Here is a 72,089-nt window from a genome sequence, read left to right on the forward strand (position 1 = left end):
TTCTTCTTTCTTATTCTTTTTGTTGAAGCAAGTATGATCTATCTACACCAACAAAAACATCGTCATTAAAAAATATAAAGAAACAAAAACACCGTCATTAAAAAAGATTTATGATGATTTATATGAATAACATGTAGAAACAGGATCCTTATGAATAACATGTAAAAATAGTAGATCCTTTCAAAAAAAAAAAAGTAGAATAGATGATTAGAGAAAACAAAAGAGAGGTCTCCCATCCATCTTCCACAAAAGAAAATAACATGTATATTGTTCCGACCTTAGGAACTGCTTTTCCTTTCTTAATTCAGGGGATAGAAAATAGTTGGTTTACAATTTACTTGCATGATATAAAACGGTCAAACAAAAAAAAAACTGCTGCCTTTTCTATTCATTTATAAAATAAAATAAAATCTGGTGCTTTGGAATACTTTTTTTTTACTTTCGGAAGTTACACAATTTTGGAAGTTAAAGGGTAATTTGGGAATGGAAAAAAAGGCTACACCAAACTCATGTTTTGCCTTTATTTAATAGGTATAGATAATAAGGGTTAAATATGTTTTTAGTTCTTATAAATATATCAACTTTTTTGTTTGTCCGTTTTAATCGAACCGTTTTAGTCTTTCTAAAAAATTTCTTCAACTTTTTTCGTTTTAGTCTTTCTAAAAAATTTCTTCAATTTTTAGTCCCTATCGACGAACTATGTCCTAATATTATTATTTATGCAGGGATAATTATGTAGAATTTGGTGTTTACTTTTTTAGGATTAATAATTTATTAACATTCTTTTTCATGAGATTTATGTGGAAAACTTGTAAGCCGAATTAGGACGTACATGTTCATGATAATAGTTGTGCTCCCATGATATATTTCAACCAAGTCGCCCTTTCTTTAGGCATGTGACTACTGACTAAATGCGAATTGAGGAGGAGGGAGGAGAGCTGGTGTGGGAAGTGGAGGGAAATGGTCCTGCTTCCTCCTAGGCAAGGACGAATCTGGACTTTCAATATTAGTGTGACAATTTTTTTTTGTCAAATAATTAAATAATATTAAATTTAATAAAAAAGTTATATTAAAAATAGTTGTAGAAATTCTTAAAAAAAAAAGTTGTAGCAACCAAAATTGTAAAGAAAATAATATATTTTTCACTTATTGAAAATGAACTAAAATTATATCATTACTAATTATCCTAAGAACATCTCTTTCTATTCTTTCTATATAGGTTATAAGAGATGTCAAATGTTCTAGCAGGATACCCGTGCATACGAACGGGTGAGCGCATTGCGCTCTCTTTTTGGAAGCAAGTCGCAATAGCATAGAAATTATAAGAAAAAAAATCTATGTATTGATATATGAATAAAAATATAGACATATGTACAAATTGTACAAAAAATTATTTTCGTATTAACTATGAATAAAAATATAGACATGTGGTCCCGTGAGCATAGCTCAGTTGGTAGGACAATGCATTATTATATGCAGGGGCCGGGGTTCGAACCCCGGACACCCCACTTATTCACCTTATAAGGTGAATTATAGTCACTAGGCTACCTGACCAAAATAAATAAATAAATAAATTAAATATGTGTATAAATTAAAAAAAAATCGCTCCCTGTATTAATATACAAGTTAAAATATAAACACATATTAATATAGACACGTGTATAAATTACAAAAACAATATGTCTTCGTATTAATATATGAGTAAAAATATAGATAAATGTATAAACATAAAAAAAAAATTTAAACATCTATATTAATATATGAGTAAAAATATACAGTGAATCGATAAAAAAATATTACAAAAAAAAAATAAATTGGACCTAAACTGGCGTGGCACTTGCCACACCATGCCTTCTTCAGGTCCGTCCCTGCTCCTACGTCATAGCTAGTATAAATATAGGAGTCAGGCTCCTCCAAAATATCTTCATACTCACAAATGAGAAAACACTCCGACCCTTGTTAAGCAAATTGTTGGTTGGGTAGATACTATTGTGCTTACCACTAGTACAATTGAATGGATATTAAACAAGGATGATGATGGAAAATGTGACCGAAATCATAGGAGATGAGTATGCTTTCGAACAAAAGAAAAATATAAATAGGAATTAAGAAATTTCGATTATAACACACTCTACATTTATGTCAGAAAATCAATGATAGGGATTTGTTTGACTGTTGGTGGTTAATGTTCATGATTCCATCAGCCAAAAGGGAAGTTGGAATTCGATCAGGACCGTTAGATCCCCACTTTGAAAGGGTCGTTGATTAATGGACCATTTGATGTACCACGTTACAATATGGTACATAGGAGCATTTTAATGAAAGCCCTCGAGCGTGACGAGACATATCGCCACGACGACCGAATCAAAAGAGAGCAGACTGGCCGCATGTATAAGGCTTATGGTGAAATTAGTTTCCAAAATAGACTTGGCTCATTGAGGACAAGCCCGAAAAAAGAAAGAAAAAAGAAAGAGAGTCTTGTTTGGACTTGAGGTGGAGTTGAAAATTAAGAAATCGATCTCACATACGAGGGAACAAGAAAACCTTTAATTAATGGAAAGTTTGAGTCCATTTGTTGAAGCTTTAAAATTTGTGCCTCCAACACCCTAACACAAACTAACTCTCATTATATTTCTACACTCCAATTGAACTTGTGCGATAATGATAATCCAACAGTTAATCTCCAAAAATTTAAAAGAAGGGATCACAAAATAAATCAAGTCGTTAAGCACACAAAAAATTAGGAGAAGCATAAAAATAACCTAAGTACCGAAGAACATGTTCAATAGTCCACATGCCTGATTTTGGCAGCAGTATTATCCTAGATTTATCCATTGAAAATATTACAACCCTAGATTATGAAAGAAAGCAATATTTTCGACATCCATAGAAAATCATATAACCCTAGATTTATCCTTCCAAAAAGTTTCTTGATAAGAATGATTGAGAAAAAGATCAAGTTAGCTTTGAAATTCTTGAGCTTGCAAACTATCTGAGATGCCATAAGAATACAATTGTTCCTGAGTTCTCTAAACCGATAAAGCTGCATCCACTTGCATGTGAACATCTCCACAAAAAATCTTTTATTCCAAGTCTTGAGTTCACATTTTACTTAAGATACAATTACATAGGAAACCCAAACCCAATATTAGGCACACTTCGATAATATCCGGAGTTCTGGATGATCAAACAACATTTTAAAATAAAATTAGTCAGTTTCAATGCCTTCTTATAAAGCACTTTGTATTAGTTGAAGAAAAATTCTTTGACAAAGAACTTGTAAAAACATTTTAACTGAACCTTTAGCTTTAAAATGATTTCAAGTCTTTTCTTAGAACTTTTATTAGTGATCTTTGTTAGAGTGAATATATGTGTAATTTTGTTGGTGTGGTACTAGGATTACATGCATTCTTATATGCCTTATTTTTAATTCCATATGCAAAGAGTTTCATAGAGTTGCCGTGTAGGTATTTGATTGCAAGTATGCAACCGATGCCAATGCCTACCACACATGTAGCAGAAGTCATAACCACACCTGAAAAATAAAAAGCATTGAGTAGTTATAAATAATTTTTCATACATAATAGAATTAATTAAACCTAAAATTAGTGAAATTAATTATTAGGGATAAGCTAGAGAAACTATGATATCATATAACAATACAATACAACCTGCAGCGCACACTCATACATCCACCAGTTTTCTGGACATGCATAGAGCATGTTGAACATCTCTGCCACCTTTTTCTTTTAGCCAACTCCAAAAAATTCTTATCCAACTTGTTTTTACGCTTGGACTTCTGAAATTGCCGACAATTCATATCTGTGTGCCATGGAACTTTACATTGTGCACAAAATAACCTATGACAAGAAGGGCATTCATTTTGTAACAGCGCATGCCGCGTCATTCACCATCAAAAGAGAACAATTCTCATAAGGACAGTAAATTTTTTCCTTCAAAGCAATAGAAGACTCACAGTTTGCAGATTCCCAATCAACAATGATTTTTTTAGGTAAAATGGATTGCAAATGTTCTGGTTTCAGTTCAGCAGAACATTCTGGATCAGGACAATTCAATTTCTCCACTTTTTCTTTTATTTGATTCTTCACATACTTGGATATGCATTTAGCACAAAAGAGATGATTGCATGAACCATTTGAAAACATATTAGAGTCTGTTACAGAATCAAAACATATACCACAAAATACTTTCGAGAATTGACCTTGTTCGATAACTGTCTTTGTTTCCTCTTCATAAAAAAAAGTGTCTTTACTTTGTTTTTATTTTTTTCTGGTTTGATCTGTATCTTTTTGTTGTTCCTTCCAGTTGCTTTCTTATTCTCCTTGTCTTCATCGTCAAGGTATTGGGAAAGAGAGTTTCTCTTCACTGTGTTTTGAGATCCATTTGCTGAAAGAGGTTGACGTTGACGATTAGTGGTTGCTTTCATAGGCTTCTTCTTTTCATCAACATGGTCTTCTGCAAGAGATTGTCTCTTCACTGGAATCTTCTTTCCATTTGTTGTAAGGGAAATCGAAGGAAACACGTGAGGACTGCGTTTGATTTTCAACATGAATTTGTGTCGATGTAACACCTATACTAGACGTATCTAGAAAGTCTAGCACGTGCGTTAAGTTTAGTACTGGATACATTAAAAATTTACAACATAAAAACTTCGAATGAATTTATATACAACAAAACGCGTTCGTACATTATCATTACATCATATCTTAACTAATTTAAAATAAATACATCCTTGAGATCCATATCCTTCATGCTTCGGGTACGAACGAACTTTTGCTGAAAATCCAGCCGGCTACTACCTGGTCGTGCAACCTGATATCTGAAACAAATAAGGATTGGGATGAGACATAATGTCTCAGTGAGTTTCCCTAAATCCTAGGCTATAGGTAACCTCAGGGGAAACCTACGGTCACCACGTGTCTACAATACAACCTGACGGTTGATTATACGTGTGTGGTCATACTTTCCTAGACGGTAGTGCATGCTAAACCCGTCATAGGCTTATCTCACTTGTTATAAGCTTCTCTTCCTATACGTGTCATGGATATGAAATCGATTCACATCTTGCCATACTCGTATGGCTCTTGCTTCTTTAAGTAGATAATACTCTTGATCATATGCGAAGAGCTTAAACTTCGCGTCTTATCATTCTAGGGATCTTGCTAACTTGCTAGTTCTCGGCAACTATGTCGAGACTCTATTTCTTTCCCTTGCTTAATAATTAACTTGCTACCCGATTCATGACTTGATTCTCTCATATGCCATGCCTTAATAACATGCTTTATACTTGCTTCTTTGCCATAGAAATCTTGCTTACAATGATCATCATTTAGGACCTTGGTTTGAGGGGTTTATTTTATAAAAAGACTACTTGAAGAAACTTGAGCCGGGACATGCCAACAATACGCAAAACGAACAAACAGAGCATTGTGCCCTGTTCACTCGCTTCGCGAGTAAGCTTGCTCGCCGTGGCGAGTAGCTGCTCGCAGCTGCGAGTTGGGGGCGAGTGGTACCCCCTGTTCGGCCTTCTAGCTCGCCGTGGCGAGTAATAGCTCGTCGTGGCGAGTAATGACAGTCGAAAACATGTAAAAATGGTATTTTAAGCCTAAAAACCTCAAACCAAATGTCTCTAAGTGTTTTAGAACATATTTGTTCATAGGAAACTTATAAAACATTCATTTGGCAAGTATAAACATGTTTTGTATGCATGGCAAGAAAAGGGGCAACTAACATATTACAAAACGCTAAACTTTCATGTTATTCATATTAATCTATCATGGCATAAACATAATCCCAAAGGGGTGGGAAAACTATCTATGGAACTCACCTAAACCAAGTTCTTGAGACAACTCCAAGTTCCAAACTCAACAAGCCAAAACTCTAGCTCTTGTCCCACTTGCAATCCTTTGATCAAAACATCCCATCTTGTTATCCTTTCTTGCAAACTAAGATACCTTGCTCCACTTCCATGAAGAAATCTTCACTTGAACCATCTTTGAACTTACTAACCAACAAACCTTAACTCTTGCTTCTTGCTTTTCCACTAAACCAACCCAACTTTCTTGTACTTATTATCTCATGAGAAAGCATTGCTTTACTTGAATCAAACTTGAAACCATAACATAAACAACCCAAGCTTCCACTTTACCAAAACCCTAGTTTAATGGAAGCGAGGAGAAGTTGAGAAATCAAACAAAATACAAACTTCCATTGACTTAGAAGATCATGAGGTAACACATCTAGAAGCTTGCCATGGGAGGAGAAAGATTTGGAAGACTTGGTGGTGAGAAAGGAAGAAGAGGGCGTGGGAGAAGAGGAGAGAAGGAAGAGGAAAATGTTTTCCAACAATTGGAGAGAGAGAGAGAGAGAGAGAGAGAGAGAGAGAGAGAGAGAGAGAGAAGGATAAGGGAAATGAAATATTTTCCTTTCAAAAACATATAAATATCCTTTTGTGAGCAATTACCATTATGCCCTTGCCTCAAGCGTGTTTAAAACGACTATGAAATTTTCCTGTATAAATCTGACATGTCATAAAATATTTTCCATTAACATACTTTTCATGAAATTAATTCTTCTGACACGATCAACGGGTAATATACCGATGCTGACAGGCGGGATATTACAGTGGAGGCTTCTTCTTTATATCAGCATAGTCTTCTGCAAGAGATTCTCTCTTCATTGAGATATGTGTTCCATTTGCTGAAAGAGAAATAGTTGACATGGTGGGAGGTCACGTTAAGGTTTTTTTCTTCAGGAACTGCGTTAGGTTTTCAGTTGTGGTGGGTATTGTTGTTTCTTTTATAGGGTTATACTAGGTAAACTAACATTATTTTATATTAAAGTTATAAATATAATTATAAATTCCCCTAAAAAAAATATAAATTGAATTTAACATAAAAAGGTTATCAAAGTAATTTTGTTTAGTTGTTGAAATAACTATATATTGTATATAAGGATTAAAATATTTGGGTTTGAAAGTATAAAGTATATACGTAGCATAAAATATTCTTATTGTTAAATTAATTTTTTTTTACAAGTCTTATTGTTAAACTTATTATGTTTAATTTAACAATAAAATTCTGTCAACCTATGGTATATTAATATTTGCAACAAAAATATATTATACTATCATAAAAAACTAAAATATTTGTAATTTTTTTATAAATTAGTTGTATGTTGTTTAAACAGTATTTGGAGAAGGTATCCCGCGAACGACAACCGATGTTAGCAATTTTATTGGGTGTATGTGCTACTGTTTTTTTTTTGGTGTATGTGCTACTTGACTGCTGATTATTTTTTTATTTTTTTAAAAATTTAGTGGTCTAATGTAACTATATTTTAATGGTAATAGTGGACTATTCTAACTATTTTTAAATGATCTACTAAATTTATTAATTATGAGTCATCATCAATTTGTTTTTTGAAGAAAGTCATCGTCAATTTATAAGCAACCAAATAATAAAGAATTTAAACCCAATATTTTATTTTCTTTTAGAAAAACAATTATTCATTTATAAAATATATCCAATAATAACAAAGATTTTTGTCAAAAAAAAGTTACAAATATTCGTTTATTTTTTATAAATCATATATAATAAAAACAAATATTAATTTATATAATAGATCTAATAGAAACAAAGATTCATTTACAAAATATGTATCTGTATCTGTATTATATATAAAGAAAACTACCCCTTTCAGCATTTTTAGGTTGACTTTTTCCTTTCAAAAAATACTCTCAATTTTCAATACAAATAACACATGTAACAAATATATAAGAATAAATTTAAATATTAAAATAAATGTCACAAACACGATATGAATCTATGTATCCTATTCTGTACACGGCTTCACACCGAGCCACAACATTACTCCACCGCCAAATCTCATCGCAGCAACAATTGCAACAACACCGTTTTTTCAAGGCATCAACTTTCATCTACGTTCATTAGACAAAATCCAAATTTGAAATTTGTTTTGGAAGTTATATTATCAAACAAAAGCATTGATCAATCTCCAAAATATTATAGCCTCCCTCCCTAGTTTTCTAGATTTCTTTCTAGGCCTAAATACCATACCTAAACCAAAACAATGAATGTTAATGTCACGTGATACAACCTACAACAGTGTGCATGAAATTCCAACCAACGACAATCATTTGGAGGATGAGAGAAGTAACCGACCAGAGAAAAAAGGAGTTTAAGTAGAGTCTTCATCAATGATTCTGATGGTGGCGGTATGCTGCTAGTAGAAGGAGGGTTGCGAGATGACGGAAAACTATATAGTTTCACGGCGTTTAATTTTTTTAGTTTAAGGGGAGAAAATAATACAGGTGTCATATTCTGATTTGAGAACAGCAAAAACAGGAGGTAAGGAACTGTGTCTAAGTTTTGTAACTTATATACGGTTACATATATGCTGTTTTTACTGTTCTCAAATCAAAACATGACACCTGGATTATTAGACTAAACACGTTATGTTTCCTTTGCCTCCGTTTGACACTGCCTATTCTGTACACGGCTTCACACCGAGCCACAACATTACTCCACCGCCAAATCTCATCGCAGCAACAATTGCAACAACACCGTTTTTTCAAGGCATCAACTTTCATCTACGTTCATTAGACAAAATCCAAATTTGAAATTTGTTTTGGAAGTTATATTATCAAACAAAAGCATTGATCAATCTCCAAAATATTATAGCCTCCCTCCCTAGTTTTCTAGATTTCTTTCTAGGCCTAAATACCATACCTAAACCAAATCAATGAATGTTAATGTCACGTGATACAACCTACAACAGTGTGCATGAAATTCCAACCAACGACAATCATTTGGAGGATGAGAGAAGTAACCGACCAGAGAAAAAAAGGAGTTTAAGTAGAGTCTTCATCAATGGTTCTGATGGTGGCGGTATGCTGCTAGTAGAAGGAGGGTTGCGAGATGACGGAAAACTATATAGTTTCACGGCGTTTAATTTTTTTAGTTTAAGGGGAGAAAATAATACAGGTGTCATATTCTGATTTGAGAACAGCAAAAACAGGATGTAAGGAACTGTGTCTAAGTTTTGTCCAATTACAAAAAGTGTAACAAAATAGATGATTATATTTATACTTACTTTTTCATTATTCCAATTATACTCTTAAACAACATTTTCTATAATATAGATTGTTGTTGGTGTCATTAAAAAAAAGAATTTAGATTATATTTTTTTGTTTTTTTTTTAAGGAAGATTATATATTTTTTTTGTTATAGTGTTGATGTCATTGAAATAAATAATAATGGTTTTTCAGCCGATGCTGCTGCATTCTGATTGAGGTTTTTCAGCTGCCAGCTCCCCCATCGCTTTCGAACTCACCTTTCACTACAACTCACCAACCAAGCCACCGCACCTTCTTCCCCATTCTGATTGAGGTTTTTCAGCTGCCAGCTCCCCCATCGCTTTCGAACTCACCTTTCACTACAACTCACCAACCAAGCCACCGCACCTTCTTCCCCAAAACCCAAGCCCTAAAGCTTCCGATGTAGCCCTTTGAATGGTGGTGCGACGAGATCCCTTCTCCGCACCACCTCTCCACCCCTTTGGGGTCGGTTAAACCCCATCTCCTTCCGGCTCCGATTCTCCGCCTAGATCGTCGTCGTTTTTCGTCGCCGGTCACATGGTGGTGTTGGATCCAGTTGCGTTCACGGTATTGGATCATGGTTACTGTTGTTTCCGGATACAATATTATATATGTTGGTGGGGTTATTTTGCTTAGATACGGCGTTAGTTCTTGTTCGTTGACGTTCGTATGGGTTTCTTGCTGCAGCGGTTGTGTGGTTTGGTTCAGTGAACAACATCGTTTTCGTTGTTGTTGCGTATGCCTACTATGGTTTGTTTCCACCATGTTGACGCTGTTATGATCTTTTGAAGGTGTGTCGTCAATTCGTGGTAGGCGTTCCAATGCTTTGACTATCTGATTATTGTCCAGATCTGTTGAGATCTGCAGGTGTCAAAGTTAAGGTTTGCCTCCTCCGAACTGCTGCCGCCTTAATATCCGTATCAATTTTCGTGATTGATTTCGGACTGATTTGAAATCCTCATCATTCTATATGTCTGATGTTGGACTCATGGTCTCGAAAGAGACATGTAGAGCTTGTTGTTATTTTTGCAGGGAGTTGATCGATCTTGAATTGCCTCTGTGTTGGCAGACAATTCATACGCCAGCTTAAGATTCGCCATTCATTTCTGTTTGATTTGGACTGAGAGGCTCGAAAGGGTCGTTTAGCTTGCTGCCATTGTTGCAGGGAGTTGATGGTACATGAGCCGCCTCAGCATTGACCGAGGGTTCAATCACCGCATCGAAGAACTTGAATTAGTTTTAGGATTAATTCGAGGTTGATAATCTTATACACTTGTGTGTTGTTTTAATCTTTGTACCACCCGTTTGGGTCGACCTACACTCTTGTGTGGTTTTACTGGGTTAGGTCTATGTCCCCTCAGTTTTTATGTAATTTTTTCCCCTTTTTTTAATAATATTTATGAGCATTTGACAAAAGATTAGAGTAGGGTACCAACTTAGTTGGGAACCTCTCTATTTGATGTCATTTTGCTCTTGCCTTATCAAAAAAAAAAAAAAATAGTAATGGTTAGTTTGATTTGTTATAACTTTTTTTTTTGACAAATGATTTGTTATAACTTGAAAGCAACAAACATTTGTGTTTTTAGTTTTAATCAAAATCAAAATTTCATTAAAAAAACAACGTTCATAATTTTTAAACGTTAACACAATAAAAAGAGTGGAAAGACAAACACATTTTTGCGCTAGTAACTAAATAAAATAAAATAAAATAAAATAAAACTAAATAATAATCAGATTTCCTTTGCAAAAAGCCACAAAAAAATTATAAATTTAATAAAACCAACTATTCATTTATAAATTATATCTAATAGCTGAATTAAAAGCAATGAAAGACATCATAAGACATCAAAACATCCCAACTAGGTTGACACCTCAAGACCACCTCCATCCTCTGCCTCAACGCTCATAAAATTTTATTAATAAAAAAAAATTGTACAAGAAGGGGACCAAACATGAACCCGCAAAATATATCTAATAGTCCTATCAACGGTAATAGATATCAAAAAATTATATTATATATTTTTATTGATTTTAATTAAGTCATAGAAAAAATCGTATTACTGTTTTATCTTGGTTTTCGGGTGTCAAACATTGATTACGTTTGAACCTTTTTAACCGGTGATATCTCATTTTTTCTTGGGAAGGGAAAAAAATAAGCAAAACCCTTGAGAATCGAGATCCGGGAGTTGTTTTCGCTACGGGAAGGTGTTAGGCACCCATAACGACTATAGTATCCTATAGGAACCGTCTTTACTTTCTACGCGCGCGCTTTATTTTTAAATGCTATTTGAAAAAGTGGTATTAAGTCTAAGAGTTTTCTAAGTGAAGAATTGGAGGGAGAAGAAGATGTTTGAATTTTAATTTTATTTGAATTGAAGGAATATTGTTTCCTTGCCTACGTACCCTTTTAAGGGATCAAATCCACCGTAGTTCTCTTCCAAAAATGTTTTTGTTTTTGTTGATTGCTTTTAAGTTTGAAAATGGGGTTTTGAAGAATGAGGAAAAGAGGCCTCAAGGGCATAGGATTAGAAAAAAAGTGGGGTGGAATTAGTTATTTTGCAAAAAAGGTCTAAGTATGATTAAAGTTCATTAAAATTTTGTTTAAGAAAATAAAGGGAAAATCAATGGGATTTTGATCCCGAAGTTTATTAGGAAAAAGATTTGAGTGATGTTGTTCATGTTTATTTGAAAAATGATTTTTTTCTAAGTATAAATCCTAGGCATTCATCTAAACATACAATCCTAAACATACATCTAAACATGCATATCCTAGCCATACATCTAAAAATATCTATGTGATGTGTGTGCATGTGTCGGTGCTTGTGTCGGTGTACATCATTAGAGTCAATTGTCCTTTACATCATTGGCCTAGATACATTCTATGGTCTTGCAAGAAACTAAAAAATTGTAGGAAGTAAAATACACCACCCTAAGTTTTTTCACATGCTACATCCTGGCAAGAATTAAATTACAAGAAAAATAGAGGTGAATATGAGATGAGAGGAGCTTATGGGATGCATGAAACATGAAATGAAAGTGGTTAGTGGCATAAGATGTAATAGCATGAAAATTATAAGCAAAAGAAATACTAAAAAAAATCTTGACAAAAAGTAATGAACTCTTAACCTAAAAGTGGCAAAATACACTTACAATTTACCATGACATCTAGACAAATATATGACCTATTATCCTCATATCATGACAATTTTCTAAATGTTTTACTACAATTAATGATATGAGAATTATAAAAACACATTCAAGTCAAGATCCATGATATATCTAGGCATACTTGCATCATTTATTCACAAACATAACTTGCAAACCAAGCAATTAAACAAAATTCATACACATGCAGCAAAAGCACCTACAATCAGTAGCTAAAACTTCACAAAATCATATGGTATAGGTCACAACCTTTCATCAAGAAATTGGAACTAGAACCAAGCAATTTTCACAAATTTTTAATACAAAACATCACAAAATAACAAGAAAATTGTCACATTATTTTTTATCAATTTTAATATGCAAAATCATCACAAAAATACCACAAAATTATCAAGAAATGTGTATGAAAATTTTTTAGAATTTTTTAAGGGTTTTTAGACACAAAAACACATAAAAATTCACAAATTTTAACAAATATAATGAACAATTAACTAGAAAATACCGCATATTTTTTAATCAAGATTTAACACATAACAACATCACAAAAATGTCAAGAAAATGATCAAGAACACATAGGAATTTTTTTAGGAATTTTTAAAGGATTTTTAATGAGACAGGGGTGTAAAAAGCATCAAGCAGTGTGGAAAATAGCAAGAAATTCAAAACAAAACGAAGGAAATAGGCCCAACCCAAACCTGCATGGATCCTGGATCATCCAAACTCATCAGGGACGTTGGATTGATCCAGGATCCTAAACCCTAGATCAGACGGCCAAGACACATGGTTCAGGGGCGAACCAGACTGGCTCAACTGAACCGGTCTGGTTCACTCCCCTTTATAAACAAGAGGAGGCCGGTTCAATTCATTTTCAACCCTAACTTCTCGCTCTTCACTCATTCTTCTCTCATCTTCTCTCTAAAACTCAGCCTTGCCGTAAACTGGGGAGGACGGCGGAGGACGGCGGAGAGGGATGAAGATTCATCGGAATCTTCATCTTCTCCGACGATCTAACGCTATTTCTTGAAACTAAATACCCAAAACTCTTCGTCTTCCTCCCCTCTTTACGAATCTGAGACTATTTTCATGAAATTGTGGCTGAAACGTAGCAGATCGAAGCTTAAACCTTCGGTTTCTAGGGTTTCAAATATTTTTCTAAACTTCTTGAAACTAAACCCTAATCTACTTTATTTTCTATGCTGATCATGGATTTGTATTCTGATTTGAAAAATAAACGGTGAATCTTCATGATTTTACGTTTTAGGGTTTCGGTTTCGATTTTCTTCAAATCTTTTCAAGGTTTTCACTTCGATTCACCGTTTATTTTCCATTACGAACCTTCGATGATGATTATAAGCAAAGACGAGAAGGTTTTTTATGTGTTTACCTGAATTTGTTTGGAGATTCGAACGAATAGATCCTGCGAAAGCTTCTGGTAAGTTGAACCGAAAATAAATCGGTGTTCTTCGTCTTCTCCTTCACTGATGTGATTTTGCTTCGATCCCCTTTTCTTCTCACTCCTCTCAAACCCTCTGTGATCGTACCAGATGAATTGGTGTTGGAATTGCAGAGGTCGTAGTTCAATGATGAAGATTCATCTTCGAATCTCTGAGAACTGCGAAGAAATTGCTTCAATCTTGACTTAACTCTGATTCTCGAAAAACTAGGGTTTCGTTGAGTTCTTCATTGTTCTTGATGATTTCTGATTTTTGATCTAACTGCCAAGAGAGAGAAAATTTGGATTCTGTTTCTGTGATTTGATGAGTTGGCGTGTGATTATTGATTCTGGGTCTGTGCAATCAGTGATGTGGCCTTTATATAGGTGACATGTGTGATTTTGGACCAATGTGTTGTTGACACCTGTACTGGACTTGTGTGAATTCGGCCTTGCTGGATTTTGACAAAAGGACCTTTCTGCAAAATTGAAAACTACAAGGACATGTCTGCAAAATAAATAAATAAACTAAAAAATAAAAAATAAAAAAAAAACTGGACAAAAATTAGGACTATTTTGCAATATTTGAAACTTTGGGGACTAAAATGCAATTGACCAAAAAAAGACTTAAAAAAGAAAGTTTGACTTGGAGGACCAAAATGCAATTTGGAAAAGATTTTAAAGGAAAAAAGAAATAAAACAAAGAAAAAGGACTGAAGTGCAAAAAGAATTAATAAAATTGAATTAAAAAATGTAATTTGGAATAAACGTAAAGTGAAACCAATAAAAAACACAAAATGGACTAAAACGACCCAACTACTTAAATGAGGTACTTTAAAGTAACCTCTCTCTGCCAAAATTTCGTGTGAAATGACCAAAATGCCCCTGGGGACCAAAACGACTAAAAATGACTCGGATGCAATTTTAAAATGATTTTTGACATGGAATTAAAGCAAGAGTTTATACAAGCAAAATTAAAAGACTCAGAGACAATTTTTTTGGAAATTAAACAGAGTTTTAACACATGAAAAGACTAAAATGCCCCTAGGGGCTAAACTGACTCAAAATGACTTCAAATGCAATTTTTAAAATGGATTTTGACATAGAATTGAAATGAAGACTTATTCAAACCAATTGAAAAGACTCAAACAATTTTTTAAAGGACTAAAATGAGTTGGGATACAGGAAATGACTAAAATACCCTTTTTCATGAATTTTGCAAATAACATTGAAATAAAATGCAGGGAAATATGCAATTGATCGGAGACAAATTCAAATGACTTGAAATGTAAGAAAGATGTTTTGGATGACTTGAAATGCAAGAAAACATGGACAAATACACAGCTGAAGAGATTTTTAAAGCTAAGTTGAGAGATAAAGCAGAGCAAAATGTCAGTGTAAATAATAGCAAATTGGCAATTCTTCAAGAGTAATAGACATATATCAGAGATGAAAGAAAATTTTGAACTAGTATTTTTAGGTCCAAAATTAGGGTATAACAGCTGCCCCTATTTAAGTTTCTTTGTCCGGAGAGTCAAGAGACGAAGTCTTTGATTTGACGGGACGAAGATACTTAAATATTAACATTTGCACTGTTTTTGGACATAAAAATACGCTTCTCACATTTTTAAAAACATGATTGCCATGCAACATTTTATTATGAATACATGACAAACGAACTGGAGTCTACAGAGCATGTCATATCACTGGGGATTTAGGTAGACATTGTCAGGGTAGACAAAACAGGGGAAAAAAGATAGGTACAAGCTATTCTTTGGATCGAACTCGCCACTTGACGTGGAATACAAACAAGAGATGGATACAAACTGTTCTTTGGATCGAACTTGCTGCTTGACTGGGAATAGAAATACAAGATAGGTACAAGCTGTCCTTTGGATCAAACTTGGCACTTGACCGGAAACAATAGACATATAGAGAGATACAAGCTGTTCTTCGGATCGAACTTGTCGCTTGATTGAAGATACAAACATATAGGAAGATACAAGCTGTTCTTCGGATCGAACTTGTCGCTTGATTGAAGATACAAACATATAGGAAGATACAAGCTGTTCTTCGGATCGAACTTGTCGCTTGATTGAGAATGTAAACAGATAGGCAGGTACAAACGATTCTTTAAATCGAACTTGCCATTTGACCTGGAGGCAAAGACAAAAGGATGACACAAGCTGTTCTTTGGATCGAACTTGCGACTTGATTAATATTACGACATACAGGTTGGTACAAACTATTCTTTGGATCGAACTTGTCGTTTGACCGGCAATGTAGGCATATAAGCGGGTACAAGCTATTTTTTGGATCGAACTAGCCACTAGACCAATAACAAGATACAAATTGGAAGTTGGATTTAGAAAGATACAAATTGAGAGTAAGTTGATATTGACTTGATTTGAAAATGGACATGACCATTTTTGTTGGCCCAAGAGCAAATTGAGAGTGGGTTAACATTGACACAGACATTGAATTGAAAGTTTGAGATTGAAAGAGAGATTGAAAATTGAGATTGATCAGAGACATAGACATAGACATTGAATTGAGAGTTTGAAATTGAATTGAATTGGAGATTGAAATTGAATTGAATTGGGAATTGAAATTGGATTGAAAATTGAGATTGAATTGAATTTGACAGTTGAATTGAAATTGAGATTGGATTGAAATTGAAGATTGAGTTGAATTTGACATTTGAAATTGAATTGAATTGAAATTGGGATTGATGATTGAGTTGAGTTGGAAATCGAAATTGGGTTGAATTGAAAGGGGAGATTGGACTGAATTGAAGGTGGAAACTGAGTTGGATTGAAAGTTGAAATTGGAAATGCAGCATGTATGTATGGTATAACAAGATTTTTAAATGTATGAGCACATAAAATGCATGATTATGCATGTATGAATGCTTGAAATGCATGATTGGTTCGTAGTTTGACAGAGAAATTTCACAGAGATAGACAAAACATTGGAAGATTGGGCACGTAGTGGCTCGTGCTGCAACATATTCACATGGAAATCCTCTTTGGAGAGACCGTCGTTGGGAGACGTATCAAAACCATGGTTGAGGGCAATAAAACTTGTAGAGGAGGGACCCTTGGAAGATTCTTTGATACAGGTCGCCGTTGTTAGGCGTGTCGGTGCTGGGTAAACATTGGATGTTCGTATCCTTGGTCAATGCTTTTCAATATTTCATTCTTTCATTCTTTCACTTTTCAATCCCACTTTTACCTGAACCGCCCTTTCGGGTTTTCGATTCACCGGGGAATAAAATTCTTTTCATTGCCCCATTTTTGCCTGAATTGCCTTCATAGGTTGTCAATCAGCGGGGTGCTCATTTTTGCCTAAGCCGCCCTTTCGGGTTTTCAACTTAGCGAGCTTTTTATTTGCATTTTTTTCGATTTTTCCATTCTGTTTTTTCATTCTTGCCATTGACCACAGATCATCCTGGGGAGTAACCTGCTTGTAACACATATTGAAATAGACATTGACACTTATTTATTCATGCATGTTTCGTTGAAATGTACCCTATTGCTCAAGTTTGCTTTTAAAATAGACATGAAAGGATTTTCAATTTTCAAAAATGTTTGCTTCAGACATTGACATTATCAAAACGGAAAGAAAATATTTTGTATATAGCATTGAAAATATAAAGAAAAATAGAATTTCAAACAATAGTACAGGCTCAAATTGATGTAGAAGGGTGAAAGTCAGCCAAAGGCATAACCCCACGGATCTACAAGGCTTGGAAAATGGTAATTTTATTGGTTGGTGATACATTGAACACGATGACCGCTACATTTCATAGAAATTTTGAATTCACAAGTACAGAAGCTTCTGATGAAGAAGATCATTGACAGTTGCAGATGCCCCAAGGGGTGATGGTGGTTTGCCAGATATAGTTACTTGTCTTTTATTATCAACCTCATTTTTGCATGAACCGCCCTTTCGGGTTTTCGGCTCATCGAGGCGCTCATTCTTGCCTGAGTTGCGTACAATCTCATCGAGCTTTTTCACATATTTTTTTTTGTCCCTAACTTTTGCCTGGATCTCCCTTTCAGGTTTTCGATCCACCGGGAAGCGCATTTTTGCCTAGGCCGCCCTTTCGGGTTTTCGACCTACCACGCTGTTCTTTTCTTTTTAGACAAAGTATTTCTTGACTATATCGGCATTAACCGGATTTGGGAGTTCAACCCCATCCATGTGTGTAAGAATCAAAGCACCACCAGAGAAAGCCTTCTTGACAACATAAGGACCTTCATAGTTAGGTGTCCACTTGCCCCTTGGGTCGGGTTGCTGACTTATCCTTCTTTTCAATACAAGTTCGCCTTCCTTGAATTCTCGAGGTCGGACTTTCTTGTCAAAAGCATTTTTCATTCGTACTTGATACAATTGTCCATGAGCCATAGCATCCATACGTTTCTTTTCAATCAAATTCAATTGATCATACCGACTTTGACACCATTCAGCCTCAGTTAATTTTGCTTCCATGATTACTCGAAGAGATGGAATCTCCACTTCCAGAGGGAGAACTGCTTCCATACCATATACAAGAGAGAAAGGAGTTGCCCTGGTTGAACTGCGCACTGTAGTACGGTAACCATGCAAGGCAAACGGTAGCATCTCATGCCAATCTTTGTAAGTAGAGACCATCTTCTGAACAATCTTCTTGATGTTCTTGTTAGCGGCCTCAACTGCACCATTCATCTGAGGTCTATAAGGAGAAGAGTTGTGATGTTCGATTTTGAATTCTTCACATAAAGCTTGCACCATGCTATTGTTCAGATTGGAACCATTGTCTGTGATGATCTTATTAGGAACACCATATCGACAGATGATGTTATTCTTGATAAACTTTACTACCACTTGCTTGGTCACATTTGCATAGGAAGCAGCTTCAACCCATTTGGTGAAATAGTCAATTGCCACTAGAATGAAACGATGTCCATTGGAAGCCTTTGGTTCAATTCTTCCGTTCATGTCAATGCCCCACATAGAGAAAGGCCATGGGGAAGATATAACATTGAGAGCGTGCGGAGGCACGTGAATCTTATCAGCATAAATTTGACATTTGTGGCATCTCTTAGCATGTTTGTGGCAGTCACGCTCCATAGTCATCCAGTAATAACCGGCTCTTAACAGCTTTCTTGACATGGTGTGGTCCGAAGAATGGGTCCTAAAGGTACCGTCATGTACATCATGCATCAATTTCTCAGCTTCTTGCTTATCAACACACCTCAACAAGACCATGTCATAGTTCCTCTTGTATAGGATTTCTCCGTCTAGAAGGAATCTGCTAGCCCATCTTCTCAAGGTCTTTTTATCCCTGTTGGAAGCACCAGGTGGATATTCATGATTCTGCAAGAACTGTTTGATATTATAATACCAAGGCTTTCCATTATTCACATCTTTATCAGCTTGATCTGGCATATTTTCAATAGTAAACACATGAGTGGGTCTATCAAGACGCTGTACTTTGATTACGGGCACGTCATTCCAATGGTTCACACGAAACATGGAAGACAGAGTAGCAAGAGCATCAGCCATCTGATTTTCATCCCGAGGAATATGGTGCAGCTCAACCTTGGTAAAATATGTCAACAGACGTCTTGCATAGTCACGGTAAGGGATCAGCTTCTCATGATGAGTCTCCCATTCACCCTTTATCTGATTAATAACAAGTGCAGAATCTCTATAGATGTCAAGGTGCTTAATTCTCAGGTCAATGGCTTCTTCAATGCCCAAGATGCATGCTTCATATTCAGCTATGTTGTTCGTGCATTCAAAGGTTATTCGAGCAGTGAAAGGAATGTGGTGCCCCTGCGGAGTTACAATAATGGCCCCAATTCCTTTACCATAAGCATTAACAGCACCATCAAACACCAATCCCCATTTGATATTGGGATCTGGTCCTTCATTGATCAGTGGCTCTTCACAGTCTTTTGCTTTCAGATACATAATCTCTTCATCAGGGAAATCAAACTTAATCGGCTGGTAATCATCAAGAGGTTGACAAGCAAGATGCTCAGCAATGATACTTCCTTTGATTGCTTTCTGAGCTTTGTACACAATATCATATTCAGACAACAACATTTGCCAACGTGCGATCTTTCCAGTGACAGCAGGCTTCTCAAAGATGTACTTGATTGGATCCATTCGGGATATCAACCAAGTTGTATGATTCACCATATAATGACGTAGGCGTTTGGCAGCCCAGGCTAAAGCACAACAAGTCTTTTCTAGCATTGTATACCGAGTCTCACAGTCGGTGAACTTCTTGCTCAGATAGTAGATAGCATGTTCTTTCTTACCAGTCTCGTCTTGCTGACCGAGAACACAACCCACAGAATCGTCTAACACTGACAGATACATAATCAAAGGCCTTCCTTCCACTGGTGGGACAAGGATAGGTGGTTCCAACATATATTCTTTAATGCTATCAAAAGCTTCCTGACACTCGTCATTCCATACAACGGGCTGATTCTTTCTGAGCAATTTGAAAATTGGTCCACAGGTAGTAGTCATGTGAGATATAAATCTTGAAATATAATTCAGACGTCCAAGGAAACCTCTAACTTGCTTTTCAGTTTGAGGAGCCGGCATCTCTCTGATGGCTCGGACTTTGTCGGGATCAACTTCAATGCCTCTTTGGCTGACAATGAAGTCTAGCAACTTTCCAGATCTTACACCGAATGTACACTTGTTAGGATTCAAACGCAGCTTGTACTTTCTCAATCTTTCAAACATCTTTTTCAAATACACAACATGCTGCTCTTCATCACTTGACTTCACAATCATGTCATCAACATATACTTCAATCTCTTTGTGAATCATATCATGGAATAGAGTAGTCATACCTCTTTGATAGGTTGCACCAGCATTTATCAAGCCGAACGGCATCACTTTATAACAGAATGTCCCCCATGGAGTGATGAAGGACGCCTTTTCTCTATCTTCAGGTGACATCCGTATCTGATTGTAGCCAGAGAAACCATCCATAAAGGAGAACACTTTGGATTGAGCAGTACTGTCAACAAGCACATCAATATGAGGCAATGGGAAATTATCTTTCGAACTGGCTTTGTTCAGGTCTATGTAATCAACACACATTCGAACTTTCCCATCTTTCTTTGGTACTGGTACAATGTTGGCAATCCACTCAGAGTATTCAGCTGTCATGAGGAAGCCCGCATCAATTTGCTTCTGCACCTCAGCCTTGATCTTTAGAGCCATGTCTGGACGAGACCTTCTCAATTTTTGTTTGACAGGAGGACATTCAGGTCTTGTCGGTATCCGATGTTCCACAATCTTGGGATCTAGACCCGGCATATCTTCATAGGACCATGCAAAGACATCTGGATAATCATGGAGAAGCTGAGTGATCTTCTTTTTCACCTCTGGCTCAAGTGCAGCACCAATCTTGATCTCTCGCTTGTTCTCTTCAGTACCCAGGTTGATAAGCTCAATCTCTTCCTGGTGAGGCTGAATGACTCTTCTTTCTTGCTCAAGCAGTCGAGTGATCTCATACGGTACCTCTTCGTCATCTTCCTCATCTTCAGCTTCATATACCGGGAATTCAAAATTTGGAGGAACCATAGGGTTACTGTGTTCAACGGGTTCATACGGTACCTCTTCAGTACCCAACTACGAACTAAGTAGTTTGAACTCCCTCAACTATCAAACCTTTCAAAACCTTACTAAAAGACAAACTAGGAATCTACTAAAGCATAAGTATATAAGCAACAAAGTTTTTATTGAAAGAGATCTACCTCTTCAGGACTACCCTCACGTAATCCTAATCCTAAAGCTGATGCCAAAGCAAAGTGCGGTGACTTTTCTCCATTTGTACAGTTTTTGACATTGAAATTTTCATGGAACTGCATGTGTTACACACAAGGAATCAAACAAGATATAATAAGTGATACAACTTGAAGCCATCCAAGACTGCCCAGTAAATGAAACAACATATACTAGTTAAATTATCATTTGGAAAGCCCAAATTTATCAAACGATTTCAGAAGCAATATGAAAGAAAGAAGATTAAAAATTGAGCTATTGATTATCACAAAAATAGGGATGTTAGGAAAACAACGGAATGATGAAAACATGATATGACACATAAAAGTAAAGCAATGCTTTTTTTTATTTTATTTTAGTCACACTAAAAATTTTCTTCAACTTTTGATCTTTTAAAATGTTTTTCGTTCACACCTTTGTTGTCTGCTTTTAAGAGTCTGGTCATGTATATCATTCAAATATTATAAAAGTTTTTTTCAGTAAAATTTAGAATTTTTTAACAAAACATGAATTCCTGAGCCATTTAACAAAAGATGAATTAAAATCTAATTCAAATATTATAAAAGTCTCTAATTGATGACATTTATTAAAATGTTAAGGCTTTTCAAAAGTGATGATGTGGTTTTGCCGAATGAGATGCTGATGTCGGGGCCTCATTCGCCACTTTCGGCTAAGAGTGCGGCTGATTTGAGGTTTTGGTACTTTTAATTAGGGGGGACTTAAAATCTAATTGATGATATGTATGTAATCTAATTCTAATGATTCAATAATTTACCATTAGGATTACTTGTTGAATTTGATGTTATACCGAAAATGCTTGATAGCATATGAACAATGTGTTTAATTTTTTTTTTGAATCGACAAATATTATTAAGCTCGGAAAGCGCAAGACGCACAAAACCGGCAAGAGGAGGAAAAAGAGTACAAAGGCCAAAAAACAAGGGGCCCCTCAACACCAATAGACTCAATAAAAAAAACCCCCTACAAGTCCTACTTCCGAAAAAGAAGAGGAAAAAACAACAAAAGCAACCAGAATGCACAAAAGAGACATGCGCAACCAAACACCAATCACGAAGCCAGGAAGCAAAACCCCACCGCACACTAAGCTGCACCAGCCAACAAACCTGTAGCCCCACAGCAGGAAAAAACCGCCTGCAACTGAATAGAGAGAAGACCTGCCGCACCACAACTCAACAGGAACACAACAACCACCACAGCTTGCAACCGAAGAAAATAAGGGCAACACCTCCACTCCTCATATCTTCTACACAAACAGCTTTTTGGATTCCAAATCCACTCATAGAGCAAACAAGTCAACTCGCTAAATTCCACCTCCAGGATAGAACTTTTATCTCCTCAACTATATCATCTATTCTAATCTCAACATTATTGAAAATGGCGTTATTTCTTGCTTTCCAAATCGCCCAAATGGATGTGTGCCAAATTAATCTCATTCCCCTTCTAACCTCTTTCCGATGAGTTGCCACTCCATTCCAACATTCCCAAAGTGAAACACAAAGAAGATGATTTGTCGACTTCCAAGTCATTGTTGTAGATGTAGCCAAATCTTCAAGTCTTCAAACAATGCACAAGAAGATGATTTTTCGACTCAACCATCTCATTGCAAAAAACACAAAGCAAGTCTATGTTGTTTGGAATAGCATTCCGCCGAACTAAATTCAATCTCGTTGGAATCCGATTAAGCAAAGCTTTCCAGAGAGAGCCACCACTTTTGATGGCGCCGCACACTTCCGCACTTGAGTAAACACTCGCGTCTGTTCTCCCGGCACCTCATCAAGAGCCGTTAGAGCCTCTAATTTCTTATAAATTGATCTTACCGAAAACATCCCGTTCTCCTCTATCTTCCAACACCAATCATCCGCCCCTTGGGATAACTCCACATTGTGTTTAATTATTGTTGTATAGTAACAATCGGATTTTATTTTGGAATAAGTGTGCATGTCTCTTAAAGTCATGATTATATATGCAATTCATTATTGGACCCAAATGTGGTATGGCTAAACAACGTTCAATACCCCTTAAGGTGTGAGATAATCTATCTATCTATATATATCTTTGAATTTGAAACTTGAACTATTCTTATGCAAGAGTTTTGATGATGTGGCATGTCTAAATGAGCTCTAATTTTTCATTTTCTATTGATACTTTGAAGGTGAGAAAAACACAAGAAGGGGGGTTGAATTGTGTTTTGAAAAATTCTTCGTTTCTCTAAACAACTGAATACACTGATCAGAAGCTAAGTGAGACAGCTTCTGAAGTGATGATCAGAATCTAAATGCAGCGGAATAAAACAGAGAGGGAGAAGAAGAACGACACAAAGCAATTATACTGGTTCCTTCCACAATCCGGAAGTAGTCCAGTCCCCCTTGCACTTCCAAGGAGATTTCACTATGAGTAATATCTGATTACAAATGCTCAAGCACACAAGCAAGAGACTTCCAATGCTCAAGCACACAAGCAAGAGACTTCCTTTGCTCAAGAACACAATCAAGAGACTTCCTGCTCAAGCACAACTGCAAGAGACTTCCTAACTAAACAAAATTACACAGAAAATTGTTTAAGTTTGAACACTTGATATACAATCAGAGGTGCTCACAATACAAATCAGATACAGACTCAATGGACTTAAGAATTTCTAAGATATGACTTTGAGACACAGAAATTCTAAGTGAATGCAGAACAATTTCAGCAGAGGTTTGGTACTTGTGAAAATCTTTGTGAGTCTTTCGTTCAGCGTTCTTGCATTACCAATTCTCTAGGTCTTCACTCCTTTATATAGAGGTGTGAAAGAGACGTTGTGAAATTGCCAGCACACCAAAGAGTCGTTGTTGAAGCTTGATCTTTCACCAATGATCTTTTGCCTGATTTGGTTGTTGTCCTATGAAGAACAAATTTGAAATCCATTCCTTATCCAAAGGAACATCTATGCAGGCGAGACCGTATTCTGGAGCTGTTTTCTTGTCTTGAAGCGCAGACACAAAACAGAGTAGTGGAGAACGTGGTTGTACAATTCGTACAAAGTACAATGTCAACGCTTTCGTCCAAATTGCAAACACACGCCTTCAAACACCTTTGAAATGACCGTTGCAAATTCCACTAATCCTTTGTTTGTGTTTTCGAATCCAATAGACAGCTTTTGCATTGATGATTCTTCAATTCTTGATTCTTTGCAAATCCAGTTGATATTCAGCTTCTGGTGAAATGGCTTCTGATGAGGCAGCTTCTGATGATGCAGCTTCTGATGAGATGACTTCTGCAGCTTCTGATGATGCGGCTTCTGATAATGTGGCTTCTGGACCTCTTGTCTTCAGAAACACTATTCTTCAGGAGCAGCTTACTTCAGGAGCAGCTAGACTTCAGGAGCGCTTTTTCTTCAGGAGCAAGTTGCCTTCAGGAGCGTCCAAGCTTCAAATTTATGTTGTTTCCATAGCTCTTTATTTGCTCATTTAGAACCAATGATGATGTAACTTTATAATTATGGTCCTGTACACTTGAACAAATATTAGCTAGTCCAATTTACAATTTTTAATACCTTGTTATCATCAAAACTCTTTAAGGTTCATTGTCAAACACATTTTGTTCCAACAATCTCCCCCTTTTTGATGATGACAAACAAAAGTATTTAAAATTGATCAATTGTTGTTAATCTAATTAACAAGTTGACTTTGGGGTTCTGAGGTTTGTAAGCTCAGAATCTGAGGTTTGTAAGCTCAAACTCCCCCTGAGTCTGATAGTCTTTAAGGTGAGGTTTGTAAGCTCCCCCTAAGTTCTATCCAGGTTAATTAAATTCATTCTGCGCGCAATAATATTATCAGAGCTTAAAAGCAAAATTGAATCATTGAAAGAATTAACTTATAGATAAGAAGAATGGTTCAATTAACTTTACTTGAATTTTGATACTCCTTCGTTCATTCATAGCTTATACCAATAAGGTAAAAAGATAGAAGTTTTTCAAAAATTTCAAATGCCATTAATGGGGCTCAGAGCCTTTAAATACTTGTCACATATACTCCCCCTTTTGTCATTATAAAAAAAAATTGAAATAAATCTAAGCACAAAAGACAAAAAGATATGAGAAAAACTCAAACATGAGAGAGTATACTAAGCCATGAACTAAATAAATCAGAGCAAAAATCATATATATTCAATTGTCAGAAGCAGCTAAATAGTCAGAATCAGTAAGCATTCAGAAGCAAAAGAAATAAAACAAGATGATTTCAGAAGCAAGGACTAAGAAATTTTAAAAACAAACAACAAACAAGGAAAACACAAGTGTGTGCAACTAAGGGTTGGTGTGTTGTTGTTTCTTCATCTCTTCCATTTCTTCAATCTTCTTCTTCAACAATTCTTCAAGTTGTTGTTGCCTCTGAAGAAGAGCTTGTTCCCTTTCTTTAGCTTCTTGCTGCTGCTGTGCCATCTGTTTCTTCAGAAGCTTACACAACCTTGCTTCTCTGGTCAAGTAATCTGTTTCAAAGAAGAAAGGCTGGTTTGCCAGGAGCAGTGTAGAGCTTCTTACTCTCAGACTCTGATTCACATGCTCCATTACCCTTCTGACTGAAGCTTGCTTGACTCTGATGCATTTGGCCCTTATGCTTTCAATTAGCTCAGTTGCCCGGTTCTGAAGAGATGCCCAGGAGTCTTCATATGCACCTGTGAGATCAATTGTCCTTCTTTGATCCACCAGATTGTGCATCTGACTCAAGATTGTCAGAAGCTCAGAATCAATATATCCAGATTCCAGGATGTTTGTGGGTGGATGTTCAAGGATTTCAAGATCAGAATCACTGATTTCTAAATCTTGAATAAGGTTAGGAACTGGAATGGTAAGGTGTGTTTGTGTGTTTGAAGATGAGGGCTGGTCAGAATCAATGTGTGTGGTGGAGGTTGAGGCTTGAACATTGACTAGAGAGATGTCAACATCCATGGGAGTTGGTTCAGGAGAGTGTTCAGGTAAAGGTTGAAATTCAGTTTCAGATGGTGGTTGTTGTGGTGAAGTTGTTGTTTGATTGTTGAGTTGGGGGTCAATGATAGCTATTGGTGATTGAGGGGGTGTTGTGGGTTTATGTGGTTCAGGTGTTTGTTGATGGGGGTTTTCTGAAACAACATTTTCAGAAGCAGCTGCTTCTGGAGTTGTTTCAGAGGCCTTTTCTGAGGTTTTGTCTTTGGGTAAGTCACCTGAATAGTGTAGAATGAGATTATCTAAGACAGAAGTGTCTTCTATTGGTTCAGGCACTGATGGTGAAGAAGGTGAAATGGGGAGAGAGGTGATTGGAATCTGGATTACCTGATCTGCAGGGCCAGCTTCAGAAGTAGCTTGAGGAACTACTTCTGAAGTTCTCTCTTCTGGAGCATTTTCAAAAATGAGCATCATATCGTCTTCCTCATTGTCTTCAGTAGGCTTACCAGCAATGGCTCTTACTTCAGCCAATTTATCTTTGTAGAACCTATCACAGTCTTCCAATCCCAAAGCCTTGAGCTTTTCATCTCTTTGATGAATGTATTGTGCTTTTTGATCCTTTCTTTCTGATATAAGATCAGCAGCACGTTCATCTGCCATCCTTTTCATTCTTGGAGTCATTTCAACCATAGAACTCACAAGTTGAAGGGGAGCCTTCTTCTTCTTCAGCTTGGGATCAGCCTCTTCTTTCTCCATTTGTTCAAGAGCTTCCTCCAGCTGCTCTTGAGTGATTACCAAGTCTGTCTTACCTTTTCTTCTCTTTTGAGGAATAGAAGCAGCACCAATCTTCTGCATCTTTCCTTTATCCTTGATAGAAACAGGTTTAGCTTCAGACTTAGCAACTTTAGCAATAACAGCTTCTGACTCAGTACTGGTTCTGGCCTTCTTTCCGTTAGTAGGAGCAGCATCAGATTCTGCATTAGTTCTGGCTCTCTTCCCTGTAGGAGCATCAGAAACAGCAGCTTCTGACACAGCAACTGCCTTGGCCTTCTTGCCTTTCCCTTTAGCACGAGCAGCCTCCTCCAAGATGTACTCAGCTACTAATCTAGCTAAGTGATCAGGATCACTTTCCTTAATAATGGAAGGAAAGTCCCTGATAATCTCAGATTCTTCTGTGGTCATCTCCAACCACTTTTCATCTTTAGGAGCTGTCTTGAATAAGTGCATAGAATGCAAGGTCTTGCTACTGATAGTCTTCTCCGCAGTAGAGACTTCGAAGCATTTATCAGAAGCATCCCTTGTTCTTCTCAAAAGATCCAGCACTTTCCCTTGATAAAAGATCTCAGAAAGCAATCTTCCATAGGGCACTTGTTTCCTTCCTTTGACTGTGGCTTCATTAATAGCCCAGCAGAGATGATCCAATACATATCTTGGAAAGTTGACCTTTTCCAGATTGGTCATGAAGTAGATTGCTAGCTTCTGTTGGTTGTTGGGCTGATCAGACCCACCTGCTCTTTGAAAGAAGCAATCGTTGCTGAATTTCACCAACATTCTGTTGTGAATCTCCATTTCAGAAGGCTTAGCATCTTTGTTGCCACCCAGAAGAGTGTTGTAGTAGTTTTGCAGCAGGACATCATCCTTCTTAACAATTTCTTGAAACCTTCCTTCTGCATCCATTCTACAAGCTTTAGCAACTATCTCCTCTGTGATGACTATGGGAATACCCATCACTTCAGACCTTATCTCAAGGCTCCTGAAGGAAGTGGGATTCAAGTCAATTTCCTTCTTTCCTTTCTTCGACCCAGCTTGTTTACCTGCTACCTTCACATGCTTTTCATTGACAATTTCAGCCCTTAACCAGAAATCTTTGACCAAGTTTACATATGTTGGCCCATTTAGCATTCTGAAATACTCAGACAGCTCCTGTGTCTCTATTAAACCTTCCATGTTTACTTCGTACTTCTTGAGTGAAGTGAAGTCTACTGGCGATTCAACTTGAACTATTAGGGATTCCCATGGAATATCCATAGTCTTCTCTTTGTAGATGAACCCAGATTCTGATACGCTTTGCTTGTTTGATGTAGATTCTGAAACTTTTGAGCTTGATGATGCCATTTGATGATTGACGAAGATTTGAAGAAGATGAAGATTTTAGGGTTCTAAGTTTGAGAGAATGCGCTTACTTCGCACAAGGTTTGAGAGCAAATGTGTTTGTTGTGAGTGAGTAGTGTGTGAATTGACAAAGTGTTAAAAGTAAAACGATTGCAATTCAAAAGAGACAAACAAACATAACATTAATGACAAAATTGGGGGCGCGTGAAAAGTACTTTCAAAGCTATTAAATCATCATTGCCCTTTTAGTTATACACCAACACATACAGGCCACGTAAGAAGTTCACAGAGTAACTACCAAGTTAGTGGGCCAGAAGTTACGTTAAAAAGTAACTCCCAACGTTTCCACTAATTCAACTATTCAGAAGCAACAAATCCAGCTTCTGGACTTCAGATGCTGATGTCATCATCAGAAGCGAGTTTTCCTCAGAACCTCAATAAAGAGCTTCTGATGGACTACCGCTTCTGAACTAACTTCAGAACCTAAAATCCTATTCAGGAGCAAGCAAACATTTAATCAGACACGAAGTGCATGTTCAAATTTTTCTTTATAAAATCAAATCTTTCAACGGTTAAAGGCTTAGTAAATATATCAGCCCATTGATTTTCAGTATCAATGAATTGTATATCTAAAATTCCTTTTTGAACATAATCTCTGATAAAATGGTGTTTGATTTCAATGTGCTTAGCTCTTGAATGCAAAATTGGATTTTTAGACAAACAAATAGCAGCAGTATTATCACAATAAATGGGAATACTGTTAGCAGTTATCTGATAATCTTCCAACTGATGTTTCATCCAAAGTAGTTGTGTACAACAACTTGCAGCTGAAATGTATTCTGCTTCTGCTGTAGACATAGCAATAGTTGTTTGTCTTTTGCTAGCCCAGGATATAAGATTATCACCCAGAAATTGACAATTGCCACTGGTTGATTTTCTTTCAATCCTATCACCAGCATAGTCAGCATCACAGAATCCAATTAGCTTATAATCTAAGGATTTCCTATAAAGGAGTCCAAGATTAGTTGTTCCCTTCAAATACCTGAAGATTCTCTTGACAGCAGTCATATGAGATTCTCTAGGATCTGATTGGAATCTTGCACACAAGCATACACTGAATAAAATATCTGGCCTAGATGCAGTGAGGTATAACAAAGAACCAATCATACCTCTATACAGCTTCTGATCTACTTTAGCTCCTTCATCTTCTTTGCTCAGGTTGCACGTAGGATGCATTGGAGTGTTCATCACTTTACAATCTTCAAGTTTGAACTTCTTCAGAAGCTCCTTTGTGTACTTTGATTGATGAACATAGACTCCATCTTTGCATTGATTGATTTGAATGCCCAGGAAGAACTTCAGCTCTCCCATCATGCTCATTTCAAATTCATCCTGCATTAACTTAGAAAATTCCTTGCAAAGAGATGCATTAGTAGAACCAAATATTATATCATCAACATATATTTGCACAACAAGAATATCTTTCCCAAGGGTCCTTCTGAAGAGTGTAGTGTCAACCTGTCCTCTCTTAAAATCATTTTTGATTAAGAAATTACTTAGTCTATCATACCAAGCTCTGGGAGCTTGTTTCAAGCCATATAGTGATTTCTTCAGTTTAAAAACATGGTCAGGATACTTAATATCCTCAAATCCAGGAGGTTGCTTAACATACACTTCTTCTTCTATGACACCATTGAGAAATGCACTCTTGACATCCATCTGATATAATATTATGCCATGATTAACTGCATAGGAAAGAAGTAACCTGATTGCTTCCAATCTTGCAACTGGAGCAAACGTTTCAGTGTAATCAATGCCTTCTTGTTGACTATACCCTTGTGCAACAAGTCTGGCTTTGTTTCTAGTTACTTCACCTTGCTCATTCAGCTTGTTTCTGAATACCCATTTTGTTCCAATAATGTTCTTGTGCTGAGGTTTGGGTACCAGATCCCACACATCATTTCTTTGAAATTGATTCAACTCTTCTTGCATAGCTAGGATCCATCCATCATCTGAAAGTGCTTCATCAACTGTTGTAGGTTCAATCATTGAGATTAGTCCAATCATTGACTCTTCTTGTCTGAAATGTGATCTTGTTCTTCTTGGACTATCTTTGTTTCCAATGATTAGCTCCTCAGGATGTGAAGACTTGTGTTTGAATGTGTTTCTGGGAGGATCTTCTTGATGTGAGCCATCTTGTGCTTCATCAGAAGCAGTTTCCTCTTGCGCTTCTGATGTGGGTTCAGCTTCTGGACTATCTTCAGACTCAGCTATCTGATCAGGTTCTGGAGTAGCTTCAGGAACCTGTATCTCTGCAAAACTTTCACCTTGCTTTGAAGTTTTATCTTCAAGCTCCTTGTCATCAAATTTAACGTGCATAGATTCTTCAACACAGAGTGTTTCTGAATTATACACTCTGTATGCCTTTGACCTTTCAGAGTAACCTAAAAAGATTCCTCTTTGGGCCTTGGCATCAAATTTCTTTAGGTAGAGCTTGTTGTTCAGAATGTAACAAGTACATCCAAATTGATGAAAGTAAGAGATATTGGGTTTTCTTCCTTTAAAGAGTTCATATGCTGTTTTCTCCAAAATAGGTCTAATATAGATCCTGTTTTGAACATAGCATGCTGTATTCACTGCTTCTGCCCAAAAAAGTTTTGGTAAATTGTTTTCATGAATCATGGTTCTGGCCATTTCTTGTAAAGTTCTATTCTTTCTCTCTACAACCCCATTTTGTTGTGGTGTTCTAGGAGAAGAGAATTCATGGAAAATTCCATGTTTTTCACAAAAAGCTTCAAATGGCTCATTTTCAAATTCTCCACCATGATCACTTCTGACTTTCAAAATTTTTGATTCTTTTTCAGATTGAATTTGAGTGCAGAAGCTACTGAATACATCACACGCAACATCTTTACTCTTTATGAATTTCACCCAAGTCCATCTGCTGTAATCATCAACAATGACTAATCCATATCTACTTCCATATAAGGATGCAGTACTCACTGGTCCAAATAAATCAATATGGAGTAATTCTAAAGGTCTTGAGGTTGAGACAATGTCTTTGGTTTTAAAAGATGATTTCACAATTTTCCCTCTCTGACATGCACCACAAAGTGCATCTGAATGATAGTCAATGTCTGGTAACCCTTTCACAAGTTGTAACTTACTAAGCTTAGAGATTAACCTCCAGTTAGCATGTCCCAACCTTCTGTGCCACATCCATTTCTTATCATTCACTGATAGTAGGCAAATCACCTTCTGATCAGCCAGTTCAGAAAAATTGATTTTATAGACATTGTCAACTCTCTTTCCTTTGAACACAATGGATTTGTCTTCCTTGTTGATTACTGTACAGTTGGGTTTTTCAAAAAGCACGTCATAACCATTATCACAAAATTGACTAATGCTCAAAAGGTTATGTTCAAGACCATCTACCAACCATACATTATTAATTGAGGTAGAGGAATTACCAATAGTTCCTGTACCTATGATCCTGCCTGACTGGTTGCCTCCAAATTTCACATTTCCTCCCTCTTTCATTGTTAGGCTGAGGAACATGGACTTGTCTCCTGTCATGTGTCTTGAGCAACCGCTGTCTAGGTACCATGATCTTTGCTTTGGCACTGCTCTTAGACATACCTGCATCATTGACATTTTTAGATTTAGGTACCCATTGTTCTATGGGTCCTGGAAGGTTAGTACTTAAGGCTTTACTCTTCACTTCTTGTACCTTGTGCTGTGAGTTGGGTTGCTTCTGATTAACCATCACCTTAGGTTTTGGTACTTCAGAAGCAGTAACTGTCTTCTTCTGAAACTTAGACTTCAGAACCCCAGATTTTGGTTTCACCAGACTCTGAGGAATAGGTTCTGATCTTTTCAGGATCCTAACCTTTGAAGTCTTGGAATCAGATTTGATCATATCCTTTGACTTAGAGTTCTTTGGCTTTGAAGTAATCTTAGCCTTAGAACTAGAAGCTTTAGGTTCTGATTGAACAACAGTTTCCAACTCAGCACCTTCTGGTACAAAGAATGTTTTCAGACCTTCCTTGATGCATTCACAACAAGACTTTAGATTGGTTTTATCAAGTTTCACTTCTGGAAAACCAATTCCTCTGCCATTGTTCTTGTAAATGCTATAAATCATAGAAGCTACTCTGCTTCTGTCAATGCCAGATATAATGAAATCTTCAAGAGCAATTTCATGATTACTTAAAGGTTTTTCATTACACTTTTCTTGTAGCTTCTGACATAAGAACCTGAGCTGGTCTTCATATGTTTTACACATGAAGTCAAAGCCCCTAAGTCCTTGTTCAGAAGCTTTCAGATCCAATAGAGTTGATTTTTGCTGTTGTACCAAATCAGCATATTTTTCTTTTAAATCCTTCAACTCATTGGTTCTTACTTCAAAATGTGTAAGAAGTTCTTTAAGTGACTCAACAAGTTCATCTCTGGGAATTTTGGAATATACCTCATTTTCATCTTCTGAGTCTGAATCTGATCCAGCTTCTGAAGTTGTTGTTGCTACCAACCCAACAGCTACCTTTGCATCTTCATCAGCTTCCTCTTTATCAGATCCAGATTCACTACCCAAATCATCCCAGGTTGCCATTAAACTCTGCTTAATCTGCTTCTTGAATTTGCTTGGTTTGAATGAAGACCTCTTTGACTTGTCCTTTGACTTTTCTCTTTGAAGATCAGGGCATTTAGCAATGAAGTGACCTGGCTTCTTACAGTTGAAGCATCCCTTCTGATCTTCTTTCCTTGAGCTTCTGGAGTTACCCCTTCTGGAGAGAAACTTTCTGTTCTTCTTGGCCAGATATTGAAGTCTGTTTGAGAGCATGGCCATTTCAGCAGCATCTGGTTCAGAGTCTGAACTTGACTGTTCTTCCTCTTCAGATTCAACCACTTTGAGAGCTTTTGATGACTTGCCTTTGGATGGAAGAGCTATTGATTTACTCTTCTTAGTAGACTCATGTTCATTAAGACTTAACTCATGAACTTTGAGAGAACTAACAAGATCTTCGACACTTAAAGTGTTTAAATCTTTAGCTTCCTCAATGGCAGTCACTTTTGGTCTCCATCTGGCAGGTAAGCTTCTGAGTATCTTGCTTACATGATCAGAAGCAACATAGCTCTTCTTTAGAATCTGTAGACCAGAAACTAAGGTTTGAAACCTTGAGTACATCTCCTCAATAGTTTCATCATCCTTCATCTTGAATAACTCATACTGATGTACAAGCAGGAGAGCCTTTGCTTCTTTGACCTTCTTGCTCCCTTCATAATTTGAACAGAGAGAAGCAAACATAGCTTTAGCAGTGGATTTGTCACTCATCTTCATGTATTCTGCTTTGGGTATGGCAGTGACAAGAGCTCCTCTGATAATATGATGCTTCTTGTAAAGTTTCCTCAGTTCTGGAGTATGTTTCTTTCTATCCACAGCAGCTCCTTCTTCATCAAGGACTAAACCACCAACACCATCTTCCAGAATATCCCATAATTCTTCATCCAGGCTCATGATGTAACTGTAAAAGTTGGTCTTCCACCAAGAGAACTCTTCAGCATCTCCATTGAACTTTGGAACTTTTCCAATACTGGTTTTCTTACTATCACTATAATCATGTGAGACATGTTTATAGCTAGTATCACCAGAACCAGTAGGAGTAGGAGTAGACATGTTTTTCTCAGATCTTTGACTGTTGCACGGTTAACTGAATACACTGATCAGAAGCTAAGTGAGACAGCTTCTGAAGTGATGATCAGAATCTAAATGCAGCGGAATAAAACAGAGAGAGAGAAGAAGAACGACACAAAGCAATTATACTGGTTCCTTCCACAATCCGGAAGTAGTCCAGTCCCCCTTGCACTTCCAAGGAGATTTCACTATGAGTAATATCTGATTACAAATGCTCAAGCACACAAGCAAGAGACTTCCAATGCTCAAGCACACAAGCAAGAGACTTCCTTTCCTCAAGAACACAATCAAGAGACTTCCTGCTCAAGCACAACTGCAAGAGACTTCCTAACTAAACAAAATTACACAGAAAATTGTTTAAGTTTGAACACTTGATATACAATCAGAGGTGCTCACAATACAAATCAGATACAGACTCAATGGACTTAAGAATTTCTAAGATATGACTTTGAGACACAGAAATTCTAAGTGAATGCAGAACAATTTCAGCAGAGGTTTGGTACTTGTGAAAATCTTTGTGAGTCTTTCGTTCAGCGTTCTTGCATTACCAATTCTCTAGGTCTTCACTCCTTTATATAGAGGTGTGAAAGAGACGTTGTGAAATTGCCAGCACACCAAAGAGTCGTTGTTGAAGCTTGATCTTTCACCAATGATCTTTTGCCTGATTTGGTTGTTGTCCTATGAAGAACAAATTTGAAATCCATTCCTTATCCAAAGGAACATCTATGCAGGCGAGACCGTATTCTGGAGCTGTTTTCTTGTCTTGAAGCGCAGACACAAAACAGAGTAGTGGAGAACGTGGTTGTACAATTCGTACAAAGTACAATGTCAACGCTTTCGTCCAAATTGCAAACACACGCCTTCAAACACCTTTGAAATGACCGTTGCAAATTCCACTAATCCTTTGTTTGTGTTTTCGAATCCAATAGACAGCTTTTGCATTGATGATTCTTCAATTCTTGATTCTTTGCAAATCCAGTTGATATTCAGCTTCTGGTGAAATGGCTTCTGATGAGGCAGCTTCTGATGATGCAGCTTCTGATGAGATGACTTCTGCAGCTTCTGATGATGCGGCTTCTGATAATGTGGCTTCTGGACCTCTTGTCTTCAGAAACACTATTCTTCAGGAGCAGCTTACTTCAGGAGCAGCTAGACTTCAGGAGCGCTTTTTCTTCAGGAGCAAGTTGCCTTCAGGAGCGTCCAAGCTTCAAATTTATGTTGTTTCCATAGCTCTTTATTTGCTCATTTAGAACCAATGATGATGTAACTTTATAATTATGGTCCTGTACACTTGAACAAATATTAGCTAGTCCAATTTACAATTTTTAATACCTTGTTATCATCAAAACTCTTTAAGGTTCATTGTCAAACACATTTTGTTCCAACATACTTTGTCACCCTCTTTTAACTATTACTCTAATAATTCATTCATTATTTAACCCTACTAAATCAATTTAATGTTTAGTGAATAGGCCTATTATGAGAGATTGTATATGCATGATGATACCCTCCACTAATTCAATGTTTTTCTATTCATTTTCCAACAGTTTCAAACTACCCAGTAGCTGAAATATTTTTCTTGAAATCAATCGGTTACATTGTCATTCTATTAATTTTTCCTAAAAAAACAAAAAAACTCTACGCAACATTTCTTACGGGAGCAATTTATTTGTATATTTATGACACTATATTATCATGCTATCAAAGAGAGAATTCCCTCTCCAAGTTATGCATCTTCTCCCTCACATTCTTTTTTTATTTTCAGTTATGAAAATTCTATTGAACCATAACTGTTCTTGCATAGTGAATTGCTTTAGTTGCGGATATTGAATCATCACTCTCAAAAACTATCCCTTATTTTTTCATCATCATTTTCTCTAAGAAACTATGATACCTCTTCAATTTTATCTTATGGTTCACCCCATCCACCATCACCACTTTTGTTACTCTTCAATCTCTTGATTATTCATTGATTTCTAATCTATGACATAATAGGGACTCAAATTACTATTAGATTAGAAAAATATTTTAGCTCAACTTTTCTTTATTGATTTTGTTTTGAAGGATACTTTGTTTATTCATATAATGTTTATTAGTTTAATTTTCTAACTTTTTTAGTTTATTTCTTAAGGTGGATGTGGCAATTTTTTCATGTCAATTAGAAGAAGAGATTGCTTCAATTAAAAAAAAATTTGGGAGAAGAGGATAAAGGAGGCTTTTATTTTCACTTTTGATGCATCCAGCTCGAGAAGCCTATGAAAAACGCCAGCTCATGTAGGTATATTTTTATAGCCCTAACTATTATTTGCATAAACATTTAAATTTATTGAATTTATTTTGAAGTTGTTTTATACAGTAAATTGTTTAGAGTTTAAGTAAATTATTTTTAATTAGTTTATATGAATGTAGTGCTAATTGTTATCATCTATTATATATTTATTTTCTCACTTATATTTTCGGTACAATTTATCTGTTTATCAAATTTATATAGGTTAAAGAAATATATAGGTTAAGACAATATTAGTAGAAAAATATTACAAATGACAAAATAAAATAAACAATATAATTATTTATAATGATAATATTTTATATGTAGTCAAGAAAATATTTTTATCTCTAAAAATAGTAAAAAAAAAATGACTAAAGGTTAATGAAACTATTGGATGATACCTCTTCAATTACTCGCTCATTGTATTAGTGCAAATTTTAAGTAACTGTTTCCTATTTCTTAACTATGGTCATTTAGTCACTCATTGTATTCCTTAAACAAATGAAAAGGATACAAGTGATGATAATTTTGTTCATCCTCACTTTCTTCAAGCAATTGAATGATACTTTTCAATTTTTGTATTATAGTTTTTCTCTCCTCTTTTTTACTCTTCATTTATTGACTATTCATTGGTTTCTATGATATCACTCAATTTACTCAAAACATTCCTCAAAATTAATCTATAAAATGAAAAGGCTTGATTTATCTATCTATCTATCTACTATCTATCTATCTTTGTATAATAAACTTGAGTCACTCTAATGCTAGAATTGTACACCTCTAAAAAAACTTGATTTCTACTCTCTTATTCTATCTATCTAAATAAATAAATAAATAATAATGTGCAGTTAAGTTGAAGTTACATAAAGATAACTTCTCACATTATATCTAGAAAATGTAACTTCTCACCACATGATAAATATGTATAACAGAAAGTTATTTTAACCGTTGACTCTATATATGCTCCAATTTAAAGATGTTTTTTATATGCTATATTAATTCTGCATGTTCACATATAAAGCTTATAGACTAATCAAATTCTTTTTTTGTTTGGTTCTATACGTTAATCAAATTCTACATATACACTGCAACATGAAATGTCTTAGCAAAAAATAAAAATTTGAAAAGTCAGTCCTAACATTTTAAGAATATTAAAAATGATTATTATGCTACAAAAATAAATTTCATTTATAAGACCAAAAACTCTAAAAATTGACGTTTTAGTTTTTCTAATAAAGTCTTGCCTCATGTTATATATACATCATTGAAACATATGTTGGAGTAAGCCCTAATATCCAATCAATATTGATTGGGTTTGGCTTTGTATCATGATATTGATATAAATATATATTGTGAATATATATAATAATAAGGCATTTCTTTATTGATTTTGTTATGTTTCAAAATAATAAAGTCCCTAGAATAGATAGTTCATGTAATGGAATATTAAGTGTGACTTAATCATGAGATTACATTACGTAAAGAACGCTATTCTTAAACATATCCATAGTCAAGCTTTAATATGAATTGGGATAATAATAAAGCATAAAGACTATTACGTATGTATACTGATGACCGCATCTCATGGGTCATTGATATTGAGATATTAAGTCTATACATAAGTATAAATATTAGGGGTAATATTTATACTGGATTGACCCACCGTGAGAATACTACATAGTATGTTATGAAAATGTCATAAGATATTCTCACAATGATAATAATGTATATCGCTCTTAGACCTGAAACCACTATGATCCCTAGATGTGGACTCAAGTGCTTTGTTGCCATTCTAACGTTGTCTATAAAAGGATAACCATAACGTTGGTTGATGGGTACTTGATGAATCATGCTGAGGGACATGAGTGTCCTAGATGGGATTTGTCCCTCCTCATAAACAGGAGATATATCTTTAGGCCTCTTGATGAAATATGACTGTAAAATTGCATGGCCATGCCGAACTAAGTCAATATAAGATATTGGACTTATTCGTTATTCAGTATATTTCGGAATCAAGGCTATACAAGGGTGACAATATCTATGCCTTGGGATCAATAAAGATATCGAGACAAAGGAGTAAGTGTACACATGAGTATTATCATGGAAAGGTTTCGTCAGATCACTTGACATTCTTGTCACTTGGGTAGCAATGATGTGTTGCTAGATACCACTCATTGTTTATAATATTAAATATTAGATTTAATATTATTGCAAACGTGACTAGAACATATAGGGTCACACACAAAGAACAATCAAAAGAGAAATATATAAGTATGACTTATATAAGGGGTGCGTTTAGTAAATAACGCTAATTAGTTAGCAAAATTACTAAACTCGTTGTTGGGCTTACTGAAGCCCAATAGTGACTTATGACTTGCAGAGCACACTAGAAGTTCTATAAATAGAACTCTGGTGCTGAAGTTTTTGGTTACACGTTGTTTTATCTTGGTTTTCGGGTGTCAAACATTGATTACGTTTGAACCTTTTAAAACCGGTGATATCTTATTTTTTCTTGGGAAGGGAAAAAGTAAGCAAAACCCTTGAGAATCGAGGTCCGGGAGTTGTTTTCGCTACGGGAAGGTGTTAGGCACCCATAACGACGATAGTATCCTATAGGAACCGTCTTTAATTTCTACGCGCGCGCTTTATTTTTAAATGCTATTTTGAAATGTTATTTACACCTAAAGTTTGCTAAATGAAGAATTGGAGGAAGAAGAATGTTTTTGGATTTTTATTTTATTTGAATTGAAGGAATTTTGTTCCTTGCCTACGTACCCGTTTAAGGGATCAAATCCACCGTAGTTCTCTTCCAAAAATGTTTTTGTTTTTGTTGGTTGATTTTAAGTTTGAAAATGGGATTTTGAAGAATAAGAGAGAGAGGCCTCAAGGGCATAAGATTGTGAAATTGTGAGGTTGAATTAGTTATTTTGAGAAAGGAAGTCAAAGTTTGATTAAAGTTCATTGAAATTTTGATTAAGAAAATAAAAGGAAAATTCAATGGGATTTTTGATCCCAAGGTTTATTAAGAAAAATATTTGAGTGAAGTTTGTTCAAGTTTTTTGGAAAATTGATTTTTCTAAGTGTAAAGCCTAAGCATTCATCTAAACATACAATCCTAAACATACATCTAAACATGCATATCCTAGCCATATACCTAAAGTGATGTGTGTGCATGTGTCGGTGCTTGTGTCGGTGTACATCATTAGAGTCCATTGTCCATAGTACATCATTGGCCTAGATACATTCTATAGCCTCTTTGCCAAGCTACAAACCAATGGTAAAAATATACATCCATTTACCTAGTTATACACCCTAATATTGGGAAATCTAAAATAGTAAATCACTGCCAAAAAAATAAACATGTAGAACATGCGCTTATACTAAACAAAGTAAGATGAAAGAGGCAAATATGCACATGATGAACTTTTTTTGAAAAAAAGAAGTTAAGATGCATGAAATATGGATTAAGTCACTGAATGAACTAGATAAAAGCATGCTTAACGTGGAAAATAATTTTGAACCAAAATGCAAGGGGATGTAACTAAAGTTAAACGAAAAACGTGATAAAAGCAATGCATGATATGATTTTTGGTTAAAAGTCTGTACTAAACCAAAAACATTACAGTGCATGATGTTGATTCCTTCAAAAGCTTATATGAACTAAAAGAAATAGGAACATGCATGAGATAAAAAGTTAACTATTGGATGGACTAAGAAATGGATGACATGAGGAGAAATGATTTTTAAAAAAAGCATGGAATGACTAATCATCCATTAAATTGTAAGCAACTGTATGTAACCTTAAATGTTAATTTTTAGTATGCAATCAAATGATAAAACAAATGCATGGTTAGATTATAGCAAGAGAATGAAGAAGTATGAATAAAACCGAAACATAAAGTAAAGGAAAAAAAAAATGATTAAACATGATATGCAATCACGAATACAAAATGCAAAGAAATTTTTTAAAGAAAATGAAACAGGGGTGCGCAACAAGCAGAAAGGGGGGGGTTCATGCAGCACAAACATAGAGAGAACAAACGGCAAATGCAATGCAACAGAAGCCTGGCAGACTTTGAAAATAGGCTGGGTTGGGTTCATGGATCATGGATGCGGGTTAGGTTAGTAGCATGGGTTATGGGTTAGTTACAAGAATAGATTACCATTGAGAAAGAAGGCACACGTAACTTCTTCTTCTTCATTCTAAGCACAACAACAAGCCTCCTTCTCTACCAGAAAACAAAAAAACAACACCGTCCTCAGCTTTCCCCACCGGCGAGTTTGAATTTTCCGGCGTCGGCATCCTGGAAACAAACTCGCCTCTAGACTAACACACCACCACTACTCAGATTTCTATCCCCTTCTCAAATTCGAAATTAATTTTCATGGATTAAATTTCAAAACACTTAAATCTAACAAACACAAAACTCATAGTCATCGATAGAGAAAAGGAATTCGAAGGATTTTTACCTCTTTGGATGTGATCTGTTCCGGATTTGTTCAAGATTCTGTTTCCTTGCTGTTGCTGCGAATCCAATCTGCTCGCATCTCTCCTCGAATTCACGTACGGTTCTGGTATAGCTGAAGCTTCGTGTTCCACATACAGTTCCGGTATTGCTGTAGCTTCGTATTTCTTCTCTTCTTCTTCAAGCTGATTCGGTTTTGCTTCTCCTGAAAAGCTTCCCGGCGGCGAAGTTGTTGTGGCGAAGGTCGAATCAAATTCGTCGATGTTCTCTTCACAATTTCACCTTCTACACCAATTCGAATCAACGAATTCTTCATCGCCGATATTCGAAAATTCAGCGTTCTACTTCTTGATAACGCCGTGATTTAATGTCGCTGATGCCATTGAACTTCCTTTTGCCGTTGTTGTTATTGATCTTGTGCTTCACATATTCAACACTTGAATCCGATTCTGTTACTGCTGTTTGTAGATCCGATTCAGCTTGAATGTTCGTGTGGTAAAGGAAAACGAAAATGGATGTGTTGGTGATGACGATGATTGTGATTGTGGTGGTTTTGTGGTGGTTTTGGTGGTGGTTTTGGTTATGGAGTTTTTTGTGTGGTGAAGATGGTTGAAGGTGGTTATGGAGGTTGTTGAAGCTTTTGGCTATGGTGGAAGTTAGTTAGAGGAGAGAGAAAGTTGTTAGAAGAGAGGGAAAAATAGAGAGAAAAAAAAATAAGAGAAAAAAAAGCTTTTGTGAATTTTTGTGGAATTTGTGAAAATAATTAGTGAAAAAAAAATGATTAGTTGTGTATGAACCTTGACCATGACTTTGACCTATTTATAGGTGATGTGGGAATGCTTGGACCAATGATGTGATGCCATGTGGCACTTGACTTGTAACAAACTTTGACTTTGACTCTAACAAACTTAAAAGGGGATTAAAATGCAAATAACAAAAGTACAAGGACCAAAATGAAAATTAAAACTAAAATTGAACTTGAAAATGTAAATTGAAAATTAACGTAAAGCGAGACGATTAAAAGCAACAAAGCAGATTAAAATGAATCAGAAATTTTACGTGAAATGACCAAAATGCCCCTGGGGACTAAAACAACTAAAAATGACTCAGATGCAATTTTAAAATGGATTTTTAACGAGAAATTAAAGCAAGGACTTATGCAGGCAAAATTAAAAGACTCAGAGACAATTTTTAGAATTTAAACGGGGTTTTAACACATGAAAAGACTAAAATGCCCCTAGGGGCTAAACTGACTCAAAAATGACTCAAATGATATTTTTGGAATGGATTTTGACATAGAATTGAAACAAAGACTTACTCAAACTATTTAAAAGGACTCAAACAACTTTTCAAAGATTGAAAGAAATTTTAACATAGGAAATGACTAAAATGCCCTTTTATGTGAATTTTGCAAGTAATATTGAAATAAAATGCAACGAAAGATGCAATTGATCAGAGACAGTTCAAATGACTTAAAATGCAAGAAAAGGAGAATTGAGCTAGTATTTTTAGGTCCAAAATTAGGGTATAACAGCTGCCCCTATTTAAGTTTCTTTGTCCGGAGAGTCAAGAGACGGAGTCTTTGATTTGACGGGACGAAGATACTTAAATATTAACATTTGCACTGTTTTTGGACGTAAAAATACGCTCTCAGATTTTCAAAATATGAATGCCATGCAACATTTTGATTATGAATGCAAGACAAACAACTGGAGTTCATAGAACATGTCATGTCACCAGGGATTCAGGTGGACATTGACAGGGTGGACAGACCAGGGAGTAGAAAACAGGGTACAAGTTGTTCTTTGGGTCGAACTAGCCACTTGACCGAGGAACACAAAACAAGAGATAGGTGCAAGCTGTTCTTGGGATTGAACTTGGCACTTGACCGGAAATACAGACATATAGGCAGATACAAGCTGTTCTTTGGATCGAACTTGACACTTGATTGAAGATACAAACAAATAGGCAAACACAAACTGTTCTTTGGATTGAACTGGCCATTTGGCTGGAGACATAGACAAAAGGGTTGATACAAGCTGTTCTTTGGATCGAACTTGCTTGTTGGATTATCACCACATCATGTGGGAAGGTGCAAACTGTTCTTTTTCAAATCGAACTTGCCATTTGACCAAATAACAAAGCATAAGCTGGGTACAAACTGTTCTCCAGATTGAACTTGCCGTCTGACCGATAACAAAGCATGAGCTGGGTACAAACTGTTCTCTGGATTGAACTTGTCGTTTGTCCGGAAGCATAGGCATATAAGCAGGTACAAGTGGTTCTTTTTGGATCGAACCTGGCACTTGACCAGTTAACAAGATACAAATTGAAAGTCTGGCTTAACAAGATACCAATTGAGGGTAAATTGTCATTGACTTGATTTGAAAATAGACATGACCATTTTTGTTGGCCCAAGAGTAAATTGAGAGTGAATTGACATTGATTTGAATTGGATTTGAAAGTTGACATTGAAAGAGAGATTGAGAATTGAGATTGAGCAGAGACATAGACATTGGATTGGAGAGTTGCAATTGACATTGAGATTGGATTGGAATTGAATTGAAAGTTGAAATTGACATTGACATTGGATATTGGAATTGAATTGAAAATTGACATTGACATTGACATTGGATATTGACATTGACATTGACATTGACATTGGATATTGACATTGACATTGACATTGACATTGGATATTGACATTGACATTGACATTGGATATTGACATTGACATTGACATTGACATTGGAATTGAAATTGGAGATTGACATTGAAATTGGAATTGAAATTGGAGATTGGAAATTGCTTCGAATTTGACATTTGAAATTGGAATTGCTTCGAATTTGACATTTGACATGATTTGGAATTGAGATTGGAAAGTTGAGATTGCATCGAATTTGACAGTTGAAATTGAATTGAATTTGACATTGGAATTGGAATTGAAATTGAAATTGAATTTGACAGTTGACAGTTGGATATGCAACATGTATGCATGGTATAGCAAGATTATTGGATGTATGAACACATAAAATGCATGATTATGCATGTATGAATGCTTGAAATGCATGATTGGTTGGCAATTTGGCAGAGAAATTTCACAAAGGCAGACAAGACATTGGAAGATTGGGCACGTAGTGGCTCGTGGTGCGACATATTCACAGGGGAAAAACCTCTTTGGAGAGACCGTCGTTAGGAGACGTATCGAAACCACGGCTGAGGGCAGTAAAACTTGTAAAGAAAGGACCCTTGGAAGGTTCTTGGATGCAGGTCGCCGTTGCTAGGCGTGTCAGTGCTGGGTAAACATTGAATGTTCGCATCTGTGGTCAATGCTTTTCAATTTTTCATTCTTTCACTTTTCATTTTCAAACCCCACTCTTGCCTGAACCGCCCTTTCGGGTTTTCGATTCACCGGGGAATAAATATTCTTTTCATTGCCCCATTTTTGCCTGAATTGCCTTCATAGGTTGTCAATCAGCGGGGTGCTCATTTTTGCCTAAGCCGCCCTTTCGGGTTTTCAACTTAGCGAGCTTTTCATTTGCATTTTTCATTTTTTTCATTTTCATTCTGTTTTTTCATTCTTGCCATTGACCACAGATCATCCTGGGGAGTAACCTGCTTGTAACATGTATTGGAATAGACATTGACACTCATTTATTCATGCATGTTTCATTGAAATGTATCCTGTTGCTCAGGTTTGCTTCCAAAATAGACAGAAAAAGATTTTTCAATTTTCAAAGATGTTTGTTTCAGACATTGATATTATCAAATAGAAAGAAAATGTTTTGTATATAGCATTGAAAGTAGAAAGGAAAGTAGAGTTTCAAACAAAAGCACTGGCTCAAATTGATGTAGAAGAGTGAAAATCAGCCAAAGGCATGACTTCGCGGATTTACAAAGCTTGGAAAATGGTAATTTATTGGTTGGTGATACATTGAACACGATGACCGCTACATTTCATAGAAATTTTGAATTCACAAGTACAGAAGCCTCTGATGAAGATGACCATTGACAGTTGCAGACGCCCCAAGGGGTGATGGTGATTTGCCAGATATAGTTACTTGTCTTTTATTGACCTCATTTTTGCATGAACCGCCCTTTCGGGTTTTCGGCTCATCGAGGCGCTCATTCTTGCCTGAGTTGCGTACAATCTCAGCGAGCTCTTTCATATTCATTTTTTGTCCCTAACTTTTGCCTGGATCGCCCTTTCGGGTTTTCGATCCACCGGGAAGCGCATTCTTGCCTAGGCCGCCCTTTCGGGTTTTCGACCTACCACGCTGTTCTTTTCTTTTTAGACAAAGTATTTCTTGACTATATCGGCATTAACAGGATTTGGGAGTTCAACACCATCCATGTGTGTAAGGATCAAAGCACCACCAGAGAAGGCCTTCTTGACAACATAAGGACCTTCATAGTTAGGTGTCCACTTGCCCCTTGGGTCGGGTTGCTGACTTATCCTTCTTTTCAATACAAGTTCGCCTTCCTTGAATCCTCGAGGTTGGACTTTCTTGTCAAAAGCATTCTTCATTCGCACTTGATACAACTGTCCATGAGTCATAGCATCCATACGTTTCTCTTCAATCAGATTCAATTGATCATACCGACTTTGACACCATTCAGCCTCAGTTAGTTTTGCTTCCATGATCACTCGAAGAGATGGAATCTCCACTTCCAGAGGGAGAACTGCTTCCATACCATATACCAAAGAGAAAGGGTTGCCCCGGTTGAACTGCGCACTGTAGTACGGTAACCATGCAAAGCAAAAGGGAGCATCTCATGCCAGTCTTTGTAAGTTGTGACCATCTTCTGAACAATCTTCTTGATGTTCTTGTTAGCGGCCTCAACTGCACCATTCATCTGAGGTCTATAAGGAGAAGAGTTGTGATGTTCAATTTTGAATTCTTCACATAAAGCTTGCATCATGCTATTGTTCAGATTGGAACCATTGTCAGTGATGATTTTGTTGGGAACACCATATCGACAGATGATGTTATTCTTGATAAACTTGACAACCACTTGCTTGGTCACATTTGCATAGGAAGCAGCTTCAACCCACTTGGTGAAATAATCAATTGCCACTAGAATGAAACGATGTCCATTGGAAGCCTTTGGTTCAATCCTTCCGATCATGTCAATGCCCCACATAGAGAAAGGCCATGGGGAAGATATAACATTGAGAGCATGTGGAGGCACATGAATCTTATCAGCATAAATTTGACATTTGTGACATCTCTTAGCATGTTTGTGGCAGTCACGCTCCATGGTTATCCAGTAATAGCCGGCTCTTAACAGTTTTCTTGACATGGTGTGACCCGAAGCATGGGTCCCAAAAGTACCGTCATGTACATCATGCATCAATTTCTCAGCTTCTTGCTTATCAACACACCTTAGCAAGACCATGTCATAGTTCCTCTTGTATAGGATTTCTCCGTCCAGAAGGAATTTACTAGCCCATCGTCTCAAGGTCTTCTTATCTCTGTTAGAAGCACCAGGTGGATATTCACGATTCTGTAAGAATTGTTTGATGTTATAATACCAAGGCTTTTTATCATTCACATCTTCATTAGCTTGATCTGGCACATTTTCAACAGTAAACACATGAGCGGGTCTATCGAGACGCTGCACTTTGATTACGGGCACATCATTCCAGTGATTGACACGAAACATGGAAGACAGAGTAGCAAGAGCATCAGCCATCTGATTTTCATCTCGAGGGATGTGGTGCAGTTCTACCTTTGTAAAGTATGTCAACAGACGTCTTGCATAGTCACGGTAAGGGATCAGCTTCTCATGATGAGTCTCCCATTCACCCTTTATCTGATTAATGACAAGTGCAGAATCTCCATAGATGTCAAGGTGTTTGATTCTCAGGTCAAGAGCTTCTTCAATGCCCAAGATGCATGCTTCATATTCAGCTATGTTGTTTGTGCATTCAAAAGTTATTCGAGCAGTAAAAGGAATGTGGTGCCCCTGCGGAGTTACAATGATGGCCCCAATTCCTTTACCATAAGCATTAACTGCACCATCAAACACCAATCCCCACTTGCTATTGGGATCCGCCCCTTCATTAATCAGTGGTTCCTCACAGTCTTTCGCTTTCAAATACATAATCTCTTCATCAGGGAAATCAAACTTAATCGGCTGGTAATCATCGAGAGGCTGACAAGCAAGATGCTCAGCAAGGATACTTCCTTTGATTGCTTTCTGAGCTTTGTACACAATATCGTATTCAGACAACAACATTTGCCAACGCGCAATCTTTCCAGTAACAGCAGGCTTTTCAAAGATGTACTTGATTGGGTCCATTCGGGATATCAACCAAGTTGTATGATTCACCATATAATGACGCAGGCGTTTGGCAGCCCATGCTAAGGCACAACAGGTCTTTTCAAGCATTGTATACCGAGTCTCACAGTCGGTGAACTTCTTGCTCAGATAGTAGATAGCATGCTCTTTCTTACCAGTCTCATCTTGTTGACCGAGAACACAACCAACTGAATCATCTAACACTGACAGATACATAATCAAAGGTCTTCCTTCCACTGGGGGGACAAGGATAGGTGGTTCCAACAGGTATTCTTTAATGCTATCAAAAGCTTCCTGACATTCATCATTCCATACAACAGGCTGATTCTTTCTGAGCAATTTGAAGATTGGTCCACAGGTAGTAGTCATGTGAGATATGAATCTCGAAATGTAATTCAGACGTCCGAGGAAACCTCTGACTTGCTTCTCAGTTTGAGGGGCCGGCATCTCTCTGATGGCTCGGACTTTGTCAGGATCAACTTCAATGCCTCTTTGACTAACAATGAAGCCTAGCAACTTCCCAGATCTTACACCGAATGTGCACTTGTTAGGATTCAACCGCAGCTTGTACTTTCTCAGTCTTTCAAACATCTTTTTCAAATACACAACATGCTGCTCCTCATCACTTGATTTCACAATCATATCATCAACATATACTTCAATCTCTTTGTGAATCATATCATGAAACAGAGTGGTCATACCTCTTTGATAGGTAGCACCAGCATTTATCAAACCAAACGGCATCACTTTATAGCAGAAAGTTCCCCACGGGGTGATGAAGGACGTCTTTTCTCTATCTTCAGGAGACATTCGTATTTGATTATAACCAGAGAAACCATCCATAAAGGAGAACACTTTGGATTGAGCAGTACTGTCAACAAGAACATCAATATGAGGCAATGGGAAGTTATCTTTCGGACTGGCTTTGTTCAAATCTCTGTAATCAACACACATTCGAACTTTCCCATCTTTCTTTGGTACTGGTACGATGTTGGCAATCCACTCAGGATATTCAGCTATCATAAGGAAACCCGCATCAATTTGCTTCTGTACTTCAGCCTTGATCTTAAGAGCCATGTCTGGACGAGACCTTCTCAATTTCTGTTTGACTGGGGGACATTCAGGTCTTGTCGGTATCCGATGTTCCACAATCTTGGGATCTAGACCCGGCATATCTTCATAGGACCATGCAAAGACATCTGGATAATCACGTAGGAGCTGAATAATCTTCCTTTTCACTTCTGGCTCAAGTGCAGCACCGATCTTAATCTCTCGCTTGTTCTCTTCAGTATCCAGGTTGATAAGCTCAATCTCTTCCTGGTGAGGCTGAATGGCTCTTCTTTCTTGTTCAAGCAGTCGAGTGATCTCATACGGTATCTCTTCATCATCATCATCCTCATCTTCAGCTTCATATACATGGAATTCAAAATTTGGAGGAACCATAGGGTCACTGTGTTCAACGGGTTTATTATGGTTCAATCTGCATAATATGATTGGGATGACTTTTAGAAAAAAAGTTTTTCATGCAGATTTTTGAAATTAATAAGAAAATACAAATGTTTTGGTTTTTTCTGGCATTACCATTATTTCCAAGAAAAAGGCACTAAAAAGTAAAAAAAAACAAAGAGTCGTGAGAAAGACGACAACTTTTATTGATAACGGCAATGCCGAAACAAACACGCCCTTACAATGATATCACTTTCGCCTTGGGCAGAGCGAAAGGATTGTTATTTTGAAAACAAAGAAAACATGAGCAACAAGACACATTACATGGAAGCATGCATGACTAAAGGAACATCAATGGCCTCCCAATTTCTCACAGTGCCTCCTGGTATAACAAATGTAGGCACGTGACTACTTCCAGCAGCATCTTCAGTAATAACATTGATGAACCCAGCACTGTAGAAGGTTCCCTTTGAAACACCAGAGGTTGGGGAGAATCCAAGGCCCTCTTTACGCTTGTTTTCCAGAATCTGAATCACTTTGCCCCAGCCAGCAGCTTGCCCTTGTTGAACAGTCTTCTGGGCATCTTTCAGTGAAGCCATGCTAGTATCAGCCCTCTGGGGATCTGCACCCTCAACAGTCAAGCCTTGAAATGACGTCCCTTCAGCGGACCCTGCTTCAACACAAGAGAAAGATGACACTTGGCTAACCAGATATGCTTCTTCACCATGCACAGTGACAATCTTACCATTCTTCACAAATTTGAGCTTTTGATGCAAGGTAGAAGTTACTGCTCCAGCGTCGTGAATCCACGGTCTTCCAAGGAGACAACTGTAAGAAGCGTTGATGTCCATGACCTGGAAAGTGATCTGGAACGTCTCAGGACCAATGGTAATTGGCAAGTCCACTTCTCCGAGAACATCTTTGCGGGATCCGTCGAAAGCCTTAACCAGATAGCTACTACCCCTCAGAGAAATTCCATGATGACTCAATTGCCTTAGTGTGGACTCAGGCATTACATTCAACGATGATCCAGTGTCCACCAACACGTTGGATATCATATCAGACTTGCAGTGCACCGAGATATGTAGAGCCAAGTTGTGGTGTTTCCCCGCTTCGGGGAGTTCATCGTCACCGAATCCCAAGTTATTGCAAGCGGTAATGCTACCCACTATTCCATTGAATTGCTCCACAGAGACTTCATGATCAACATAGGCATGTTCCAGTACTTTCATCAGCACTTTCCTCTGAGTTTCTGAGCTCAGGAGCAGAGACAAGATGGATATCTTTGATGGAGTCTGCAGCAGCTGGTCAACAATTTTATAATCGCTCTTCTTGATGAGCCTCAAAATCTCGTCCAGATTAGACTCTTCGATGGGCTGGCCCGAGGGGCTGGCATTCTCTTCCTCAAGGTTAGCCATGTTTCTTCTCTTGTACAATCTTGTCTGATGAACTCTATCTGGTTGGTGAATCTTGCGAGTACGAGCCACCTTTCAGACTGCGGCAGAAGAACCAGGAGACAATGAGCACGGGAAGCCATTTGTGACCGATGAATGATGCATATGATGCATGATATGCAAATGCGAAAAGACTCTTTTTTGTCAGAGGACTTTGTCAAAGTGGTTGTGAACATCACGGAGAAACACGGTTTTATTTGAAAATCTTGAGCAAAACTAAAAGTTTAGTTGAGATGGTATCACTTGGCGTTCACATCCGTGATGTTCAAAAGATGACTTGTCTAAGTCCTCCGATAAATGCATGGGAAAAAGTTTATGCATGTATGCATGTATGCATGATTATGTTCAAGTTCGGAGAAAACATGGTGGGTTCAAAGTCGAGGAGTCATGGGTGGACACGGCGTCCGGTGAAACTAGGGCTTTAGGAAATAGTAACCGGGTTCTAGAAAGGTCCCCAAGCTGCAACCTCTCCGACGTATATCACGGTGTCACGAGACAACACTCGCTCCATGATTATCCGTGGAAGGTCTAACTTGAGTGTAGTATCGCGTGACGACTAAAACTCGAGACAACACTCGGTTTAGCCTCCGCACTACATCCTAGAAAATGGCCATGGATGGGTTTGGTTATCTACGGTTCATAGCGTCATAGAACAATTAGAAGTAAAGTTCCTAAACGCGACAACACGCGCCGACAACATCACCCCCAAAATGCCTCAGCTATGTGGGATTGATCGCATAATCCAAAACACGAGGCAACCCCCGGAATGAATTGTCGATTATATCCCTCCTAAATCCTAAGTTCACTCAGCCCGGGTGCAGGACTTTTGATATTCTCACCCCACACGTTTGCAAGAAATTAAACATTTATTCACATAGGAAAGCAAGTAAAAGAAACAAGTAAAAATGAGCGCAAGCGTGGAAATAAAAACTAGGCGTAACTCTCGAATCTCCCCAATGAAGTCGCCAGCTGTTTTATCTTGGTTTTCGGGTGTCAAACATTGATTACGTTTGAACCTTTTAAAACCGGTGATATCTTATTTTTTCTTGGGAAGGGAAAAAGTAAGCAAAACCCTTGAGAATCGAGGTCCGGGAGTTGTTTTCGCTACGGGAAGGTGTTAGGCACCCATAACGACGATAGTATCCTATAGGAACCGTCTTTAATTTCTACGCGCGCGCTTTATTTTTAAATGCTATTTTGAAATGTTATTTACACCTAAAGTTTGCTAAATGAAGAATTGGAGGAAGAAGAATGTTTTTGGATTTTTATTTTATTTGAATTGAAGGAATTTTGTTCCTTGCCTACGTACCCGTTTAAGGGATCAAATCCACCGTAGTTCTCTTCCAAAAATATTTTTGTTTTTGTTGGTTGATTTTAAGTTTGAAAATGGGATTTTGAAGAATAAGAGAGAGAGGCCTCAAGGGCATAAGATTGTGAAATTGTGAGGTTGAATTAGTTATTTTGAGAAAGGAAGTCAAAGTTTGATTAAAGTTCATTGAAATTTTGATTAAGAAAATAAAAGGAAAATTCAATGGGATTTTTGATCCCAAGGTTTATTAAGAAAAATATTTGAGTGAAGTTTGTTCAAGTTTTTTGGAAAATTGATTTTTCTAAGTGTAAAGCCTAAGCATTCATCTAAACATACAATCCTAAACATACATCTAAACATGCATATCCTAGCCATATACCTGAAGTGATGTGTGTGCATGTGTCGGTGCTTGTGTCGGTGTACATAATTAGAGTCCATTGTCCATAGTACATCATTGGCCTAGATACATTCTATAGCCTCTTTGCCAAGCTACAAACCAATGGTAAAAATATACATCCATTTACCTAGTTATACACCCTAATATTGGGAAATCTAAAATAGTAAATCACTGCCAAAAAAATAAACATGTAGAACATGCGCTTATACTAAACAAAGTAAGATGAAAGAGGCAAATATGCACATGATGAACTTTTTTTGAAAAAAAGAAGTTAAGATGCATGAAATATGGATTAAGTCACTGAATGAACTAGATAAAAGCATGCTTAACGTGGAAAATAATTTTGAACCAAAATGCAAGGGGATGTAACTAAAGTTAAACGAAAAACGTGATAAAAGCAATGCATGATATGATTTTTGGTTAAAAGTCTGTACTAAACCAAAAACATTACAGTGCATGATGTTGATTCCTTCAAAAGCCTATATGAACTAAAAGAAATAGGAACATGCATGAGATAAAAAGTTAACTATTGGATGGACTAAGAAATGGATGACATGAGGAGAAATGATTTTTAAAAAAAGCATGGAATGACTAATCATCCATTAAATTGTAAGCAACTGTATGTAACCTTAAATGTTAATTTTTAGTATGCAATCAAATGATAAAACAAATGCATGGTTAGATTATAACAAGAGAATGAAGAAGTATGAATAAAACCGAAACATAAAGTAAAGGAAAAAAAAATGATTAAACATGATATGCAATCACGAATACAAAATGCAAAGAAATTTTTTAAAGAAAATGAAACAGGGGTGCGCAACAAGCAGAAAGGGGGGGGTTCATGCAGCACAAACATAGAGAGAACAAACGGCAAATGCAATGCAACAGAAGCCTGGCAGACTTTGAAAATAGGCTGGGTTGGGTTCATGGATCATGGATGCGGGTTAGGTTAGTAGCATGGGTTATGGGTTAGTTACAAGAATAGATTACCATTGAGAAAGAAGGCACACGTAACTTCTTCTTCTTCATTCTAAGCACAACAACAAGCCTCCTTCTCTACCAGAAAACAAAAAAACAACACCGTCCTCAGCTTTCCCCACCGGCGAGTTTGAATTTTCCGGCGTCGGCATCCTGGAAACAAACTCGCCTCTAGACTAACACACCACCACTACTCAGATTTCTATCCCCTTCTCAAATTCGAAATTAATTTTCATGGATTAAATTTCAAAACACTTAAATCTAACAAACACAAAACTCATAGTCATCGATAGAGAAAAGGAATTCGAAGGATTTTTACCTCTTTGGATGTGATCTGTTCCGGATTTGTTCAAGATTCTGTTTCCTTGCTGTTGCTGCGAATCCAATCTGCTCGCATCTCTCCTCGAATTCACGTACGGTTCTGGTATAGCTGAAGCTTCGTGTTCCACATACAGTTCCGGTATTGCTGTAGCTTCGTATTTCTTCTCTTCTTCTTCAAGCTGATTCGGTTTTGCTTCTCCTGAAAAGCTTCCCGGCAGCGAAGTTGTTGTGGCGAAGGTCGAATCAAATTCGTCGATGTTCTCTTCACAATTTCACCTTCTACACCAATTCGAATCAACGAATTCTTCATCGCCGATATTCGAAAATTCAGCGTTCTACTTCTTGATAACGCCGTGATTTAATGTCGCTGATGCCATTGAACTTCCTTTTGCCGTTGTTGTTATTGATCTTGTGCTTCACATATTCAACACTTGAATCCGATTCTGTTACTGCTGTTTGTAGATCCGATTCAGCTTGAATGTTCGTGTGGTAAAGGAAAACGAAAATGGATGTGTTGGTGATGACGATGATTGTGATTGTGGTGGTTTTGGTGGTGGTTTTGGTGGTGGTTTTGGTTATGGAGTTTTTTGTGTGGTGAAGATGGTTGAAGGTGGTTATGGAGGTTGTTGAAGCTTTTGGCTATGGTGGAAGTTAGTTAGAGGAGAGAGAAATTTGTTAGAAGAGAGGGAAAAATAGAGAGAAAAAAAAATAAGAGAAAAAAAAGCTTTTGTGAATTTTTGTGGAATTTGTGAAAATAATTAGTGAAAAAAAAATGATTAGTTGTGTATGAACCTTGACCATGACTTTGACCTATTTATAGGTGATGTGGGAATGCTTGGACCAATGATGTGATGCCATGTGGCACTTGACTTGTAACAAACTTTGACTTTGACTCTAACAAACTTAAAAGGGGATTAAAATGCAAATAACAAAAGTACAAGGACCAAAATGAAAATTAAAACTAAAATTGAACTTGAAAATGTAAATTGAAAATTAACGTAAAGCGAGACGATTAAAAGCAACAAAGCAGATTAAAATGAATCAGAAATTTTACGTGAAATGACCAAAATGCCCCTGGGGACTAAAACAACTAAAAATGACTCAGATGCAATTTTAAAATGGATTTTTAACGAGAAATTAAAGCAAGGACTTATGCAGGCAAAATTAAAAGACTCAGAGACAATTTTTAGAATTTAAACGGGGTTTTAACACATGAAAAGACTAAAATGCCCCTAGGGGCTAAACTGACTCAAAAATGACTCAAATGATATTTTTGGAATGGATTTTGACATAGAATTGAAACAAAGACTTACTCAAACTATTTAAAAGGACTCAAACAACTTTTCAAAGATTGAAAGAAATTTTAACATAGGAAATGACTAAAATGCCCTTTTATGTGAATTTTGCAAGTAATATTGAAATAAAATGCAACGAAAGATGCAATTGATCAGAGACAGTTCAAATGACTTAAAATGCAAGAAAAGGAGAATTGAGCTAGTATTTTTAGGTCCAAAATTAGGGTATAACACACGTTTTGAAGCAACCCCTTTCTTCTCTGCACTTCCAATTCATTGGCTAGCACCGAGTTTTGGAGGAGCACTGTTCGTGTGGACTTACTAGAGGCTTTGCTGCTTTGCTTAGTTGTGATCGTGATTCAGAACAGAAACTATCGAGGTAACAATCATATCACTGATTCATGTCAAATTCGTAATGACCCAAGGAAAGAAAATCGAAATTCTTCTTCTTCTTCTTCTTCTTCTTCCGCTGTGTATGATATCTTTCGATTTTCCTTCAGTGGTATCAGAGCCAATTACGAAACCATGAATCGGATTGCTTTGTTACTGCTTTATGTTTTAATATGATTAAACATTTTGAATCAGAATTAAATAATAAAGAGAATTAAAATTGGCATCGTATCATGTTTTCTGTGCATGACTTTTCGATTTGTTTGATGTTTCAGAAACCGTTTCTGGTGAAGTATCGACATATCGATTATACATATCGACGGGAACATGATTGGAAACAAATCAAATTAGATTATCTTTTAAAATTGTTTTAAGAGATAATAATATTTTCGCAAATATTTGATTTGCTAATATTTTGATATTCTATAAGGAATTAATTTGGAATGCAAATCCGTTAATAAAATAGAATATTAAGTGTTAATATTTTATTATTTAAATTTAAATATTAATTAAAATTGATTGATCAATATCATATATGTGATATATGATTTTAATACAACATCATTATATGTGATATATTGATGATATCATTCGTTCAATAGGTTTTATATAATTGATTGTGAATTTGTAGTCAACTCGTGAAATTGAGCTTCGAATACCGATTCTGGTGAAGCATCAAAGATCCGGTTGTCCATACTGAACAAACAATTGTTAAAACTATTGATGTTTGATTGTTGTATTAGGATACCTAACTATACAAGCGTTGTATTATTATGGTTGTATCATTCGATCAATTGTTTTCAAAGAGATTGTTGTGAATTTGAACAATTCGTGAGAGTGAGCTTCAATATCCGAATCTGGTGAAGCATCATAGATCCGGTTGTTCATGCTAAACAAACAATCCTTGAAAATATTTATGTTTAATTAATTTATTTAATTGGAGAAAGGTAGTAAATTTAAAAGATCATGATTTTGAAAGAGTTTCAATATCAGATATGATTTTTGAATTTGGTAATAAAATATTTGCTTAATTTTAGCCCTGTAATTTGTTTTGGAAACAAATTGATTGCCTAAATAAAGCAGATTTAATTATAATAATTATTGAGTGTCAATATTAATATAATTAAGCAAATAAAAAAATCTACCTTTTGGATTGTTTTTCAAAAGTTGTTTGAAAGGTAATAAACGATCCTAAATTGATAGTTAATTTAAAAAATCATGATTTGAAATAGTTTCAATGTCATATATGATCTTTTGAAATTATTTAATCGATTTGCATGACTTTAACTTGATTTGCTTATAATTTAAAAGAATCATGATTTGAAAGAGTTTCAATATCATATATGATCTTTTGGATTTGATCATAATATTTGCCGAAACGATTTGGGTGTTCATAAATGTGTCAAGTGTTGATGCGAAATACGCAATCTAGAATATTTTGGAACACAATCTGAGATATTTTGGTATGCAATCTAATATATTTTAGTACTTGATCTGAAATATATTTTGGTACATAATATAATATATTTTGGTACTCAATAAAATATATTTTGGTACATAATATGAGATATTTTTGTACTTAACATAATATATTTTTGTACTCAATATAATATATATTTTGGTACTCAATTAAACCCCCAGCTAATCTGCGTAGTGTGATCATATGTCAAATTTTAATTTAATTTATTTAATTATAAGGTATAATTAATAATAATAAAAGTGTGTTTGTTATTATTATCATGTGAATGATTATGGCCCTAGTCCTTTTATTTTATTTCTTTTGGATATTAAAATACGGCATGCGTGTCGTGCCTCTCTCTTATATCTCTATTGTACATTCTCTTCTCATCCACTCCCTCGTATGTAAAACGAGTTTCTTTCATATATAATGTAAATAGAATGCAAAGAAGTAATAGGGCTCATGACGTTAGGATAGTCCTGGAGGTCAAGCTTGGAGAAGCAAGATCGTTTCTAGGATTAGTTTAGATTCTCTCATTGGCTTAAGAGAGTCATAGCGTTAGGATGGCCATAATCATGTCACTTTTATTATTGTATAATCGTTATGCATGTTATGATTGGAGTGTGAATATATATTATATATAAGCCGTGGTGAGGTGAGATCAAACTTAATAAAAATCCTTCAATTCAAAATATTAAGTTTAATGCTTTCCAAAAGTTTAACACCCTTCAAGACTAATATCGAAATGTGTAGGTTTCGCCTCCGCGAGGTGCACTTTCTATACTAGTAAGTTGCGGTGCGGTAATCCAATTTACCCAAGTGTTATTCTTTTGGGTTTAACTTAACTAAATTAATTTTAATAAGATTAAAATAAATTTAGAAGCAATGTTTGGGAACATCTATATGATAGATTAGAGTAAGGAGTTATTCACTCAAATGATTTGAAAGTTGTATGAGATACAATTGGAAGGAGTTCCTACCTAAATAACTGAGTTTTGAGTACAGCCCCCGTTGACTTAAAGCAAGGTGAAATATGGATTTCAACCCACTAGAAAATCTTCCAACGGGATTTTCCGAATCAAGTGTTTTGAAGGTCATTTGATTTGAGTAAAATAGTGGGAGCGTATTTAATTAAAGACCTATTTAAATATGTTTTAAATCATGATACATTTATTTTATTTATTTTCTGTATTTAGAATTTCTTTAGCATATAAATTTTATTATACTGTTAAAAGTTCTTATGAAGAACAAAATTTTCAGAAAAGAGTTTCTGAATTGGTACAAAATTTAAGAATTGTTCTTAAGAATGAGAAAAACTGTATATTCTCGAGCAGTTATTTCCTAGCAACTTTCTATGTCTATATTTGAAAAACAACGCTTATTAGAAGCATTGGGTCAAATGAGTAGATATAGGATATCTCATAGTGATAACGACGATGGAGAATGATATGATCATTCAACCTCAATGTTATAAGATGAATAGTTTAAGCCTATCAAGTAGATATACATGGATAAGAATAAAATTCAAATTCTGTTTTTCTACCTTTGAAAGGTTAAACACGGTTGCAAAAAGGGGAAGCAATTATTTCAAAAGTTGAAAAACAAAAATTGCTCGTAGTTTTGAAAGGGTCAAAATATAAGAAAGAAGTAAGACTTCTTATTTACCCATATAGTTATAGAAAGTTAAATTTCTACTTCTTCATCATAAGTATTTGATACTTGATGATTAATCTCATATTTGTTGAAATATAGAGAGTTTTAAAGAAGCAGAACATTAACTATAAGTGAAGTTCACCTACGTCTGCAATGGAACAAATTGTTTCATTGACTATAAGAGCTTATGCTTGGACTTAAACTTAACTTGATATGGAACCAAATAATTGTTATTAAATTCCATATAAAATAGAAACATTAAATCTTAAATCTTGTATTGACAAGAGAAGGATTATGTAGTTGAATGATAGACAAATATTGTCCTATTGTCCTAATAATGTTTTCTATACAATGTGCTGATCAAGTAATGGATTTGAGTTCCATGATCTTGATAAGCTAGTCTATAACATATGAGAAAAGGATCAAATGAGATTTGAACCTTTTGTATATCATTGGCATCACTGTTTAGTACAAACAAGTGTGATTCACATTTCCAAAATCCATGGATATGGACTATTGGACTCATTTGGTTTTATATCATTTGAAGGATGTGAGTTCCACCTTTCAAAATAGATTAGTATACCGGTAAAGGTGAAAAGGACACATAATCTATTTGAGTTGATATACATATGAGATGTATATGGAGCACTAAACATATTTGCTGGATATTTTATTTCTCTTACTTCATCTAACATTACTAATTAATAGTATATGAGAAAAGTGTATTTGACACAATTCAAGAAATCTTTGAAATTGTTCAAAGAGTTTAACAATGAAGTAAAAGAAATAGGTTTGAAAAGTATAAAGACCATATGAGTAAGTCGTGATGGTAAATGCTTGATTAATGAGTATAATTATTATTTATATCGCTTCATGTTTGACATGAATCGATCTAAAATAGTTTGGTTATAACTCATTGACTCTTGATGTTAAATTAAATTACAGTTATTCTTCACCCACTACAAGTTCCAATAGAGTAATCATAAAGACACCATATTAGATATGGAGGTAAGAGTACCTAGTTTTTGGCTTTATGATAATTTGAGGTTATATGGTTTATTAGATAAACTAAACTACAAATTAAATGAATGTACATTTGTGGAGGTACCCTAAGGAAACTAAGGGATACTGATTATACATCACCTTTCATGACAATAGTCGTTTGTCTCTAGATCTGGAGTATTCCTATTAAAGGAGTATGTCTCTGCAGGAGCCAGTGGGAGTGTTGTAGAACTTGAATTAAGTCAAGTACCACAAAATACATGTATCTTTAAGAATGGAACATGAACTAATTCAACAAAGGGTTGTTGTTAAATCACCAGTTCGAGTAGCACAAGATCTAGATGAGTTTGATATGTCATATCACTACAATGAGTAACATGATTTTGTCATGGCTCAACAAGGTGTTATGATTTTCATGGTAGATGAGCCCCAAACTTACTAGAAGGTCGTAAATGGCCTGAACTTTGAGAAATGGCTAAATGCCATGGGATCTTATAAAGAATCCATGTACACAAACCATATATGGATATTGGTTAAATCATCCAAATGAGTATGACTCATGAGATGAATGTGAGTTTTCTTGTAGAAAGCTGACATGGATGGTATTATGAATACATTTAAGATGTGATTGATTGTAGAAGGTTTCATGCAACTCGTGATGCAAATCATGACGAAACTATTACATCATCATAATGCTTAAATCTAACGATCCCACTTGTCATTATTGTATAATGCAAATTCTAGGAGATGGACAACGATGTTGCATTCTTTAATTAGAATGACCTTGTATATGTTTTTGACATATATGTAGGGTTTCGTTAATCCAAAGGATGCTCGAAAGGTATATATATTACAAAATTCATGTATGAATTGGAGCAAGCTTCTTGAAGTTGAATTATTTGTTTTATTAGTGAAGTTTTATGAAAAACTTTGATTAATAAAAATCTTGTGCACACAAGGAGAATAGTGGGAGCATTGATATTAGTTTGGTGGAGTATGTGGATGACATACTAGTCACCAAAACAATTTATCTACACATGTGAGACATGGTTAAAAAATTATTTTCAATATATACCAAAATTGATTGTAGTGTTCGACACTAGAATACTTTCAAGAATATCCATGGATGTCTTAAAGGACTAAGGATTGTTTCTTGAACATGGATTAAAGGAACATTGTAAAGAAGTTACAATGATGTTGACTTTAATATCGGTGTACAGTATATCCAAATCGCAATTTGGAATAAATGCTATGCTTGGATATCAACTATGAAATTTGTAAAAGTACAAGCTTCAAATAGTTATTGTTTCTATTACAGATGTCAAATATATATGATTTGGATTGTTTAGCTCATAACTGAGCGAAACCATGTGTCTCTTGCGTTGCGGATTCCATTGATCCCGTCTGAGGTGAAATTGTTTTAATCTTGCGAGCAATGAATACTTGATCTCACCAATAATCCAAATGTATACTTTGACACTTCAATTTCTTTTCGATGGAAGATCGAAAGTGGAAATTGAAAGAAGTGTAACCTACCAACATAGGAAAGAGTTCCTTATCTACTAGAATAGTATCATGCCCAAGGTGTGCTTGATGCTAACACTTGATCAATATATATTGAGTTAATATTTGATTGGCTTTTAGTGCTAGTGGGAGATTGTTGGAGTAAGCCCTAATATCCAATCAATATTGATTGGGTTTGGCTTTGTATCATGATATTGATATAAATATATATTGTGAATATATATAATAATAAGGCATTTCTTTATTGATTTTGTTATGTTTCAAAATAATAAAGTCCCTAGAATAGATAGTTCATGTAATAGAATATTAAGTGTGACTTAATCATGAGATTACATTACGTAAAGAACGCTATTCTTAAACATATCCATAGTCAAGCTTTAATATGAATTGGGATAATAATAAAGCATAAAGACTATTATGTATGTAGACTGATGACCGCATCTCATGGGTCATTGATATTGAGATATTAAGTCTATACATAAGTATAAATATTAGGGGTAATATTTATACTGGATTGACCCACCGTGAGAATACTACATAGTATGTTATGAAAATGTCATAAGATATTCTCACAATGATAATAATGTATATCGCTCTTAGACCTGAAACCACTATGATCCCTAGATGTGGACTCAAGTGCTTTGTTGCCATTCTAACGTTGTCTATAAAAGGATAACCATAACGTTGGTTGATAGGTACTTGATGAATCATGCTGAGGGACATGAGTGTCCTAGATGGGATTTGTCCCTCTTCATAAACAGGAGATATATCTTTAGGCCTCTTGATGAAATATGACTGTAAAATTGCATGGCCATGCCGAACTAAGTCAATATAAGATATTGGACTTATTCGTTATTCAGTATATTTCGGAATCAAGGCTATACAAGGGTGACAATATCTATGCCTTGGGATCAATAAAGATATCGAGACAAAGGAGTAAGTGTACACATGAGTATTATCATGGAAAGGGTTCGTCAGATCACTTGACATTCTTGTCACTTGGGTAGCAATGATGTGTTGCTAGATACCACTCATTGTTTATAATATTAAATATTAGATTTAATATTATTGCCAACGTGACTAGAACCTATAGGGTCACACACAAAGAACAGTCAAAAGAGAAATATATAAGTATGACTTATATAAGGGGTGCGTTTAGTAAATAACGCTAATTAGTTAGCAAAATTACTAAACTCGTTGTTGGGCTTACTGAAGCCCAATGGTGACTTATGACTTGCAGAGCACACTAGAAGTTCTATAAATAGAACTCTGGTGCTGAAGTTTTTGGTTACACGTTTTAAAGCAACCCCTTTCTTCTCTGCACTTCCAATTCATTGGCTAGCACCGAGTTTTGGAGGAGCACTGTTCGTGTGGACTTACTAGAGGCTTTGCTGCTGTGCTTAGCTGTGATCGTGATTCAGAACAGAAACTATCGAGGTAACAATCATATCACTGATTCATGTCAAATTCGTAATGATCCAAGGAAAGAAAATCGAAATTCTTCTTCTTCTTCTTCTTCTTCTTCTTCTTCTTCTTCCGCTGTCTATGATATCTTTCGATTTTCCTTCAACATATACATTCATGATCATTTTCGCTTTTCTCTTTTTTTGGTGAGGTGGTTCTCCCTTTTCCTTCCTTTCTTTTTATTTTTGTTCTTGGTATCTTTGTAATCTAAGTTTGCATAGTTCTTATGCAAGTATTGTGCATATGTGACACCTCTAAAAAGCTTTCTCACACTATTAACAACTTGACTCTATATCTTAAATTCTTAGTCCATTGATATCCATATTGTTGTTGTTCAACTTCGTAACAACCCCACCATACTAATTATTGTTATCAAAATTAACTATTTAATTTTTCATATCATCAATATTATAATATAAATCATTTTGGTTTTCTCATATTTTTCTAAGTCATCAGGCAAAATATGAAAGATTACTCATGAATATCTATAGAAATATACTTATGTGTGTGTCAAAATAACAACGCATCTCTTATATGCAATATACTTGGATTTCATGAGAATGATAGAAACAAAATCTAAGTCAGACATAAAGATTTTGAAGTTGTCATATAAAAAGAATATTGATGTAACAAAATCTAAACATGGTTTGTAACATCTCAGTCTGCTTTTTAGGATTGCCGACTAACCCCACAAACCAACACGAGTCTTTTCAGCGTGTTTTGTCCTCACTCGCACGCTTACCGGGAAACTTCCTGGTAGGTCACCCATCCTAGTACTACTCCAAGCCAAGCACGCTTAACTGTGGAGTTCTTATGGAATGGGCTACCGAAAAGAAGATGCATCTTGTTGATATGGGTAGTACCTAACAATTCTTATAAGCCTTCCTTCAACCATGTAGTCCCATACCTACACGGCCTCCGGATCCCTCTCATTCCGATGTGATTCGGTTCCTCCTATTATCGTGGGGTCATCCTTACGGATAGTTCCCGTTCCAACTGGCGGGAACCTTTCGTATCCAACTGGCGGGATATCGAAAGCCACGACGTGGGTGTTACATGCCCACCAGCTTCCGCCTGGTTCGTCCCCGAACCACACCGTACTGGGAGAGGTCTGCTCTGATACCAAATAATTGTAACGCCCATACTAAACTTATCTAGAATATTTAGAATGTGTGTTAGATTTAGTACTGGATACATTAAAATTACAATAATAAAAATTTTCAACTGAATAAATATATACATCACTGCAGGATCGTACATTTGCTATCTGAATACATGTTTGGAACCGTAATAAATAATCTGAACTAGTACGACACGAGCATGTGAAAATATATCATTCAGCCTCCTGTATTGTCTCCTTGCCATGTACAACCTGCTGATCTGAAAAAAAATAAAAGGGATTGGGGTGAGACGGGATGTCTCCGTGAGTTCCACCTATCCTAGGCTGTAGGCAATCACAGGGAACCTAGGATCGCCATCTGTCTCTAAACTTAACCCATTCCGGGTTTATACTGTTTTATCATGCATAACTGAGCGATCAGGGAATAACTAGGATCGCTATCTGAATTACTAATTCAACTTTGATACTAATGCTGAAATCATAATCATAGTTATATTCATAATGTCTGTCATATTATGTCAGAAATGTTAGCGTTGAACAAACAATATTATCTGAGTTGATTTTACGAATAAACCCAGGTGGAGTAACCCCGGAATTTATTCCTCTGATAACCGGTATATATAAATATTTCCAACTGGCGGGAACCCAACTGACGGGGATACCGGACTCCTCTGATTATTGTGGGGTCGTCCTCACGGATAGTGCCCGTTCCAACTGGCGGGAACCTTTCGTATCCAACTGGCGGGATAGCGAAAGCCACAGTTTAAACATGTTTTAATATTATAACTTGAATTGATTATCTGAGAACTGAGTTAATCCTCAACTCCACTACAGACGGGGAGATAGAGAGGAATAACTTATCTTAACTGATTTTCTTTAATGAAAACATCCTGAAACTGATAATAAAGACGTAGTGATTCCGTCTTTATTCTGAAATTATTTCTGATACAAACCTATTCAAGTTCTAGGCATATCGTTGTCATATGCCGTTCCTAAAAGGTTATAAAAATTTTCCCCATATCCTGATAACTTAAATTCGACTAATTAAGCCGAACTTCCATACTTAGAATTCTCTACTTTCCAATGACTGGAAATTTACCCATGAATAATTTGTTTCAATGGCTATTTTACTCTAAACATTCCTTTACACAAATAAATATACACTATGGTAGTGTATGATTAGAGGATATGCATAATACAATTTCGGATACATATTCGGAAATAATGAGAATTGGAGTCTTAGCCAAGTCAAACCATTATATTACCTTAAAAGTATAATTTATATTAGGTAAGAGTCGAAATAAAATAATAAAATCCAACAATTCTCACTTTCCGGAATGTTAGCCGAAATTGCATATTTGTTCATATTCACGTAAAACTTGTCATAATATTTTTCCTCTAACTCCTACATTACCATAAGCATATTTATCAGCATAAAAACTATTTTTAGAGTACACTAGCAAGGGTATAAATCTCATATCATATTGTATCTAAATTTGGTCCTAATGTACCAAAACATATTCTATTATTCTAAAGGCATAATTTAACTACCCAAAGGGAAGTTTTCTAACTAAAAGGAACTCACCTTATCCTATTCCAAGCTCTTGAACAATATAAACATCAATTGAGCACCAGTCACTGCTCTTCACCTCTGCCTCTAGTCGGTCCTCCAACAACAGCCCAAAACCGCAATAGTTTAATTCATCAACACTTGAATCTCGGTTCAGCACAAAACATACATCATCCCTCATACTTCAAAACCATCTCCAGACTTCAAAACTGGACCATAATTCGTGAAACTGGTATCAAAATGTCCGTAATTTCGTTAGCTTTCCATAGCATTAAAAATCACTTGATTCCAAGTTACAGAGAGAAAGTTCTTACCGTTTTCGTGGAGCTCTGTCCCAAAACCCGTAACCAAAAATCCAGCAGAATTTACTCAACTTCAAACGCACTTTTCGAATTCATCACTAATCCAAAACACATGAAATTTATATTCAAACTGAAGGGAATTAAATGTAGAATCCAAAAATCCAATAATTACTCGATTATGGGTTACACAGCAGTATGTACAAGCCAGTGAAGATTATACGAATTTCGTCTCAAAATCATGAATTTCAAGTATTACCTCTTATAACAATATCAACTACCACTAAAAATTCATCAACATCAATCATCAATGTTGGTATACGCCTCTTTCCATAATAATTCCTTAAATCCAAAGTTTATACTTTTCAACCCTTTCTCCAAAAAATTCAACTTAGTAGAGTAACTCACCATGAATGTGATTCCAAAGCTCCTTACACATCAAATAAGTCACTACCATAATCACCCACAACATAATTGCATTCCTAAAACAATTCAACAAAAAAACAATAGAGGTAAAGGTGGGTGGATTGAATTCCATGGGAAAGGAAGAGAAGGAAGAGTTTTGATACTTACTTAGTGATTAAACCATCATGGGTGCTCCAAAAACAACTTACTTAATGATTTCCATGAGATTGGGAGGAAAATTGGAGAATTTGAGAAGAGAGAGAGGGGCGGTTATGAGGAAAATGGAGGGAGTATGAATTTTTGAACCATGATTCTTGCTTAACTCACTTCTATGAACTCATATTCCATGGTGATTTTGGTAAAGAATTGAGAGATTATGGTGGTGGTGATGTGAACCGAGTTTGAGAGAGGGAGGAAAAGAGGTTTATGTTTTTTTTTTTTTTAAATGGAAAGATGTAGAAGAATGAAGAAGAAATGGTGGTTTTCTACTTAAAAATCTCAAATGGCAAGATTACCAAAATGCCCTTAAAATGAAAAGTCACAATTACCCTCCGTTAATTCTTAACAATTTAATTTCTCAAGTCCGTAGGGTTGATATATGCCCTTCAAATGAAAAGTCACAATTACCCTCCGTTAATTCTTAACAATTTAATTTCTCAAGTCCGTAGGGTTGATATGCGAGATACCAAATTGTAACATCCCAGACTGCTTTTTAGGATTGCCGACTAACCCCACAAACCAACACGAGTCTTTTCAGCGTGTTTTGTCCTCACTCGCACGCTTACCGGAAAACTTCCCGGTAGGTCACCCATCCTAGTACTACTCCAAGCCAAGCACGCTTAACTGTGGAGTTCTTATGGAATGGGCTACCGAAAAGAAGATGCATCTTGTTGATATGGGTAGTACCTAACAATTCTTATAAGTCTTCCTTCAACCATGTAGTCCCATACCTACACGGCCTCCGGACCCCTCTCATTCTGATGTGATTCGGTTCCTCCTATTATCGTGGGGTCATCCTTACGGATAGTGCCCGTTCCAACTGGCGGGAACCTTTCGTATCCAATTGGCGGGATATCGACAGCCACGACGTGGGTGTTACATGGTTGGTATAGTAAAGTTTATATACCGGCATCAATGATTGTCGAACAATTTTATCTAATATAAAATACTACTTACACATAACAAAGTTCATTCAAAAAGCTCTTTGAACATTTAATCTATTTTGCTTATTGAAAAAGTTTGGATGTTGATGTCATATATTTACTTTTACATTTTACTTATTTGAAACTTTAATTTTAACTAACTCTTTTATTTGACAATGACAAAAGTTTAAAAATGTTTCAATTGTAATTTTATTTAAAATAAAAATGATTCATTGGAGCTACCGAAATGGTCATTTCCATTAAATTTATAAAAAAAAATCCATTGAAACCCGTGCAACGCACAGGTTAAATACCTAGTTTCATTTATTATATCAAAATTGCAAACTAGTCATCAAATGTCTTTTTATTTAACCATTTTGATCCTTGAAGTGTCTTTTGATAATTACTTTAATACTCAAATGAGTTTTTTTGTTTGTATATTTTATCCATAAAATTACAAGTAAAAAGACACTTATGAATTATGTCCAATTTTGATACAACGCCTCCCACGTTAAGAGACAAAATGGTTGTTTACTCATGCCGTACCTATACCATCAATGATTTGAAGTGAGTTGATTACTTTTTGTTTCCATGTGATGTGAAGCTTTTTATTACTTCATGATCCCTTAATTCAATTTAACGATTCCTACTTAAGGGATAAGGAAAGGATGATATTATGCTTATGACGAAGGGTGTATGTTTTACTCATCACATATGATGGCTGTTATTTTTTAATAAAACTATGTTTCAATTTTTACGAAGTCGTTGTGCATTGACTGTGATGACATTTTGCATGATAATAATAATAATAATAATAATAATAATAATAATAATAATAATAATAATAATAATAATAATAATAATAATAATAATAATAATAATAATAATAAGGGTTAAATATGTTTTTAGTTCTTATAAATATATCAACTTTTTCGTTTGTCCGTTTTAATCGAACCGTTTTAGTCTTTCTAAAAAATTTCTTCAACTTTTTTCGTTTTAGTCTTTCTAAAAAATTTCTTCAATTTTTAGTCCCTATCGACGAACTGTCCTAATATTATTATTTATGCAGGGATAATTATGTAGAATTTGGTGTTTACTTTTTTAGGATTAATAATTTATTAACATTCTTTTTCATGAGATTTATGTGGAAAACTTGTAAGCCGAATTAGGACGTACATGTTCATGATAATAGTTGTGCTCCCATGATATACTTCAACCAAGTCGCTCTTTCTTTAGGCATGTGACTACTGACTAAATGGGAATTGAGGAGGAGGGAGGAGAGCTGGTGTGGGAAGTGGAGGGAAATGGTCCTGCTTCCTCCTAGGCAAGGACGAATCTGGACTTTCAATACTAGTGTGACAATTTTTTTTTGTCAAATAATTAAATATTATTAAATTTAATAAAAAGTTATATTTAAAATAGTTGTAGAAATTCTTAAAAAAAAAGTAATAGCAACCAAAATTATAAAGAAAATAATATATTTTTCACTTATTGAAAATGAACTAAAATTATATCATTACTAATTATCCTAAGAACATCTCTTTCTATTCTTTCCATATAGGTTATAAGAGATGTCAAATGTTCTAGCAGGATACCCGTGCATACGAACGGGTGAGCGCATTGAGCTCTTTTTTTGGAAGCAAGTCGCAATTGCATAGAAATTATAAGAAAAAAGCCTATGTATTGATATATGAATAAAAATATAGACATATGTACAAATTGTACAAAAAATTATTTTCGTATTAACTATGAATAAAAATATAGACATGTGGTCCCGTGAGCATATCTCAGTTGGTAGGACAATGCATTATTATATGCAGGGGCCGGGATTCGAACCCCGGACACCCCACTTATTCACCTTATAAGGTGAATTCTAGTCACTAGGCTACCTGACCAAAATAAATAAATAAATATAAGGGTTAATTAAGTTTTTAGGCCCTATAAATATTCACAGTTTTGTTTTTAATCCCTACAAAATAAAATCACACTTTTTAGTCCCTGTGACATTTTTCTTCAGCATTTAAGGGACTAAAAATGTTGATGGAAAAATTTATAGGGACTAAAAATGTTGTTTGAAAATTTTATAGGGACTAAAAATGTTGATGAAAAATTTTATAGGGACTAAAAAGTGTGATTTTATTTTGTAGGGACTAAAAACAAAATTCTGAATATTTATAGGGACCATTTACTTAATTAACCCAAAATATAAATATGTGTATAAATTAAAAAAAATTCGCTCCCTGTATTAATATACAAGTTAAAATATAAACACATATTAATATAGACACGTGTATAAATTACAAAAACAATATGTCCTCGTATTAATATATGAGTAAAAATATAGATAAATGTATAAACATAAAAAAATTTTTAAACATCTATATTAATATATGAGTAAAAATATACAGTGAATCGATAAAAAAATATTATATAAAAAAAATAAATTGGACCTGAACTGGCGTGGCACTTGCCACACCATGCCTTCTTCAGGTCCGTCCCTGCTCCTAGGTCATAACTAGTATAAATATAGGAGTCAGGCTCCTCCAAAATATCTTCACACTCACAAATGAGAAAACACTCCGACCCTTGTTAAGCAAATTGTTGGTTGGGTAGATTCTATTGTGCTTACCACTAGTACAATTGAATGGATATTAAACAAGGATGATGATGGAAAATGTGACCGAAATCATAGGAGATGAGTATGCTTTCGAACAAAAGAAAAATATAAATAGGAATTAAGAAATTTCGATTATAACACACTCTACATTTATGTCAGAAAATCAATGATAGGGATTTGTTTGACTGTTGGTGGTTAATGTTCATGATTCCATCAGCCAAAAGGGAAGTTGGAATTCGATCAGGACCGTTAGATCCCCACTTTGAAAGGGTCGTTGATTAATGGACCATTTGATGTACCACGTTACAATATGGTACATAGGAGCATTTTAATGAAAGCCCTCGAGCGTGACGAGACATATCGCCACGACGACCGAATCAAAAGAGAGCAGACTGGCCGCATGTATAAGGCTTATGGTGAAATTAGTTTCCAAAATAGACTTGGCTCATTGAGGACAAGCCCGAAAAAAGAAAGAAAAAAGAAAGAGAGTCTTGTTTGGACTTGAGGTGGAGTTGAAAATTAAGAAATCGATCTCACATACGAGGGAACAAGAAAACCTTTAATTAATGGAAAGTTTGAGTCCATTTGTTGAAGCTTTAAAATTTGTGCCTCCAACACCCTAACACAAACTAACTCTCATTATATTTCTACACTCCAATTGAACTTGTGCGATAATGATAATCCAACAGTTAATCTCCAAAAATTTAAAAGAAAATAAATCAAGTCGTTAAGCACACAAAAATTAGGAGAAGCATAAAAATAACCTAAGTACCGAAGAACATGTTCAATAGTCCACATGCCTGATTTTGGCAGCAGTATTATCCTAGATTTATCCATAGAAAATATTACAACCCTAGATTATGAAAGAAAGCAATATTTTCGATATTATGAAAGAAAGCAATATTTTCGACATCCATAGAAAATCATATAACCCTAGATTTATCCTTCCAAGAAGTTTCTTGATAAGAATGATTGAGAAAAAGATCAAGTTAGCTTTGAAATTTTTGAGCTTGCAAACTATCTGAGATGCCATAAGAATACAATTGTTCCTGAGTTCTCTAAACCGATAAAGCTGCATCCACTTGCATGTGAACATCTCCACGAAAAATCTTTTATTCCAAGTCTCACATTTTACTTAAGATACAATTACATAGGAAACCCAAACCCAATATTAGGCACACTTCGATAATATCCGGAGTTCTGGATGATTAAACAACATTTTAAAATAAAATTAGTCAGTTTCAATGCCTTCTTATAAAGCACTTTGTATTAGTTGAAGAAAAATTCTTTGACAAAGAACTTGTAAAAACATTTTAGCTGAACCTTTAGCTTTAAAATGATTTCAAGTCTTTTCTTAGAACTTTTATTAGTGATCTTTGTTAAAGTGAATATATGTGTAATTTTGTTGGTGTGGTACTAGGATTACATGCATTCTTATATGCCTTATTTTTAATTCCATATGCAAAGAGTTTCATAGAGTTACCGTGTAGGTATTTGATTGCAAGTATGCAACCGATGCCAATGCCTACCACACATGTAGCAGAAGTCATAACCACACCTGAAAAAGAAAAAGCATCGAGTCGTTATAAATAATTTTTCATACATAATAGAATTAATTAAACCTAAAATTAGTGAAATTAATTATTAGGGATAAGCTAGAGAAAGTATGATATCATATAACAATACAATACAACCTGCAGCGCACACTCATACATCCACCAGCTTTCTGGACATGCATAGAGCATGTTGGACATCTCTGCCACCTTTTTCTTTTAGCCAACTCCAAAAAATTCTTATCCAACTTGTTTTCACGCTTGGACTTCTGAAATTGCCGACAATTCATATCTGCGTGCCATGGAACTTTACATTGTGCACAAAATAACCTATGACAAGAAGGGCATTCATAACTTGTAACAGTGCATGCCGTGTCATTCACCATCAAAAGAGAACAATTCTCATAAGGACAGTAAATTTTTTCCTTCAAAGCAATAGAAGACTCACAGTTTGCAGATTCCCAATCAACAATGATTTTTTTAGGTAAAATGGATTGCAAATGTTCTGGTTTCAGTTCAACAGAACATTCTGGATCAGGACAATTCAATTTCACCGCTTTTTCTTTTATTTGATTCTTCACATACTTGGATATGCATTTAACACAAAAGGGATGATTGCATGAACCATTTGAAAACATATTAGAGTCTGTTACAGAATCAAAACATATACCACAAAATACTTTCGAGAATTGACCTTGTTCGATAACTGTCTTTGTTTTCCTCTTCATAAAAAAAAGTGTCTTTATTTTGTTTTTATTTTTTTCTGGTTTAATCTGTATCTTTTTGTTGTTCCTTCCAGTTGCTTTCTTATTCTCCTTGTCTTCATCGTCAAGGTATTGGGAAAGAGAGTTTCTCTTCACTGTGTTTTGAGATCCATTTGCTGAAAGAGGTTGACGTTGACGATTAGTGGTTGCTTTCATAGGCTTCTTCTTTTCATCAACATGGTCTTCTGCAAGAGATTGTCTCTTCACTGGAATCTTCTTTCCATTTGTTGTAAGGGAAATCGAAGGAAACACGTGAGGACTGCGTTTGATTTTCAACATGAATTTGTGTCGATGTAACACCTATACTAGACGTATCTAGAAAGTCTAGCACGTGCGTTAAGTTTAGTACTGGATACATTAAAAATTTACAACATAAAAACTTCGAATGAATTTATATACAACAAAACGCGTTCGTACATTATCATTACATCATATCTTAACTAATTTAAAATAAATACATCCTTGAGATCCATATCCTTCATGCTTCGGGTACGAACGAACTTTTGCTGAAAATCCAGCCGGCTACTACCTGGTCGTGCAACCTGATATCTGAAACAAATAAGGATTGGGATGAGACATAATGTCTCAGTGAGTTTCCCTAAATCCTAGGCTATAGGTAACCTCAGGG

General features: G+C 35.7%; 1 protein-coding gene, 1 long non-coding RNA gene and 1 pseudogene across 3 annotated transcripts in view; all 3 read right to left on the reverse strand.

Annotated features, from left to right (window-relative positions):
• Positions 1–3,426: 3,426 nt before the first annotated feature.
• On the reverse strand, positions 3,427–6,742 carry LOC146924037 (E3 ubiquitin-protein ligase RSL1-like; annotated as a pseudogene).
• A 56,451-nt stretch (positions 6,743–63,193) lies between these two features.
• On the reverse strand, positions 63,194–65,974 carry LOC146924038 (uncharacterized). 2 transcript variants are annotated; one of them, XR_015010023.1, is made up of 5 exons: positions 65,554–65,963; positions 65,389–65,462; positions 64,996–65,081; positions 64,697–64,910; positions 63,194–63,371 (listed from the first exon to the last, which is right to left on the reverse strand). It is a non-coding gene; the product is annotated as an uncharacterized LOC146924038 (long non-coding RNA). The 2 variants fall into 2 exon arrangements; XR_015010022.1 differs by having other exon boundaries at positions 64,697–65,462; positions 65,554–65,974.
• A 4,649-nt stretch (positions 65,975–70,623) lies between these two features.
• LOC146924039 (uncharacterized) overlaps positions 70,624–72,089 on the reverse strand; it is a 3,280-nt gene continuing 1,814 nt past the window's right edge. The window contains exons 2-3 of the mRNA XM_085711818.1: positions 70,839–71,750; positions 70,624–70,702 (exon numbers count right to left, since the gene is read on the reverse strand). Of these exons, the coding sequence (XP_085567944.1) occupies positions 70,624–70,702; positions 70,839–71,750 (991 nt within the window). The remainder of the gene's footprint in view (positions 70,703–70,838; positions 71,751–72,089) is intronic.

The sequence above is a fragment of the Medicago sativa genome, chromosome 5 (assembly GCF_051527215.1).
Source record: "Medicago sativa cultivar Bolivia chromosome 5, Bolivia_mono, whole genome shotgun sequence".
Lineage (NCBI taxonomy): Eukaryota > Viridiplantae > Streptophyta > Magnoliopsida > Fabales > Fabaceae > Medicago > Medicago sativa.